Source organism: Cajanus cajan, chromosome 6 (genome assembly GCF_000230855.2).
Source record: "Cajanus cajan strain Asha chromosome 6, NIPB_CcT2T_4, whole genome shotgun sequence".
NCBI classification, from domain to species: domain Eukaryota; kingdom Viridiplantae; phylum Streptophyta; class Magnoliopsida; order Fabales; family Fabaceae; genus Cajanus; species Cajanus cajan.
In genome coordinates this window covers 3,072,324-3,143,887 of record NC_138522.1, presented here as the reverse complement: position 1 = coordinate 3,143,887, position 71,564 = coordinate 3,072,324, and the positions used below count along the sequence as shown (strand labels likewise).

General features: G+C 34.9%; 5 protein-coding genes and 1 long non-coding RNA gene across 10 annotated transcripts; 2 read left to right on the top strand and 4 right to left on the bottom strand.

Moving 5' to 3' along the window:
* Positions 1-12,596: 12,596 nt before the first annotated feature.
* LOC145958908 (uncharacterized) lies at positions 12,597-25,525 on the bottom strand. The gene is made up of 2 exons (XR_014434463.1): positions 25,384-25,525; positions 12,597-13,190 (listed from the first exon to the last, which is right to left on the bottom strand). It is a non-coding gene; the product is annotated as an uncharacterized LOC145958908 (long non-coding RNA).
* LOC109814863 (lipase-like PAD4) lies at positions 25,049-33,642 on the top strand. The gene is made up of 4 exons (XM_020379379.3): positions 25,049-25,205; positions 25,399-25,726; positions 31,351-32,070; positions 32,600-33,642. The coding sequence occupies exons 1-4, from the start codon at positions 25,183-25,185 to the stop codon at positions 33,416-33,418; spliced, it is 1,890 nt and encodes a 629-aa protein (XP_020234968.1). The 5' UTR covers positions 25,049-25,182; the 3' UTR covers positions 33,419-33,642.
* Positions 33,643-34,276: 634 nt separating this feature from the next.
* On the bottom strand, positions 34,277-41,247 carry LOC109814844 (amino-acid permease BAT1 homolog). Of its 3 annotated transcripts, none has more exons than XM_020379357.3 (8): positions 39,101-41,247; positions 37,955-38,096; positions 37,678-37,860; positions 36,694-36,813; positions 36,425-36,616; positions 35,527-35,832; positions 35,199-35,381; positions 34,277-34,854 (listed from the first exon to the last, which is right to left on the bottom strand). In XM_020379357.3, the coding sequence occupies exons 2-8, from the start codon at positions 38,060-38,062 to the stop codon at positions 34,363-34,365; spliced, it is 1,584 nt and encodes a 527-aa protein (XP_020234946.1). In that variant the 5' UTR covers positions 38,063-38,096; positions 39,101-41,247; the 3' UTR covers positions 34,277-34,362. The 3 variants fall into 3 exon arrangements, with proteins under 3 accessions (XP_020234946.1, XP_020234947.1, XP_082932642.1); XM_020379358.3 differs by having other exon boundaries at positions 37,955-38,093; XM_083076516.1 differs by lacking the exon at positions 39,101-41,247 and having other exon boundaries at positions 37,955-38,448.
* On the bottom strand, positions 38,590-43,473 carry LOC109814846 (Photosystem II reaction center PsbP family protein). The gene is made up of 4 exons (XM_020379360.3): positions 42,962-43,473; positions 42,484-42,639; positions 41,227-41,498; positions 38,590-39,194 (listed from the first exon to the last, which is right to left on the bottom strand). The coding sequence occupies exons 1-3, from the start codon at positions 43,277-43,279 to the stop codon at positions 41,244-41,246; spliced, it is 729 nt and encodes a 242-aa protein (XP_020234949.1). The 5' UTR covers positions 43,280-43,473; the 3' UTR covers positions 38,590-39,194; positions 41,227-41,243.
* Positions 43,474-44,527: 1,054 nt separating this feature from the next.
* On the top strand, positions 44,528-51,617 carry SRT2 (sirtuin 2). Of its 3 annotated transcripts, XR_002241109.3 has the most exons (12): positions 44,529-44,680; positions 45,035-45,077; positions 45,199-45,436; positions 45,575-45,640; positions 46,761-46,806; positions 47,389-47,549; positions 47,644-47,773; positions 48,931-49,095; positions 50,174-50,301; positions 50,875-50,974; positions 51,059-51,194; positions 51,315-51,617. XR_002241109.3 is itself a non-coding variant. In XM_020379371.3 (11 exons), the coding sequence occupies exons 1-11, from the start codon at positions 44,630-44,632 to the stop codon at positions 51,107-51,109; spliced, it is 1,179 nt and encodes a 392-aa protein (XP_020234960.1). In that variant the 5' UTR covers positions 44,529-44,629; the 3' UTR covers positions 51,110-51,617. The 3 variants fall into 3 exon arrangements, 1 of the variants encoding a protein (XP_020234960.1); XR_003805611.2 differs by having other exon boundaries at positions 44,528-44,680; positions 50,862-50,974; positions 51,059-51,617; XM_020379371.3 differs by having other exon boundaries at positions 51,059-51,617.
* A 1,067-nt stretch (positions 51,618-52,684) lies between these two features.
* Positions 52,685-55,385, bottom strand: LOC109814851 (RNA polymerase II transcriptional coactivator KIWI). The gene is made up of 5 exons (XM_020379363.3): positions 55,227-55,385; positions 54,984-55,135; positions 54,789-54,894; positions 53,087-53,109; positions 52,685-52,948 (listed from the first exon to the last, which is right to left on the bottom strand). The coding sequence occupies exons 2-5, from the start codon at positions 55,110-55,112 to the stop codon at positions 52,889-52,891; spliced, it is 318 nt and encodes a 105-aa protein (XP_020234952.1). The 5' UTR covers positions 55,113-55,135; positions 55,227-55,385; the 3' UTR covers positions 52,685-52,888.
* Between the last annotated feature and the right edge of the window lie 16,179 nt (positions 55,386-71,564).

The window sequence follows — 71,564 nt, the reverse complement described above, 5'->3', positions numbered from 1 at the left end:
TTTACAAGACTCAAATTCTCCAACACTTAGGAATTCTCTTTCCTTGTGTTGAGAATCACAGACCACCAAGGAGAACAACACTTTCTCCTTTTACAGATCAATAGATGAAATGAATGAAGTAGAACAACTCTCTTTGAAGAGTAGATTTTACACTTTGTTGATCTTGTAGAACTCTTTAGATAATATTTGCAAATGATTTTGGCCAAGTGATTGTAAAGATAATTTTTCACAATTGAGTTCGTAACCTTTTTCTGAAAAATTATTGGCATTTATAGATGTTTGTTTCATAGGTCATGACTTTTCATGAAGAGTTGTGACTTTCTAAAATTTTTTAGAAAATAGGCTCTGGTAATCGATTACAAGACTTGGTAATCGATTACAACGGTTTAAAGTTCAAAATGATTGAAACGTTGTAAAATTTAAATTCAAATTTTGAAGTTTATATCTTCTGGTAATCGATTACAGGAAAAGGGTAATCGATTACCAAAGCACGTTTTAATAAGTCAATTTTGAACATATGAGTTTCCATCCTCTGGTAATCGATTACATGTACTAGTAATCGATTACCAGACTGTTAAAACTTAGGATTAGAAAAACTTCTATTTTCAAAAACTTATTTAAAAAAAAAATTATATTTGGGTTTTCTTTGAAATTCTTTATTTTAAATGGCCAAGAACTTTATGCAATATTTCTAAAGATTTCTTTTTACATATTAAGCTAGGTTGACAAGACTTATCTAAAATATTTTGAGATTTTTGTTTCTTGATCACCTTGCTTTAACTTGACCTCTTGTTTTCTTTAACTTCTTTGGCATCATCAAAATCCTTTACATACGATCTTCCACACAACCAACTCTCTTGCAACCTTCTGGAAATTCTACAAGGTCCCAAACATCATTTTGTTCCATGGATTTTAATTCTTCTTTCATGGCATTTAACCACTTTTCAGAATTATCACAACTTACAGCTTGTGAAAACGAAACTGGATCATTCTCATTAATATTTGAGTCAGTTTCTAACTCATGTAGATATATCATATAGTCATTTGAAATAGTTGGTCTTTTTTCTCTTTGTGCCCTTCTTAATACTATTTCTTGTGGTTGTTCTACAATAGGTTCATTATGAATCATGGGTTCATTATTGTGTTGTTCTTCTTCATTGTTGTTTAACACAACAGTTAGAGGAACACTTACTTTATTGCCAAAGGCATAAGTCAAAGGAAGTTGCATTCTAACTTCTTTGACTTCCACTTTCTGTGGAATTGTACTCCCACTGACTTCACCATTTTCAATGAACCTTGCATTTCCAGTTTCAACAAGTCTTATACTATGATTAGGACAATAAAACATATATCCCTTTGATTTTTCTGGATAACCAATGAAATATCCACAGATTGTTCTTGCATCCAATTTCTTTTCTTGTGGATTATAAATCCTTATCTCTGCCTGACAACCCAAATATGTAGGTGCCTTAAACTAGGTGTCCTACCAGTCCACAGTTCAAAAGGTGTCGTTGAAACTGCCTTATTAGGAACTCTATTTAACAAATACATAACAGTTTTCAAGGCATACATCCACAAATATATGGGTAAAGTTGAATTGCTTAACATACTCCTAACCATATCCGTTAATGTTCTATTACGCCTTTCTGATACACCATTTTGTTGTGGTGTACCTGGCATTGTATATTGAGCACAAATGCCACATTTCTGAAGAAGTTTAGCAAATGGACCTGGGTGTTGCCTAGTTTCATTATATCTTCCATAATACTCACCACCTCTATCAGATCTTATAACTTTCACCTTTTTGTCTAATTGCCTTTCTACTTCATTCAAGTAAATTTCCAAGGCATCGACTGCTTGAGATTTCTCATGCAATAGATAAACATAACCATAACGTGAATAGTCATCTATGAAGGTAATGAAGTATTTTTCCTTTCCGAAAGAATTGACATCAAATGGACCACATATATCGGTATGCACAATCTCAAGAAGTTGAGTGCTTCTTGTAGCTCCTTTCTTTGTATGTTTTGTTTGTTTTCCTTTAATACAATCCACAAAAATATTTAGATCCGTAAAATCTAGATTTGGAAGAATTTCATTTTTTTTATTAATCTTTCCATTCTTTCTCTAGAAATGTGACCTAAACGTTTATGCCACAAGAAAGCAGAACATTCCCAAGGAAGTTCTCATTCATAGTCATTCTAAAAGACTTAAGTCTTGCTGCAATATTTGTCATCTGAATGACATGCTCATACATAGTACATGAACCATCAAACTTCATGGTGGTTAATGTATTCATTAGTGTCTCAGCAAAAGACTTATCAGTTGTTTGAGAGCACTCTCCCATAAATCCCATAAATCTTTAGCACTTTCAGTTTTGGGAAGAGTTGTCTTAATACTGTCAGTAACAGTCATTCTCATGAACATTAGGCAAAATCTGTTAGACTTTTCCCAAACTTTATAATAGGTTTTCTCTTCATCGCTACTAAAATCAATAATAGCAGCACGTTTCTCTTCCAATATAGCAAGGTCTAAATCCAATACACCGAGGTGAAATTAGACTTGCTCATTCCAGTCAAAGAAGTTAAGCCTATTAAAATTGGAACAGACGCTACAAGAGAATTCAGTGAATTAGGAACAAATACTTTATAATAAAATTTCACATGAGTGTTTTGAGATATAAAGCACATGCTACACATATAATATATACAAACATCAATCAATAGTATATTGATGTTCTCCTTTGGGTGATACATCAACACACAACATACAAACATAATGATGCTAATAAATTTAATCATTATTTTGCAACTAAATATGCACCAATTAAAATTATCTAATACTTTTGGGTATATAAATAATTTAATAGCACATATAAGTCACACACAATTATATTCATTAATTATGAGAACAACTAATCAACCTTTGGGCGATACATAAATATCTTATAATAATGAATTTCAATATACCCATAAACAAACAATTATTTTATTTAGCATCCATTATTCTATGGGTAATTGAATTAAATCACCATTAATTTTGAATTAAATAAATATAAAATATGGCCACTTTGGTGACTAACAAATTCATCATACAATTAATTCCAGGTATATAAAAACTTTACTAGTCTCAATTTAAAGTCATTCATGAATTTCATAAAAGAAAGTAAAATAAAACTTCATACTTTAGAAATTGAGAACATTGAAATTCTACGTTGAAATACATGATGGTAACATGCGCAGTCACAAATTCCAAAATTTAATTAAAAGGAAAAATCAATTATTTCCAATTTGAAATATTAATTTTTACGTTGAAATACATAAGGGTAGAATGCGCAGTCACGAATTCCAAAATTTTACTAAAAGAAAAAAATCAATTCTTTCCAATTTGAAATATTAATTCATGCATTTCAAAAAAGGAAACTTTCTTTCAATCACTCGATTTCATGAAAATAATTCTTTTGCGATTGCCATTAGGATTTCGATAATGTGAGATTTAATATATTGATCATAATTTAAAATTAAGAATTACATTCATGATCCAAAACAAACAACATGCAGCGAAAAATTAAACATAATATTGCAACAATGACCTTGATAGAATTATTCCACTTCCGGTGGTACTCAAAGGATCAAATATAATATTCGTTTATTTATCTATCCTTTTTCTTTTCACTTTTCATAATATTTTCCCACTTCAGGTGAAGAAAATATTATTTTATTTTCATTGTCGTACAATTATCTCACTTCGGGGTGAGAAAATATCCTTTTATTTTCATTGTTGCACAATTATCTCACTTCTGGTGAGAAAAAATATTCTTTTATTTTTCATTGTTGTACAATTATATCACTTCCGGTGAGAAAAAAAATTGCTTGAAATTTCTTAATTTGACAATGTCTTCTGGATCATTGCAAAATCGTTATATATGTATATATATATAACATTCATGGAGAATTATACAATTTTACAACACATATCATTCACGGAGAATCATTCAATTTCAAAATCATGCTCTGATACCACATGTAAGTTCTATGTTTTTCTAATACATCAATTATAAAAAATTAAAGGATCTTTGAAATTCATGATACTCACATAATAATAAGAAAGTGTGTACCTTTCTCCATTGTAGAAAAACTCCTTTGATCCTTAGAGTGCTTTAATCTTCTTGAAGAGAACCAAGATTTCACTCCCTTTGACTTTTCTTTCTACTCTCTCTATCTTTCGTGATGGCTAGGGTTTGAGAGAATACTTTCTGTCAGGGGTGTGGACCTTGTCTCACATTAGTGGATATTTATAACCCCTAAAGATTGTTATTTCCATCAAATAACAATTATTCTCATAAATGCTCCATTAAACCTATTTATGATTTAGTCTTTAATTATTTAATTATTTATTTATTAGTCCCTTTATATATTACATATTTCTCACATGAGACATAATTATCTTACACATAAGAGTAGAATATACATACATAAAAGAATATATATATATATATATATATATATATATATATATATATATATATATATATTCAGCATGAGGCTCAACAAGTCAAAGTATATCTAATACTAATAAAATGCTACCCCAAGGTAGCCTACACAAAAGATCAGCTCCAGTCACCACCTGTGACACTACTGCTACTCTCCAACCTATCCCTGCTCTGCTCCCATACATAGTATGATTATCACAGTCCAAATAACATGGAAACATGCAAGGGTAAGCTAGTGAAAATAATCAACATATAGATATAAACAACTTACAACTTCAATAACAAAAGCAACATTTTCAACAGTTCAACGTTCAACACATAACAACACCCAACTTAATCACATCTTCACAACATCACAACTGATATGCAACTAAATCAACACATCAACAACTTATGCATCGTCACGCATTTCAACTCGGAGATCTCCTACAACATGGGTGAGCAGTCTAAGTGGCTAGGCTCTACCAAACCAACAACAAAGAACCTTTTGGGGCTTGCTAGGTAAACAACAAATTTGGATACCAATCCATAACACGATAACAATTTCTCAGACTTTGCCACTTAAACAAAGAAGTATAGTACTCTGTCAGGATAGAACAACTCGGTTTAGGCCTACCACGACATTAGCTAGCTCAACTAAGCCACCTGTGGGATTAGCCTACCGACTATCCTCCAAATACTACAACCCTCCGATACTCGGTTAGGAACTAAGTTTCTGACTTCATATTTTACTCAAGTTTGGCCGCTTGTAATCGGTATAGCTTGACCTGACCCTATACCATGGTCGCTTTGTACACGTGTGCCTCGACTTTGCCCACACATGGAACCAACCAAGTCCTAGATGAGAACAACACATCATCCACTCCAATGGGCAACTTCCCAAGAAGGGTTTTCAACAAATTGGTCTCTTAGAGCACCACAACTACCTCAATCCGCACAATGAGATGAGCAACTTTGAAAACATTTTCCCTAGTCCTAGTGATCAATAACTTGTCATCACAACACAATCAACTTTTCAACTTAAACAACGTGGTCAACTCACAACTTTAACAGCATAACTACTCCTCAACAATGTTTAACAACATGTTTTAGCAACAAAGTAACTCATTCCAATCACACATACGACATTTCTACACCAATACACAACTATGGTCCAATACTTAACTATATCTTCTCATCATACCACATTATTCAACATTTTCATAATCATGGAATCAAACACATTCACGCCCTATGCAAGTAAACTCGCGCCCGACCTGAGCCTAACTCGAGATCTCTAAAGCTCTCTCACGTAGCGTAGCATCATCACGCCTAGCGTGTGGTAGGCAAAGACTTCCAAGAGTCTCGCAAGTCCGGCGTGCCCAACTTGCGCTCAGCACAAATCAGGCAGAGACCTCACAAGGGTCTCACGCCCGGCGCGCTCACTCTGCACCCGGTGCCACCCCAAGTAGAGACCCCCAAGGAGTCTCTATGCTCGGCGCGCTCAGATCGCGCTTGGCACAATACCAGTAACCCAAATTTTGGGCCACTATCTAATATCACGCCCAATGTGGTTCCCCTCACGCCCGACGTGATTCATCGAGAGACACCCTATTCTCAATCGCGCTCGGTGCGACTAACCTTGCGCCCGGCGTGATTAGACCATGGTAGTCCTTGATGAATGCATGTCAGGCGCCAAGAACTGTGCCCGACGCAATTTCAAACAGTCAACCATCAAAACTTCAAAATTTTCTTCAAAAACCTGAAAATCAATCAACTCAAACACATACAATCCATGAAATGAAATGCATAAACTTCATACAACTCAAAAACAACTTCAAATTCAACATGCAACTACCCAATGCATCAAAATCACCAAATTCCCAATTTTTCCCGAAACCCCGAAAAATTAGAAATTCTTCAAATCAATCAATGATTCTCAACATTCTCGTTCCAAATGAGTTCCTAAACTCACATATAACCAATAAGTCTACAATCTAGCTTCCCTCGCCTGAAGATTGACTCAAAATGACCAAGAAAAGGAAGGAGAAGAAGATTTTCCTCCGAACTCAACCCACGGACTTCAATCTTCCAGGACCAGCTTCTCCGCCTGAATTTCAAGAAGGAAAGAAGAAATTAGTGACCTAGGGGAGAAGAAGATTCAAATAAAGAAGTTTGAGAGAGAAAGAAGCTCACGAACCAGAGTCTTTCTCTCTAAAATCTCTCTCTAGGTTTCTTTGAGAATAAACTTATGAGATTCTGTTATCAAAGAAAGCCTTAAATATCATTCCCTAGTATCCACTAACCTTGCACCAACTCACTACCTCACACTCTTTAGTCTATACATAAACTCACAGATTATTCCTTGACTAAAGTTTCCTAAATTCAAATAAAAATAAATTAAATTATAAATTCAAACGCTCTACACATTTATTATGAGCAGAAGGCACCTAAGACGCTGCAGTCACTATGTCTGTAAAGTGTACGTAACTATCAGATGTCTATATTGCCAATTGCCAATTGCCAATTAAGATTGTGCATACCATAACACACCTAGGGCTAGAGTGCCATTTATTATTATTATTTAGTTTGGTGATAGGTAGCAAAACAATATTCATTCATACAAAATATCTATATGGAATAATCCATTACCATTAAAATTATATTCTGGAGTATAAATTTTTTAAATATTTCCAGTGCTAAAAAAATTGCCTGCAACTCCTAATTATAAATTAGTTTAAAAAATTTTGTGGATCAAAACTTATTAGCCCAAAATCTTCAATATTATAAACCGTGCAGAGTTATATGAATTTACTTTTTTTATAAAAAAAATTACATATATATTTATACATTTGTATTATAGACCACGTGTCTTTTAAACTTATGTGTGATGCAATTTATTATGCTATAAGAGTTGTTTTGGATATAGAAATGAGAAATTTTTCGTGTCATATACTATGCTAGCAAGTAGCAAGGTTCTCTGAGAACCAAATTGGTTCTGTTACTACAAAAATAATTGCTACTCATTGTGTGTCTTGGAAATTATTTGCCCTTGTATGACTGGATCTAAATTATTGTTTACATTGACCATGAAACGATTAAATATTTGTTATTAAAGGAGTCTTAGTTAAGATTATTTCGTTGGGTGTTACTTTCATAGAAATTTATATTTGACTCAGATAAAATTATTAAGAATAATAAAAATTTTCTTTTGACTAAGTGTAAAAAATTAAATTACTATTTTTTTTTATTATAACTGTATTAATGGTACAAAATATTTATTTTATCAATGATTAATTAATCGAGACATTGAAGAACCTAACCTTATATATTTTGAGCTGTTTTTTTTATATAAATATATTGAATTGATATATAACAAGGAATATCCTTAAATTTACATAAAGATTAGTACTGTTATTTAATTTATCCATTTTCTGGTGCTGGGGAAAACAAAAAATTTAAACAAACTACTGATTAATGTGTGATTCTCACATCCCATCATGTCTGAGTATGATAAGAAAAAATCAAATTTATCCGTAGGGCATTCCTTAAAGACAATTTTATTATTCCCGTACTTGTAGAACTAAGTAAGGCCTAAGAGAAAAATATTATCCACTCTTAATAAAAGTGCAATGTTGACTAAGAACTTGTTTCGGTCTACTGAATTATTGCTTAGCTTTAGCTATGCGTCAGAAATCAATCACTTGTTTAGACACTTTTAGATCTAAAAATTTTAAGTTGCGAGAACAACTTAACCAAATATATAATTTTATACTATTAATTATTTAATATAAAATATAAATTAAAAAGTTAAATTATTTTATTATAGTTATAATATATAATTAAATAATTATTTAACTATTTATTTTTCATTATTTTATTTATTATGATATTCATAAAAAAAATATTTTTATAAAAATTAGAGGAAAAAAAAGATATATCGTCCTTTATCTTTAAAAAAAAAAATAATAAATTGTTATTTAAAGTGTAAAAAAATTAGATACTAATAAATATTATGATCAAGTAAAAATAAGAGAAAAATAAATAAATAATAGACAAAATTAATTTAAAAGTAATTATAAGAATATATTAGTTTAAAATTTGTGTACTTAAAAGATGAGTATCCTTTTTTAATAGTATATATATTCATTAACAAAAGTGAAGTACAAATGTTGAAATGAACAATATATTTTCTTAATTTTTAATTGTATATTGTATGGTAATTGTTTTATTTACTATTTATTTACAATGATTAATTTGATAATTTTTCATAATTAAAATAAAAATAAATAAATAAATACACTAATAATTATAACATATAAAATTAAAAGGATTCAAAAATTAAAATTAAAAACTTAAATTTTTTTAATAAATTATATTATGTTATCTTTAATTATTATAAAGAAAGGAGTTTTCATTAAAAATACATTATATTAATAACAAAATTAAAAAATAATTTTGAAAAAAAAAGTGCAAAAAATTGTTTATTAAAATAAAAAAGTAAATAAAATATTAATATACAATATATTAAATATATAAAGTGAACAATTAAAATATTATATATATATATATATATATAATTAAGAAAATGTGAAATATTAGTGGGGACATTTGCTCCCACTCTTACTAATGTAAATCCATCCCTGTGTTTAAATACAAGGTTTAAAAAACTTTTAAGAGATTCTTTATATAAAAAAATGTTTTTTATTTTTTTATTTATTACTTTAATAAAAAAATTCTATAAAAGAATTACTTTTATATTATATTTAAACATAAACTCAATATTTTAAAATAAGAAAACATCTTAGAAATTAATATTTTACAATGTAGATTCTTTTATACATAAATAGCATAATCAAACACTTTAATACATGTTTTAAAAATATAATTATCTTATTAATTTCGTGATATAGAATTAGTGTTATTCAAATTTTATTATAAAGTTATTTTCCAAGAGATTTAATAATATTATATTATATCAATATTGATTAATATAAGTATTAATGACTAAGTCGTCTAAAATTTACTTATTAATCTTAAGTATATAATAAATTACGAAGAGAATATTTATTTTATATATACTCGGTGTATTGATAATTTTTTTATATAAATTAGTATTATTTTTTATAAGAAACACAACATTATCTTGTAGAGAGAAAAACCTAATAGGCTGGAATTTGATTAATTTTTCTATTTTTAAAAAAGAGGAGAACAAATAGTACAAGAGAACTTTCCAAGACGGTTAACTTTTTATTAATTTTTTTAAAGTAAATACCGTTGTCTTTGTCCAAAAAAAAAATGTTTAATTCAATTATTTCAGCATGTAGCCTTTGTTAGAAAGTCTATTGAACTCAGTTGATTAAACAAAGTATGTAAAATTCTCCGTAAATTTGATTTCGATAAATAAATAAATAAATAAAAATATCGTTGCCTTCTTCGACTTGCTTGCTGGTGTTTATTTATATTTGTTTGTCTTGAAAATATTTAGAGAACTCGTCACGTCTTATTCTCATGAATAATAATTGAATAATATAATTTTAAGGAAAAAAATAATTCAAAGACTTGAGGGCCAGATCACCCTTGCCACATAGCCAAGTGGGCCCTTTTATCCATCTCTGTTAAAAGGTGTGGCTGTGTGGATTGATTCAGATTATTTATTGGCCGATGATAAACACACTTTCACTCTCGTATAAATACACCTCTTTTTTAAAAAATATATATAAAATGTTTAAATTATCCTTTTTAAAAAAAATGAAATTCTTAAATTTACACCTCCCTTCCCCGCACCCCACACTCCACACTCCTCTTCTTCCCAAAGTCTCTTTCTGCTCAATGTCATTAAGTAATATACTTTTACAGTCATTCTGAATAGAAAAAAAGGACTAGCCCCACCATAACCAGCATAAGAAAGGCTCTTTTACAATCATTAGCATTCCGGAAAGTACTTTTACAGTCATTAGCATTCCGGAAAGTACTTTCCAGAATAGTAAAATTATTGTTCATATAATTTCGGAAAGAACTTTCCATAATAGTAACTTTAATATTATGGAAAGTACTTTCCGGAATTATGTAACAAAACATTTCCGAAAAATACTTTCCGGAATAAGAATTTAATATTATGGAAAGTATTTTCCGGAAAATTTTTATATAATTCCGGAAAGAACTTTCCGTAACAGTAAGAAGAAGAAGAAGAGGAGTGTCAGAAAGAGAAAGAAGAGGGGTGTGCGAGGTGCGGGAAAAAAGAAGAAGAAGAGGAGTGCCACAAAGAGAAAGAAGACGGTGCGCAATGTCAGCAGGTGGTCTTGTAAGAGAAAGACTCTTACTTGTTCTATGGAAAGAAACACTAGTACAAAAATGACTTTTAAAATCAGTCATAAGGTAGCCATTTTAAAAGTGACGCGGTGGCCTGTACTGCAACAGAACGGCCCCAGAACGGCTCGTTCTGCAAGCAAAACGACCCGTACTGCTTTCAGAACGGCCTGTACTGCTCGCAGAACGGGCCGTATTGCTTTCAGAACGGGCCGTTCTGAAAGCATAACGGGTCGTTCTTCTTGCAGAACGGCCCGTTCTGGTGCCGTTCCAGACTAAAGTTTACATGCAGATACAAGATAAGGGGGGTGCGGGGAAGGGAGGTGCGGGGAAAGGATGTGTAAATTTAAGAATTTCATTTTTTTTAAAGGGTAATTTAGATATTTTATATATTTTTTTTAAAAAAAGGATGTGCGTTTATACGAGAGTGGGGGTGTGTTTATCATCTACCTTATTTATTTAGAAAAATAAAATCACAACTTTATTTTATGCTACATCTCATATCCCTTTATAGTTATGGCCCGATATAGTAGCTTTTAATGCCCAAAACAACAATGATGAGAGAAGAATTGGGCTTTTACGTTAGAATGAGAAAGCAGAATTCAAAGGCCGATGATATATACACCTCCTATCTTTTATAAATACATCTCCAATTTCTTTTTTTATTTTATTTTTTAAATTCCTAAAATATCCTTCTAATTAAATTTTTATTTTTAAAATTGTTTTATTCACCTCCTTCTTTTATCATTCTTCTTCTTCTTCTTTCTTCTTCTTTTTCTTATTCTCCTTTTTTATCACTCTAGTCATTTTTTAATGATTTTATTTTTTTTCATTTTTCATTCTTGATTTTTCTTCTTTTACAATCAACATAATCAATTTTATCTTTCTATCTTTTAAATTTTATTTTTCACTTTCCACTCTATTTTTTCTTAAACCCTAATTTTTCATTCAATCATCATTATCTTCTACATTCAATACAAGGTACAAAATTAATATATTAAATTACATTTCATATTTACAATTTTTTTAAACTTATTTAACATTACTTATGCACAACAGGTTTGATCGCAGACGCCGGTGGTGGATGAAGAGATAAAGAAACGGGTAAGTTAAATGTGTCATGCGCTTGTAAAATAAGTTTTTTAGCATTCCGGAAAGTACTTTCCGGAATAGTAAAATTATTGTTCATATAATTCCGGAAAGAACTTTCCGTAATAGTAACTTTAATATTATGGAAAGTACTTTCCGGAATGTAAAATAAGTTTTTTAGCATTCCGGAAAGTACTTTCCGGAATAGTAAAATTATTATTCATATAATTCCGAAAAGATTTTTCCGTAATTGTAACTTTAATATTATGGAAAGTACTTTCCGGAATTATGTAACAAAACATTTCTGGAAAATACTTTTCGGAATAAGAATTTAATATTATGGAAAGTATTTTCTGGAACATTTTTATATAATTCCGGAAAGAACTTTCCGTAACAGTAACTTTGGTATTATGGAAAGTACTTTTCCGTAATTATGTAACAAAACATTTTCGGAGGCTACAGAATTAAATATTATGGAAAATATTTTCTGGAATAAAAATTTTATTATTCCTAAAATACTATATTTTTGTTTTTAGTACAATTGTTATATTTTTTTTATCTCTCATTATATTTTTATTTATTTAATATTTTATTTTTATTTATATGTGCACATGAAATACATTTAGGAAAATGTCTGAGGTGAGGAATATATCAACCAATTGAACAACAAATAAGACTATGGACTATAGTGGTGTATTTAACACTAAAGAGGTAATTGAACAATCAATTATTTTTGTTAAGTTATCAATATATAATAATTGGTAGGTGCAATAAGCATGACACATCATCAAGAGTGATGGTCATCTCTCCTATTGGCAAGTGGAATGAGCTTGTCTCTGGATGCCATCACTCAACAAATGCAGACACAAGACCTTTATCCACCATCTGGTAGTTGCAAACTAGAAGTGATGCTAAGCCAGACTTATCTACCAATTTTTATATTTGGTGGTGCTTGATGACAAAACTTTTTACTTTTCTTCCATGATTGACAATCTTAAGCTCACCACGATCCTAATGTTTTATGATCTTGTCATTATAAAAGTTTATTAAACATCAAATTAAAAAAATCCAACAACATTAATTACCTCACCACTCCATAAGCAGGTTGCAACATGGTCTGAAAAATTCCTAAGGACCGACAAATCCTCAGGGCCTCCTAGAAACGACCTTGGTGCTTGAGGGTTTACAACACCATCTAACATGACCTCTTGAGGCTCCTCGTGATCATCGACTATAGGTACTTGAGCATTCACATGTTGCTTATCTTTTGTTAGTCGTTAACGCTTTCGTGCAACGCTACCACCTCTTGTTCGTGCCATAACTTCACATAACGATAGATGATCGATCAATTTCAAAATACAAAGACAATTGATCAATCAATTTCAAACACACAAACCCTATAAAGAATCCTAAAAAGAAATGTAAAGATGAGATACAATGTTAACAAAATAGAGAAACAATGAGCAATAATAAATTACAAACAATAAGAACAAAAGAATATAGAAGAAGGTGGAGATAGTGAGGAGAATTACTTGGAGGAAAAATGCATATGACCTTACACCTTTTCCTTTGACACTAAACCGTGAGCTTACAGTTTATAACAAAATAAAAAAAGAAGAAGATATTACAAAAACTAAAAAGGCTAGAAGAGGAGGTAGAGAGGTCGGATAAGAAAGTGATGAAGAAGAAAAGAAGAAAGGGGTAGAAAAGAAAGAAGATGGGGGGTGCGGGAAAAAGAAAGAAGAAGAGGGGTGTGGGGAAGAGAAAGAACAGAGGGTGCGAGGTGCGGGAAAAAAAGAAGAAGAAGAGGAGTGTCAGAAAGAGAAAGAAGAGGGGTGCGGAATGTCAGCAGGTGGTCTTGTAAGAGAAAGACTCTTACTTGTTCTATGGAAAGAAACACTAGTACAAAAATGACTTTTAAAATCGGGGTTTTAAAATCAGTCATAAGGTAGTCATTTTAAAAGTGACGCGGTGGCCTGTACTGCAACAGAACGACCCCAGAACGGCCCGTGCTGCAAGCAGAACAGCCTGTACTACTTTCAGTACGGCCCGTACTGCAAGCAGAACAGCCTGTACTACAAGCAGAACGGGCCGCACTGCAAGCAGAACGGGCCGCACTGCAAGCAGAACGGGCCGCACTGCAAGTAGAACGGGCCGCATTGCAAGCAGAACGGGTTGTTCTTCATGCAGAACGGGCCGTTCTTCTTGCAGAACGGCCCGTTTTGGTGCCGTTCCAGACTAAAGTTTTGACAAAGAAATCGGCCAGGAATGGATCGTATACTTCAAATTCCGAGTCAACAACCCTAACTCGAGCACTTATATAAAAGAAAATCATTGTAAAGAAGCTTTAGTATAAAGGATACTTACGAGTGTCAAATCCTTCACTGGCAAAAAGCCTTTCTTATGCTGGTTATGGTGGGGCTAGTCTTTTTTTTCTATTCAGAATGACTGTAAAAGTATATTCATATTACTCTTGAAAGTTGTTTGATGACATTGAGCGGAAAGAGGCTTTGGGAAGAAGAGGGGTGTGGGGTGTGGGGTGCGGGGAAGAGAGGTGTAAATTTAGGAATTTCATTTTTTTAAAGGGTAATTTAGACATTTTATAATTTTTTTTTTAAAAAAAGGGGTGTGTTTATACGAGAGTGGAGGTGTGTTTATCATCTGCCGAATTCAAATAGTTACTTGGGCTTTTTCATCAAATTGGAATCCAGTTATGAGTTATCCAGGCAAAACATAACTATGAGAATTCTAAGTGCATGTTTGGTTTTGCTTGAAAATTCACGATACTCCTTAAATTTATGTAAGTGACGTGCTATCAAAGATGTGCTAAGTGTGTCTTTAGATTGAATTATGGGGTTATCATTGTACCATCAATAAATGAGGGGTGTTGATACTTGATCTAATGTGTATGTATATACATTATTTAAATATTATGTCAGCGTTTTAAATAAATTTAATTTTTTATTTAAAAATTTTATATTATTTATTTTTAAATTCTTATTAATGTTTTTATAATTATATAGTAGCAACTTCTCTTCTTGTTCTTATTAAGGTTTCGATGTAGTTTTGTTTAAAGAGGAAATTTAACTTAAATTTGATCAAAGATTTACCACGTATGACTTCGGGAGAAGGGTAGTGGACAAAAATGACCTTGATGTACCTCACTCTCGTCTTCAATGGGGTCTATTCTTTTTGTTTTTTTTTTAGAGTATGCCAATATGATCTCAATGAGGTGTAGGACTTTGCATCTGACATTCTTTGGATTTCCCTCTTCGGGAGCCTACATCCCGATGTTTTTGTGCAATAAACCCCCTGCTCAAAGACTAGTGGTAGGTGGTCCCATAGAACTTTTGAAAAAGGGTAGTCTAGTGTGTAACAATGAAATGCGACGAACGACCCTCTGTGAATCTTTGATCAAATTTGAATTGGAATTCTTCCTCAAACAAAACCTCACTGAAACTCCAATAATAACAAGAAGGGATTGTTACCGTATAAGTATAAAAAATATTAATAAGAATTTTAAAATTAAAAAAAATTTAAGTCAAAAATTAAATTTATTTAAAAGATTGACATGATTTTTAAATAACGATGTGTACATACACATCAAATACAGTATCAAAACCCTTAATTTATCGAGGATACGATAAAACTTCTTTTGAATTATTTCTCCATATTATAATTTTATTGGTAAAAAATGTTTGCATTATTATTAACATGTATTTAGTGAATTGGGTTGTAATCAAAGATGATAATATTTTATAAAAGGTTTGGTATTGTCCGAGCTTTATCTAGACTAGGTCATATAGGCCTTTATTGAACAAACTTAATCTATTTTTATCCTTATTCTTAGTATTAAGTTCCAATTAATGAATGACAACGTTGAAATTTTTTTTAATTAAGATTAACAAAATTAAATAATGTTAACTTATTTTTTAATTAATGTATCAATTAATTATTTTTATTTTTATTAATATTCAAGTCCAGAAGAAATAATATTATAATAGAAAGAGAAATACTAGCGACAGCTTCTCTAATGTTTTCTTCAAAATAATATTTTCTATTATTATTAAATTAAAAGAGACTTATTAAATACAATATCAAATCCACTAAAATTTATCTTTACAACCCTTATAGCTCTCCTACCTCTCCAGCTAAAAATCCATGAAATCATGAGAAGGAGAGAGACAAGGAAAATATAAGCCAAAAACTACAGAGAGAAAAAAAAATGGAGAGATGTAGAGAGGATGAAAACGGAACAAGAGAATTACCAAAGAATATCCATATTTCTGAAATTTGTATTTTTAATAAACATCGATTAATAATAAAATAATATTAAAGATAAGATATTAAAAATGTGTTACTTAACATTTGTGGTGGAGATAAGCAAGCATAAGAAAAGCCAAAGGCGTCCAACAGATAAAAAGACAACGACCAATGACCTAAGAACCGGGAAATACTAGTGGAGTACACTGCTCCATGGCAGATCTCATTTGGAATCCAACTTTAATCACTAAGTGAAAATTAATGGTACCTTAAATCTTTAATCTCACACACACATTCATCGATGGACCAATAGTTTTAGGCTAAGAGCAATATATCAAGTAGGTATATAAATCAAGTTTAATGAATTCTATTGTCGGTATTTATATATATCAATTAATAAAAATGAAGTAATATATATAATAATTATTAAAAAATCAATAAATTTATTATATGTTATAATTAAATGATGATGATGATTTTTACGGTAGGTTGAGAGATAATTCAATTAGTAATAGATGTATTTTTTTGCAATCACTGCTTACATAAGAGGATAAAGAATTAAGAAGTTTTTCAGGATTTTATTTGACATGATTGATATGTGATCAACCAAATCAATACCATGATGACTCTTTTTTCATTTTGAATTTTAATAAAAAATTTGCTTCAAAATCAACACAAATGGGGACTCTTTGAAAAATCTAGACAAGTCAAGTTTTAACGATCTTCTTTAAAATCATCACAGGCAATGATTTCAAGGATTTGCAAGATATTGTGGTGTCTCAACTAATGTATATACAAAATTATTGGACATTTTATCACGATCTTCGTATCGAACATAAGATGGGATACAACTCTATTATTTGTGAGTCAAATTTAACGAATGAGTTATTGCTCATTAAGCAACGGTGTTGGTATTTCACTCATATGCTCCTCTAATTTCCAAAATTAGAGTTTTTCTCACTTTCCCTTAGGATATCTCCTTTAGACATAATTTATAAGGAGGGAGACAAATACGCTGATTGATCGACAAGATTAGGATCCAATTATTTTGATTAATTTTTTGCTTTGTCTAAGTGTCCAAGACAACTATCTATTTTTGTCCTTGTGGATGCTATAAGAACCTTGTACCTTAGGAGTAGTTATTTTTTTTCTTCTTTTATTACTTTTTCCATTGATAAAAAATGATTGAGTAAAACTATCTTACACAATCAATTCTTACTTTAGTAAACATATATACTCAAAAAGATTCTATGGTGATAGAGGTAAAGTTCATCCAATGGGCTACAGTTTGACAGGGAAAGTTCTACATCAAATTGTACACTACTAAGTTTTGATTAACCACTACATGGACAATGGTGGTTGGGTTGACGATCTTTAATATCATTAAGGGTAGATATACGAACTAGTCTAGCCTATTTAAAGGCTTGACCCGTGAAACCCACTGATCTGGAAAGCTATGCCAGCCACATGCCAGCACATGAGCCACATGCCAGCACATGCCAGTCACCATTGTCAACAATGACAACCACCGAATTTCTTTTTCCACAAAGCAACCACCACCCCCTCTGTTTTTCTAAATTGCCAGCTTCTATGATTTGTATTTTCTTTGTTTCTGATTCCTATAAATAGCTATCAATGTAAGCTCTCAAGGCACTGATCAATCAATATCATTTCTATTACTCAATTGAGTATTTTCTCTCTTAGAGAGTTCTTCCTTTGCATTCTGTGCCATTTTTGGTACCAGAGCAAGGTTCCGAAGCTTCCTACGCCTTTGGGTTTATTAGAAAAGAGATTTGGAACTTTCCGGTCGCCGGAAAATCCATTGGAAATTCGGCCAGCCCCGAAAACCCACCCTTAGAGGCCTTTTCTCGAAAAACCGACCCCGTAGAAGCGTCCGGAAGGTCCCAAAACCTTGGGAACGATAGTTTGTATCGCCGGAAACCACCCGGAAAGTCACCGGAAAATTCGTCGGAAAAGTTCGCCGGAAAATTTGACGGTCACCGGAATTTCTGGAGGTTGAAGACAAGCTGACGTCATCGCCACATAAGCGCCACGTCATCTTTAATCAGCCACTCAGGAGACGCCACGTATAAGTGGTCAACGTTGACTGAGAACCCTCATTTGCCACCTCTGACCAACCATATTCTGCCACGTGTCTTCAGTGTTGACTTTGACCAAAGTTTCATAATTTGCAAAAAAGCCCCTGTAAGTTTTGAAATTTCACTTTTACCCCTGTACTTTCTGAATTTATATTTTTGCCCCTAAACTTTCTAAAATTACAATTTAGCCCTTATATTTTCAAAATTCCAAAATTGCCCTTTTCTACAAAAACCATTTTACCCTAACCTAAATTCCCATATTACCCCTTTAACCTCTTAAATTACCCCTTTATTCCTATCCACCTTCACCATGGTTCGTGGAAAGCAAAACGATGTGACCATTCGAGATATCGAATTTGAGGAAATGAAAAGGCAACTGCGAGAGCTTCAAGAAACAGTTGCAAGTCAACGAGTTGAACTTGAACAGCTGAGGAATAAACCAAATCATGAGTCAGACAACAGTGATTCCTCATCTTCTTATTCCTCTAGAAGTCACCAAGTGTCAAGGACACAACAAACCAATCGTTTTCATAATTTCAAGGTAGATATACCTGAATTCGAAGGGAGATTACAACCTGACGAATTTATGGATTGGCTCCGAACGGTGGAAAGAATTTTTGACCTGCATGATGTTCAAGATAAACTCAAGGTCAAAATGGTGGCTATCCGATTGAAGAAGCATGCATCCATCTGGTGGGAGAATCTCAACAAGAAGCGTGAAAGAGCAGGGAAGGAAAAGATCAAATCTTGGGAGAAGATGAAGAAGAAACTCACAAGTAAGTTCTTACCTTTCCACTATAAGCAAGAAAACTATATGATGCTTCACAAACTGTCTCAACAGTCACACACAGTAGAAGAATATTCCCAGGAATTTGAGTTGTTAGTAATGAAATGTGACCTTAAAGATGACGAGGAACAAAAAATAGTTCGTTTTATTGGTGGACTAAACATTGAAATAGCCAACCAAGTCCAATTACAACAGTACCAGGACTTAGATGATGTAGTACAACTTGCCATCAAAATTGAAAAACAACTCTCCACCACTCTTCGAGACCAACCCTCCACATCCAAATACCCGTTCCGCCCTTCCTACTCTAAAAACCCTTATCAACCATCCTCATCCAAAAATCCTTTTTATAATAGTAAAGCCCAAAACACCCGGTCCAACACCTCCAAACTACCAGCCCAAAATACCAAAAACAACAACTCCAAACCTGCCCCACAATCCAAATCAACTATAAAATGTTTCAAATGTCAAGGCTTTGGACATATTTCTTCCGACTGTCCCAATCGAAAGGCTTTCACCATCATTGAAGAAGAACCACATGAATTATCAGAGGAAGAATCAGAAGCAGACATTGAACCTGTGTATGACGAAGACTGTACGCCTGCCGATCATGGAGAGCTATTAGTGGTAAGGCGAAGTCTGCACACAGCGCCAACAAAAGACGATCACTGGCTCAGGCACAACATCTTCCACACTCGTTGCACCAGTAATGGTAAAATCTGTGACGTCATCATAGACAGTGGAAGTTGTGAAAATGTAGTATCCAACTACATGGTGGAGAAACTCAAGCTGCCAACTCAAGTCCATCCACACCCATATAAACTTCAATGGCTCAATAAGGGAAGCGAAGTCAAGGTTTCCAAACAATGTCTTGTTTCATTTTCCATTGGTTCAAAATACAAAGACAAAGTTTGGTGTGACGTCATCCCCATGGATGCTTGTCACCTCCTCTTAGGAAGGCCATGGCAATATGATAGACGAGCTCAATTTGATGGCTACGCCAACACATATTCCTTCACCAAGGATGGAGAAAAGATCAAATTAGCTCCACTGCCTCCCGAAGAAACCAGTCAGGATAAAAAGAAAACAGTTCCCTTAGTTTCTTTAGTCACCAAGGTGCCTAAAGATGAGGTATGTAATCTGGAATTTATATTAGTACTTGAACAGAATTGTGGAACTAAACCTTCTGCAGAGATTGTTCAACTCTTATCAAAATTTCCAGATGTTGTTCCCAAAGAAATTCCTCCAGGACTACCGCCTATGCGTGACATACAACACGCCATAGACTTTGTACCAGGAGCCGTGATCCCTAACAAGCCTGCATACAGAATGAGCCCTCAGGAACATGCAGAGGTACAAAAGCAGGTTGAAGGATTATTGAAAAATGGTTTGATTCAAGAGAGTGTCAGTCCTTGTGCTGTCCCTGTTATTCTAGTTCCAAAGAAAGGTGGAACTTGGAGGATGTGCATGGACAGTAGAGCTGTGAACAAGATCACCATCAAATATCGCTTTCCAATACCACGGCTCGATGACATGTTGGATCAACTTCATGGCGCCACTATCTTTTCAAAGATTGATCTTCGCAGTGGCTACAATCAAATCAGAATTAGACCAGGTGACGAATGGAAGACTGCTTTCAAAACCCGAGATGGTCTATACGAATGGACAGTCATGCCGTTTGGATTGTCCAATGCTCCCAGTACTTTCATGCGACTGATGAATCAGGTACTAAGGCCTTTCAATGGAAAATTTTTAGTCGTTTACTTCGACGATATCCTGATTTATAGCAAAAGCAAGGAGGAGCACTTGAAGCACTTACAGAAGGTGTTAGAAGTTCTACGGGAGCAGAAACTCTATGCCAACCTTGAGAAATGCTCATTTTTAACCAATGAAATTATATTCCTTGGTTATATTGTTTCTAGTGACGGTATCAAGGTGGACCCCAGCAAAGTCGAGGCGATTAACAGTTGGCCAATTCCTCAATCCATTCACGATGTCCGAAGTTTTCATGGATTGGCTTCTTTTTATCGCAGGTTCATCAAGAACTTCAGCACAATTGCAGCTCCACTCACCAACTGTATCAAAGGTGATAAATTCCAATGGTCAGAACAAGCTCAGGAAAGCTTCAATGAATTAAAGCACCACCTGACCAATGCTCCAGTATTGGCCCTTCCTAATTTTGATCAAGTGTTTGAAGTAAATTGTGATGCTTCTAACATTGGTGTTGGTGCAGTTCTTAGCCAGGAAGGCCAACCAATAGCTTTCTTCAGTGAAAAGCTAAATGATGCAAAGCTAAAGTACTCGACCTACGACAAGGAGTTCTATGCCATTGTACGAGCACTTCAGCACTGGAGTCATTACCTGCTTCCCAAAGAATTCATTCTTTACTCTGATCACGAGGCTCTCAAGCATTTGAGTTCACAACAAAAGATCAACCGCAGGCATGCTTCATGGGTTGAGTTCCTTCAAGCCTATCCATTCCTGATCAAACACAAGTCAGGAAAGCAGAACTCTGTTGCTGATGCCCTAAGCCGACGTCATTTCTTGCTCACTACTCTGCAAACAAAAGTCATTGGCTTCGAGACCGTCAAGGAATTATACCAAGACGATCCAGATTTCAACATTGTTTGGAAGTCTACCGAAGATCAGCCATTCCAACATTACCATCGTCATGAAGGTTTTCTATTTAAAGACAACGTTTTATGCATTCCTCGTTGCTCTTTAAGAGAAGCCATTATCTGGGAAGCACACGATGGAGGATTATCAGGACATTTTGGTAGAGATAAGACTGTATCTATCATCAAGGAGAATTTTCACTGGCCTAAGCTGGAGAGAGATGTCATTCGCCACATTCAACGTTGCAGAATCTGTCACCTAGCTAAATCCAAAAGCCAAAACACTGGCCTTTACTTACCATTACCGGTACCAGCTGCACCCTGGGAAGACATCAGCATGGATTTTGTCCTAGGACTTCCACGAACCCAAAGACAAAAAGATTCTGTTATGGTGGTTGTGGACAGATTTTCGAAGATGGCACATTTCGTTCCATGCCAAAAGACTAACGATGCCGTTAATATTGCTGATTTATATTTCAGGGAAGTTGTTCGCCTACACGGAATTCCTAAAACCATCACTTCAGATAGAGATGTTAAATTTCTGAGTCACTTTTGGAGAACTCTATGGAAAAAGATGGGTACGAAGTTGCAGTTCAGTAGTGCTAGCCATCCACAGACAGATGGTCAAACAGAGGCTATCAACAGGCTACTAGGTAACTTACTACGCAGCTTTGTAGGTAAAAATCTTCGCCATTGGGATCAGATTCTAGCTCAAGTGGAATTTGCCTACAACAATTCCACTAATCAAGCTACTGGTAAATGTCCTTTTGAAATCGTCTACGGTGCACGACCTCTTACCCCTTTAGACTTGGTTCCGTCTTCAGACAAGAGTCAATTCAGCGCTGATGCTGACCAGAGAGCCAAAGAAATTAAACAGCTTCATGAGCAAGCCAGAATTAGGATTGAAAAGCAAAATGCAAAGTACAAAGCTCAACGAGACAAGCACCGGAAGCAACAGGTATTCAAGGAAGGCGATCTAGTGTGGATTCATTTGCGGAAAGAAAGGTTTCTAAAACAGTCCAATGCCAAGCTGTCGCCACGAGCTGATGGTCCATTCCGCGTAGTCCAGAAGATTAATGACAATGCCTACAAGATCGAGCTACCAGGTTCTTACGGTGTTTCTGCTACATTTAATGTTGCAGACCTTTCACCCTACTTCGATGAGGAAGACGCTTAGACTCGAGGACGAGTCTTTTCCAACCCCGGGAGAATGATCTGGAAAGCTATGCCAGCCACATGCCAGCACATGAGCCACATGCCAGCACATGCCAGTCACCATTGTCAACAATGACAACCACCGAATTTCTTTTTCCACAAAGCAACCACCACCCCCTCTGTTTTTCTAAATTGCCAGCTTCTATGATTTGTATTTTCTTTGTTTCTGATTCCTATAAATAGCTATCAATGTAAGCTCTCAAGGCACTGATCAATCAATATCATTTCTATTACTCAATTGAGTATTTTCTCTCTTAGAGAGTTCTTCCTTTGCATTCTGTGCCACCCACATTTTATCCAAGTCAGACAAGCCCATTCCACAAAATAAATGATTTTTTTTTCCAGCCTGAATCCGCCAAAACCGACGAATAATGCATATAATTATAAGAACAAAAATCTTTTAATGTTAAGCTAAAATTCATCAAACTAAATTTTAACAACATTTAGAATGGTCTTAAACACCAAATATTAAAATGTTAAAACTAAAAATATTATCAATATTTATATAATAATATCAAACTTTCAATAATAAAAGTATCAAAATATCTTTAAAATAATATAAATGACAAATATACATAAACTAAACATAGTTTTAATATCATAATAATTTAAAAAATTAAATACACAACCAAATATTAAAGTCTTAATATATAAAAAATTAATTAATAAAGTTTGCAGGTAGTTTACTAGTCCGTAGATTAAGTTTACAAAATCCATAGACTTCACGGATCGGACTTAAAAGAGGTCCGTGCATTCAAATCCATCTACCCACTCCTAAATTTCATTAATTCCGATAGCATTTGAAAAAAACAAAAAAAACATTGATGATATTGTCAAAGATAACAACACCATTACAACATTTTGACTAAATGTGTCACTACCCAAGGTAACACCATATAATTTATTAATAAAAAAGGATTAATTCATAAAATATATAGTAATTAATAAAATACAAATTATTTTAATATATATATATATAAGTGTAACTAATTAATAAGTAATAATTTATTACATTAAAAATTTATAATGTTTTTAAATTTTAAATTAAAAATAAATTTGTAAAAAAATTAAATTTAAAATTTAAAAAAATTATTACATATTTAATAATTTTTAATAAAAAAATTATTAAAAAAAATATATCCCTACAAGGGACAATAACACTGGAAGAATAAAAAAAAGAAAAAAATAGTCTCCATTGATGGAAAACGACAATATTTAATAAAATAAAATAAAATAGACCCTCCACTTAGGGATAATAACACTAAAAGGTAAAAAAAAATCCCCTACTTAAGAGCAACAACACTTGTTAAATATATAGTAAAAACAATGCTAGAGTTAAATGTGTCAATAGTAATCTCGCACGTGACTTCAACGTCATTAATACCACGTCTCATGCCACTCTTCAAGACATTTTTTTTTCCTTACATTACATGGTATGGGTGTTACTAGATTTACCAGCATCACCTATGATTAATCACCCCAAAATAAGAAAAAAATTGAAAATACTCACATTCCAATAACAAGTTTTTATAATGACTATAGTTCACAAAAAAAAAAAACCTATAATGGTCTACTCACTAAAATGACTAAGAACACATAAATTATTTTAACATTTAATTACAAAACAGTGTAATAAAAATTTAATTATAAAACACTTTTATAATTATAACATATGTAATAAATATTTACTTTATACAGTGACATTGATGGTACAGTATTTATAAGAAAAGATTCTTATGATAATTGTAAATATAATAAATTATTAAATATTTAGATATTCTTTTACACTAATTTAAATTTATGCATTTATAAAAATATATTATATGATTGTTTAAATTTATATAACAAAGTATTATATATTTTTAAATTTGATAGACTTAATTTACATTAAAAAATTTGATTTAATAATTTTATCATTAAAATTTAATGTAAATAATTAACCTATTTAAATATAAAGTTATTTTTTTTTTAAATTTCTATGTAAAAAGTAATATTTTATTTTTAGTAAAAAAAATAACTCTAAAAATTCCATACTATAATGCGTTCAAATAAGTCCTATAAGTCAATAATTCTATCATATTTAGTTTAGGAGTAAACTCCATATATAAGTGGAGAAAATAGAAATTCAAAAACCTTGATAAAAGGAATGATGTGATGTGTGAAAACTGGAAAGGAAGAGAAAAAAGTAAAGTAAAATGTGTATAAATTGAGTGTCACTCCATTTAGAAATCTTATCCCACTAGTATTTTCGCATAAATTCTCTTCTCATCAAAACCTTATTCTTCCCACAACACTTCAACCATAGAAGAAAAAGGAAGAACACATCACTCTTCCATGGTTTCCGACCAAGTTTCACCGTAAGTACTCACTCTCCTCACCACTCACCAACACTCCACTGATAATTCCCCACCCACTCCAACTATTTAAAAAAATCTCTGCACTTCAAATTAAATAATACCTAAAAACTTCCAAAATAAAAATAAAATAAAGAAGAAAAAAAAGGCACCACAATTAATAATTAATAATTATACTAACCTGGCACGATGTCAGATTCGAGACGAGCGAGATGGTGGCAGCGTTCGTGGCGTCGACGCCGCTGTTGTCGGAGTCGTGGAGGCTGTGCACCTCGGCGGCGGCCACCGCGCCACGGAATTTCGTGACGGAGGGTGGCGGCGGCGTGGTGTACGTGGCGTTCCCCGGCGTGGAAATGGTGGCGGCGTCGACGGAGTCGAACTGGAGGAAGTTGGTGGCGTTCGATAGTATCGGTGACGTGGCAGTGTTCTCGGCGCGTCGCAACAAGGAAGGCCATGAGCCTGTGATGGTGCACGCTGGGATGCTCAATCTCTTCTCCACCGTTTTCGACCCATTCCGAAATCAGGTTTCTCCGTTTCCAACTCTCATGCATAAATATATCCGTATCTAATATAAAAGAAATATATTTTAGTAATTAGTCGCGACGAGGATTGAACTTAGGTTCTCATGTTTTAACTACTTTAATTCCTTTCCATTCAACCATTAGAATAATCTAGTGGTTAATTAATCGTTTGATTATCATTTTTTAATAAATTATTATATTTCTTAAATATAAAAAAAATCTTATATTTTTTTTGAATAATTATTTATAATTTTTAATATTTATTTGTGTATAATTATTAAAGACATGAAATACTCGATCCATCTACTATTGTATTAACAATATATAATAATTTATCATCAAGTAATTCAAGTTCGTATGAAAATAAATCAGATTAAGAGAGAACATGTTTAAATAAATTTCAAGAAATATTAATAAAAAAGTTAATTTCAACAAATTGTAGGTATTCTTAACTTTTTTTTTGACCAATTAAAAAACTAAAATATGTAGAAATTAATTAAAATAATAAACGCATGGCATTATATATATTTCTAGAAGCATCTTTAAGACTTTGTTTTTGGCCCATTTTTCATTATTGTCTTTGGCATCGTCCGTGATACATATATATGCTTGTTCTTGTTCTTGTATGATATATTTTCACGAGCTTAATTATTAAACATGTGGGAACCATTTTCAATGACAAACTGACATCGACGCTCATTATTTTTTCCACTTTCTATCGCATTAAGTCATATGTCTTATTGTATATTCACTTCTCTGTCTTGCATCTTCTTTAATTACCTCTCATTGTGTACATATCAAATAAGTGAGGTGTGAACTGTGCACCAGTCCTTTGTGTTTTGATAGAAAAATAATACTATGACGATGTAAATCGTAAATAGTTAAATTATGTTTTTTATTTTTATTTTTTTGTTGTTATCTAATTTTAGTCTTTATTTTAAAATAAAGATGTTTAATTTTTTAATTTTCAAAATTATAAAATTTCAGTCTTACTATCAATGTGATAGTTATAAAATACACAAAAAAAATGTGATATTTAGAGAAATAAGAGAAAAATATGTAAACAAATATTTTATTTATATTTATCTTAACAAGTAATTAGTATTTTTAGTATTTATTTTATTTATAAAATCTCACTTGTATTTATTTTTATTTTTTTTTATATCTAAATGCTATATCACTAATACTTATAGATTATGAGTCAATAATAAAACTTAACCATGGTCAACATAATCATGTTGGATATATACGGTAAACAATAAGTTTATATAAGTAAAATTGCACTTTTATGTTTTAGAATTTTTCTCAATCTCATTTTATTTCTCTATCTCAAAATAGAGAAACATTTATTCTCATTAATTTTTAAAACATGAAATTATTTTAAGAGATATTCTATAACTTATTTTCCTTCTTGAAAATCATATATATCGTCTACCACATGTATCGTTTATGAAACATAATCATGTTTGACCCTCAAAATCGTATGAAGTTTTTTTTTTTTAATAATATTTTTGACACCAAAAATCCTATGAATTTTAACTACCAAAAACAGGAAAATATCGAATAGCGTGATTCTATTAATGTAAAACCCAATAGCATGATTCTATTGATATCAAATGCAACTGAAATGAATATAATTGGAATATTGAATAAGAATAACATTAATCAGCATTGCACATCATTGAATAACGTTTTTCCGGCAATAATTTTTATTTTATTGTTTATATCCTTTTTTATTTTGTTATTATATGATAACAATGACGTTAGTTATAACATTTTTTTTTCTTATTTTTTTCATTCTTTTCTATCTTTCATGATCCTTCCTCCTTTTCTATACACTGAAAAAGTATGTATCCACTTTTTTTTTTCCTTCTTCTTTTGAATAGTTATATTTATATTCTTTATTTTCTCTTCTCTTCTCTCTCGCTCCCTCCCTTATCACAATAACTTGTTATATTTATTATTCTCTATTTTTTAATCTTTGTTTCTTTCTCCTCCTTATTACACTCTAAAAGGAGCATGACAACATTTTCCTTTTTTTTTGGAAAGGGTTCTCAGCGTCGTTAACAGAAAAAATGGCATTCTATATGACGGTTTATGTTACGAGATTGTTGGGTCGTGCGACTCTTTTCCTGAACTAGACTCAGATTATCCATAGAATAAGAAGTCAGTCTTGAAGAAAACGATAAAACTGAAAGGTAAAAAGAAAAAGGTTTAAGCCTAAAAAGTGACATGATAAACATTATATATATTGGGGTTACCATTAGAAATAAATAAATGAATAGCTTATTCAAAAGTAGGTTGAAATTACACTAAAAAGTATAGAAAAATGCATTATTACATTTTTGTATATAAAATATTTTTGATTCCTTAACATCTCATTTCGCTTTCACACCTATCACCATGTGTGCATCCCCCCTTTTCGTGTGGTGGACCTATTAAGCTGTGAAAATGAGTGCGACTGAGAAAAAAAAAATAAAGCAAAGAAGAATATACGGAATATGATAGAAAAAATTAAACAAATTCCCACCATAGAACCTTAATGACTTTTTTTTTTTTTTTTGGTTATTAGTCACAATTGATAAGATATAAAATATAAAAAAAAAACATTAATTTTTACGAAATTGAGCGATCTCATACAGATTGTAGTTAACTTAAGCCAAAGCTTGTAAAAATAACCCAATAACCCTAATCGTTCTAATTTTTTGAGGTTGCATATCAATTATCAATAATAACTTATTAATTACACTATAGTTTGCTATTTTTTCAACATTCTTTCCCCTCTACGTACAATATTTATATTTCAAAGGAACCGATTATTGTCAATCCAACGAACTAGGCAATGAGTGCAACCAATACCAATTGTCTCTTCGTTATCATTTGAAATCAATCAAGTTTCTGAAGAATAACGTCCTTAAATTGGACTTGAGTCTTGGTCGCGAAAACATTTACCTGTCGTGTCCGTTAGTATTACGGTGACATCACCCGGTGTTTGATTCGAGAAATTATTGATTTTATTGTCCTTTTTTTAGACTCTAATATAAAGTGTAGGGTACATAAAACAAAGAAGAATTTTGCCGTGTGCAGTGCTCCCTGGCTAAAAGCCACAAGTTTGTGCCAAACATGGGTCCCCTTAAAAAGCTCTCAATATAATTTTCGCCATTTATAAGTACTACCAACCAAGCCATTATGAATGTGTGTACAAAGCATAAATATTTTTGTAGTAGTCCAAGTCCAATTTCTCTTAAAATGTTTAGATTATTGAAATAAATTTTATATCTTTCAATAAGGTTATTTTTTGCATAAAAAAATTAAACTGTTATCGATATGTTTAAGAGATTTATTTATCTATCAACTATGGTAAATTTTGTTGGTTAACTAAGTCATTATGATAGAGACACCGCTTAACATTATTCTACTTTGAAATTGGAGACTCACACTTAATTTGATGTAACAATTATTTGCCTCCGCCATCCTGTAGACAAAAAGACTTCAAGTAGGATCAATTTTTGGAGTCAATGCTAGAAATGATGAACCATCCATTATTCCTAATTAATATCTTCATCGTCATTATATAATGTGGGTATATTAATAGGAGAAAATCGCCACGATTGACTTGTGAAAGCTGAAAATATATATGATTGATATTTGTTTTTTTTTTATAATAATATTATTGATACAAAATATGTACTTATTTTATGCATGACTAATCTCTACCAAAAATATCATTAATATTACTCTATCATATTTTTTATTTATTTATTAAATTTTGAGCCAAAGATGTTACTTCGAATATTTTTCAGGAACTAATAAAAGAATGAGACTTCTTTTAAGTCAATGAAGAACATGATCAATATTATTACAAAAGAAAAAGACACAAGTTAAATTATTGGGCCACAAAAAATATAGTAGGCCCTCCTGTACTTTTTTTGTATATTTTAATGGATGTAAATTAAAAATAAACCAATAAGAATTCAATTAGAATATGATGATAGTATAAAAATATTTTTTATATATGAATTTAATCATAAAGTTTAATGTAATTAAAAGTTGTTAAGTTATGTAATAATTACTTTAAAATTCATATTTAAAATAGTTTCTAATCGATTAATAATATAATTTTGTATAGTTTTTGTGTGTCAAAGTTAAACTCATAATATCTAACAAAGATGTTAAAGGAAGTATTTTGTGTGTGCAACAAAGATATCCTAGCTGAGGCATGTCAAAAATCATTCCATCTCATTAACTTGACTCAACTATATTTTTTTTTTAATATATATTTAAGATTTTAGAAATTTAATCTAATTTATTTTAAAAATAACTTTAAATTATACTTTATGTTATTTTTTTTTGAATTTATACTCTATTTAATAATTATATAATAATAATGAACTTTTTGACTTAATTGATAACATTTTTCATAAAATGAAAATATATTTATAATATGATTATATATTTTAAAATATATACTAAAAAATTGTCTAGTTTTTATTTCCTATTTTTCTACAACTTAGCTATATAATATTAAAATTATATACCATCTTAATAAATAAAGGTCGGCTCAATTTTATCTTGTACAATATCTAATATTGACCAGTCAATTTTCAATTAAATTTGTGCTAATATATTCAATTAACACCCTTATAATAGGAGGTTAGTGTATAAAAATCGTTAAGATGACTTTTGTCTATAAAAAAATGATATACACGACTAAAAATGAAATGGGTCTACAGATTTAAAAGACAACTATTTGTCAATAATGCTAAACTCAGAAGGATTTGCTCCTTTAATTTTTTTTTTTTAAGTAAAGAGACAAAATAATCTATACATACATTAATAGTATAAAGAATTTCTACGTCGTTTTTTAATTAGTGTATTAACTTCAACGATAATTACTTTACGAATTATATTTATCATCAACTTTAATTGGTTGACAATGTGAAACATTTTATACTTCGGTACGTGAAAATTAAACTCTTTAATAAATTATAAAATGTTAATATTTAATTTATCGAGTTTTTAGTTTAATTTTCATACATTATGCATGTAATTTTTTTTATAGTCAATTAATTAAAACTTATTCTACATAATGTTAAAAAATAATTTATCACTGCTAGTGAGCTGATTTCCCCTCATCAATTATAATTTATGTTAAAGTGGGGCAGTGAGCTTTTTGGTCTACATAATTAATTACAAATATATACAGCATCAGTCGTTACTTTTAATTTATTCAAAAAAGTCGTTACTTTTTATTTCATATTTTGGCAGCAACAGCCAACAAGACTGCATAGAGTCCAATAGTCGGAGAGTCACATCCTAGTGTCCTACAAACCTAGACCACATCCTACAAATATGAATTAAATTAAGTACATGTAATAACTATTTTGCAATTTTTTTTAATAATTTAGAATCCAAATATGTACATATAATAATGTTTAATTAAAATAACATTGTTGTATTTCCCATATCCATATTACAATCTTAGAATACTTTTTTGGGAGCACCAGCTACACTCTATCTAATAATAATAAAAAATATATGAGAAAGAATGTTTTAGTTTTGGTTACATAGTTACATTTGTTTTCCTAGAATCTTAATCCTGACTAACTGTAGTGTAACCATTTCAGATGTTGACAATGCTTGGAAACACCAACACCAAATCAATTGTTATAACCGGTCACTCCATTGGAGGAGCCACAGCCTCTCTATGTGCCCTTTGGCTATTGTCCTACCTCCACCACATATCTTCCTCTGTGTCAGTCTTATGCATCACTTTTGGTTCACCATTGCTAGGGAATGGCTCTTTCTCACGTGCCATTCTCAGAGAAAGATGGGCTGGTAACTTCTGCCATGTAGTCTCAAAGCATGACATAATGCCAAGGCTACTCTTTGCTCCCATAACCCCTTACACTGCTCAGCTAAACTTCCTTCTTCAGTTTTGGCAACTGTCCATGACTGTTCCAGGCTTTCGAAATCTTGCAGTTCCAATTTCTGACCAACTGAAAGAGTTGTTCAACTTTGTGAACCGTTGCTTGGATGCAGCCACACAAGAGGGAGAAGGGTCTGCACCTGTTTTGTTTCACCCATTTGGAAGCTACCTTTTTGTTTCCTCAGAAGGAGCAGTGTGTGTGGATAGTTCAACTGCTGTTATAAAGATGATGCATTTGATGTTTGCATCAGGTTCTCCAGCTTCTAGTTTTGAGGACCATCTAAAATATGGAGACTATGTTAAGAAATTGTCTTTGCAATTCTTGCACCAGAAAGATTCCGTGCAGGGGAACATTCCTGATTCAAGCTATGAAGCAGGACTTGAATTGGCAGTTCAGTCTTCAGGTTTAGCAAACCAGGTAAATGTACTATCTTGTCACATCACTACGGAGAAGTTATCGCTTGGTTTCGACCACCATGGTCCTCATTAATATCTATGTGATCGTAGTCAAGTTTTATTAAAGTTATTCTTTAATTAGAATTACAATTTTATATCGATAATACACATTAATATTAATGAAATCATTTATTGTACATATTATCAAAGTGAAGCTCTAATTCTAGTAGGAAAATATCATCAACGATACTGCATGAACACATGGTGATTCAGGACCAAGCTATAACTTCTCCACCACACTTCGTGATGTTTCTTCATCTCTCTCTCTCTCTTTTTATTTATTTTTTTATTTTTTTATTTTTTTATTTTTTTAAGTAAACACCAAAATGTCAATTTATTGAACATGAATTGAGAATGTAGCATGATGCATGAGTACTTTTGTCTTTGCACTAACATTGTATTATTATTATTATTTATTAGCTACACATGATTCATATATAGTTTCCACTAGAAGAAAGGAGATTTCATTACTATCATTCTAATCTATATAGGAATTGGATATTGAACCTGCCAAGGAGTGCCTTAAGATGACAAGGAGAATGGGTCCTTCACCAACCATGAATGCTGCGATCTTAGCAATTACATTATCAAAGGTTGTGCCTTATAGGGCCGAAATACAATGCTACAAAGCTTGGTGTGACCAGCAAGTTGATCAAATGGGGTACTACGACTTGTTCAAGAGTAGAAGGAGCATTTCCAAAATGGCCATGAAAGTCAACATGAACCGTCACAAACTTGCCAGGTTCTGGAACAATGTGATTGAAATGTTGGAGAGAAATGAGCTTCCTCATGATGTGGCAGTGAGAGAAAAATGGGTCAATGCTTCACAGTTCTACAAACTCCTAGTTGAGCCACTAGACATTGCAGAATATTATGGTAAGGGCACGCACACAACCAAGGGACATTACATAGAGCATGGCAGAGAGAGGAGATATAAGATTTTTGATAGGTGGTGGAAGGATAAAATGGCAACCATGGAAGAAAATAATGAGAGGAGGAGCACGTTTGCAAGTTTGACTCAAGATTCATGCTTTTGGGCAAGGGTGGAGGAAGCAAGAGAGTGGTTGAATAGTGTTAGAAGTGAGATTGACACAAGCAAGGTGGCTTTGCTGTGGGATAACATTGAGAAATTTGAGAAGTATGCTATGGAACTTATTGATAACAAGGAGGTGTCACAAGATGTTCTTGCTAGGAACTCAAGTTATAGTACATGGGTGGAAGACTTGAGAGGACTGAGGGAACTCAAAGCAAAGGTGAAGAGGTTCCCACACGACTTTAACCCATTTCTGGATGGGGAAGTAATTCCTTAGTGATTTTAGATGAAATCAATAAATAAGCTTAACTCTGTAATATTATGCCTATGAACTACTTGTTTGCAAAATAACTTGTGTGCTTATGTTTTGGATGTTGAACCCGGCTATGCTTCACAGAATGCTGTGTTTAAAAGGGTTGGAAACTTGAAGATGATGTACTGAAGCATGCTGATGTAGAACACCATTATAATGTAATGCAAGGCCCTGATTTGCTTAAATAATGTCTTGATACTTACGAGTTGAGACAATTCCTTTATAAGTCTAAACTGAAGCATGCTGATGTAGAACCAATGCTATTTTCTTAAAAAAATATTTTTTATATTTTGTAATTCTAACTTTTGAAACTATTCATCAACTTTCTTTCATTTAATTACAATATGCTATTTGTTTTATTTATTTTTATTTTTTATCGAGTGACCCATTGACCTAATCCAAACCAAATCAATTAACACCGATTGATTTAAATATAATTATCTCCTAAATTTGAACTAATGCGATCCGTGTCCAGCTCTAGTCAGAATCATAAATAGTTGTTTTGCTTTGTGAACCAAGGTAGAATCATAAATAGATAATGACCGCTACATGATGTTTTTTAGCACTGAAGACCCTAAATTTATGAAAGAATTCAGAAAGATTTCAATTGGTGTGGAACAGCTCAAACAATAAGATATTTATGATTTATATGCAGTCTCATTATGTGCTTAATTATCGTCAGTCTTCTCTCCTTATAATTAGAACGCAGTGCATTCTCTAATTAAAGATGCATCATGTTTATGTTTGGTTCTTCATAGTTTTTTTTGGGTTGAACCGAATGATGAACATGTTCTCACTGACATGGCAATTGCAACAGCACTGTTGAGAATAGAATGTACAAATCAAATCATCACAGGAGAATGAGATAAGATAATTCAACAATTATTCTTTTTGTAAACTGGTAAAAGTTACACCTTGCCATTTTGAGTATCAATATTCCTAACTGGACCTTTGAACCATTTTCTAGCATCTAACAGCCACCAAAGCATTATGAGACCCAAACCCACTCCCAAAGCAACTGGTGCATAATTGAAAGTATCCCAAGTAATTGGGTACAGAGTTGGCAAAAGGAACACAGAACATGTGTAACAAATCCATAGGAATGCCACCAGACACACTGGTCTACTTGCTTTGCCTAAATAAAACGGTCCAGGCTTGAAGTTCTTCTCAGGCATCACAAGCCTTGCAAAGATAGGAACTGCATAACCTCCAACCCATCCAATCGTACATATTGAAGTTATTGCAGTAAAGACTACATTGACCTTCAAAATTGGGAGACCTAGAAGGATACATATTGCTGCACAGAGCCACACTGCATTTGAGGGAACCTTGTTCTTTGGGTGCAGTTGCCTCCATAAGTGTGAAAAAGGAACTCCCTTATCTCTTGACAAAGCATAAACCTGAAAATTGATGATATACATCATAATGTAAGGAGCCATTATTCTCCTTTTATCTCTTTGGTTCAGACATTTGCATCAAAACTTCATTGCTTAGTAATGTAACTCTAATCAAAGCTAAAATTGAATAATTTCATAGTTTCTTTTCTCAAAAAGGTAACTTCTCCCAACAATAACAAAAAATTGATCATGGAAGTTAGGAATGAGTAATCTACAAGACTCGAACTAAGACCTTATTTAAAGGAACTAAATGCAAGTCTACTCGAACTAGCGATTTGTTAGTACCACTTTCCTGAACTTAATAATCGAAAAGACAAAAACAAATGAAAAAAGAAATCTGTACTTACAACTCTGGCTGCACTTGTAGTAATTGAAAGGCCACCAAAAAAGAATGAACCCCAAATGATAAATAGTAGAACGATTGCTCCAACAGAATTGTGATATCTTCCATGGAATGCATCATAGAGTATTTGTGCTGGCACAAATGCTCCAGCAGTCTCATTGTTTGGATCATAAAGGTAACCAAAATCCTGAATGAGAGTTGAGAAGAGGCTGTTACTAACTTACTATCATCCTTTGGATCATAAAATCATTTTCCTTGGGAACAAAGAGTTGTTTACTGCTTGGTTATATCTTCAAGATTTTTATTACTAACTTCGATTTACATGTGTTTACCTGAATGCTGAATGTAAGTGCCAAGATATAAGCCCATCCAAATACTGAAATGATCCCAATGCTACCTAGTATTGCAATAGGTCCATTTTTGTCTGCACCTTTGGTTTCTTCAGTTAGATGTGCTGCTGCATCATAGCCATAGAGGGAATACTGGCTGACAAGAAATGATAGAATGGCAGCATATGGTTTGCTTGATATTCCTGTTGATTCAGGGGCTAATTCTAAGTGTGTGAATACAAATGAAGCAGGTTTTGTAGTTAGTGCTACCAGAGGTAACATTATGACTATCACCATTCCACCAATAACCTGACACAGAATAAATGAGTGCATTACCCCCTAATACAAACAAAATCCTTAAAATTGTTGAGCATATCGTGAGGCACAATTCAGAATATTTTGTGATAGAAATAAACAGTTATTAGTAGTAACATATGCATATCCATGAGTATTTTTGTGTTTAATCAAAATATCAAATTAAATACAACTTTCTCTGCCATTTCTAAGGGTGTCCACGAGTTGGTTTAATTTGGCATTATAGAATAAAAAAAATTGAACTAATCAAAATCAATTGAATTGCTTTGTTTTAATTGCAAATTCTATATATATGTTTTTTCTTTTTTTATTGTGCTTATAAGCAGAGAGAAGAGGAGGGGGATTCATGTTAACTGGTTCACTTAACTGGTCATGAGGTACCATATCACATAACTAATACCAAACTAAAGATGTTCAAGTTACATTGATTTGATTCAATTTTGGATTCGAACATATAAACTAAAGAAAACCAACTAAATTGATTTGATATTCGGTGCTTTGGGTGAATCCAAACCAATTTGACACCAAGTTTAGACCATCCTACGGCAGTTATAACTTGCAAGTGTATACAAGAAAGTAATGGTACCTGCCACCATATTGAAACTATATCGATCAAGGCAATCACTTCCAAAGCAAATGTGTTTAGTGCTGCCCATATAAGAGTGAGGCCAATGTACATACACAAGAATAGCCATTTTGGGGCGAAGTATCCTCCACCTATATTTGTGCCTGTTGAGAGTAGGATTATACTCTGCAACGTTTGTGATCCTGCATAAGCCTTTTCCAACCATGAAAAGCATGAGTTGCCATGTAAACACTTTCTGAAAATATTGAATAAAAATTTCAGCAAAGTACCTGAGTCCCTATCCCAGCTACAAGCCCTATGGTCTCAAGCCAAGCACAGCACCATGAAGAAAAGGGTCCCCATTTTGGACCAGCTAAATGGGCAGCCCAAAAGTACAGAGAACCAGTCGTCTGTTAGATTGAATTGAAATTAGAAAGTAAAAGTTAGTTTTGTAAGTTACTAAATTCATTTACTCATTTGTATGTTACTAAGGACAGCTTGAATAAACTTCTCTAAAAGTACTTCTAAGAGGAAGAATAGGAAGGAAAAATGAAGTAAGTTTTTTTACAAGCTAAAATTAACTTATGCACAAACAGATAAACTAATTTATAGAATCTTTCTCATATAGCTTCAAAAAATTACAAACTAGTTTATGCATATGATAGTTTTGATTTATGGAGAAGCTTCTTTAATTTTTCCTCATTTTTCTTTTTCTCTCAGAAATACATATGAAGAAATTTATCCATTCATTTACTCATTTGTATGTAGCAGGAACCAATTATTTTAGGATGTCAAGTTTCCTACAGGCAAAAAGGCTATTATGGACTCTATATTTTATAATTGACAATAGCATATTTTCTTTGTTCAAACATCATCGATTCTGTTCAAGAGTTAAACAAATTCAGAATAGCTAGATCTGTAGACTGTAAATATCTGTTAATTCTCCTTTTAGGCTTTTACCAAGCTTAACTTTTATATGACCATCAGAAGTTAATTTTCATCAAAACTATCTTAATTGTATTCAGTTTGATAAAATTTGAAATGTTATGACATTCAATAATTTTGTTTTGTAGAAGGAAAGATTACAACTATAGTAAAATTTGAACCTAAGATCTTTTGCATATTATCCTAGACCCACATTAGTCCAAACTTAGTGGTTCTTATGATATTCCATAATTAACTAAGCATATGCAAAATTATATTTTAAACTTTTAAGCCTTAAAGTGCTGCCACTACAAACAAATTGCAGAAATAAACTCTGAGAAGAGACAAACCGGGAACGATGAGCATATCTCAGCCATTGCAATCCCAACAAACCAAGTGAAAAAACAAACCACTATCCACCCCCATACAAGAGTTGCAGGGCCTGCATATTGAAGACTAGAACCATAGAGAGGTGTAATTCCAGTGAAAAGGGTCATTGTGGAAAATGATATTGCTAGAGTTTTGAACATAGTCTGCACCATAAATGACAAAGTTATTTTATTTACTGAAAACTGATAGCAAGATCAACTCCATCAAACACAAGATGGCAAAAAATAAAATAAACACCATTTCTCTTCTCAGTTCTTGCTTGTAGCCAAGCTCATTGAGCCTTTTCTCTGCTGAATCCATAGTTGTGTTTCCTGTCACTTCTGCAAAGCTGCCTTCACTCCCCATGGAACCAAGCTTCTGTTGAGGACTTTTCTACCTACTAATATGAAATAAGAAAAGAAAAAAGAAAAAACCTCACAGAAGAGTTCAGAAACCTCATAAATATATGCAAGCAATGAACGATATTTGACTAGTCCCTCTAATGTTTCAGTTGAAACTTGAAAGATTCAAACTTTGTAGTTGCAATATTTGAATGGTCTTTCGTGGTAAGTAACAACTACAAGCAATATGTTTCTGAATCTTTTTTCCCATGAAAGTGTTTTCTCTCACTAAGGTTCTCAGGAATGAAATACGTGAAAAATAGAGAGAAAAAAAAGTGAATAAAACTATGTAAAAAAAAATAAAATTGATTGTTTAATTAAAAGTAATATTTTAAGAATAAAAATTAAATGAATAAATAAATAAAATCTAACTTTAATTCGAGTAAACATAATTCTATTCAAATACACGATTTCTCACTAGCCATTTTTTGGTAGATATACATCAACTTTTTGTATTATTCTTGTACTAATTTTTTTAATAAAAAAAGCTAAAAAAAAGTCACGATTTCTCACTTGCCATTTTTGTATGTTGCTTTCACTAGCAACTTGAAAAGTGAATCCATCGGCATAGAGTTTCTTATAATAAGCTAACGTAGTAATTGGTTCTTTTCAACTAGTCAACCAACTATGAGCCATTTGTCGCTTTGTGTATTATATATTATGCTACAATGATGAATTGGGCTGATTGATTGCATCTAGGTTTGAAATATATTCGCTGATGCATTTGATTTCCATTGTTGGACTTTGCCTTCGTTGACAATTTCAGAGGGAAGTGGACACAAAAAGATTGAGATGGAATTTAATAAATAATAATAATAATAAAAACTGAAGAAGTGTGATCCAGAACATGTTCTCATGTTCCCGATTAGTACAAGTTGCTTTCATATCACATATTCTTCGGAGAAAAATATTACCTATACACTTATAAATACACTTCTTAATTTTTTATTGTCAACTAAAATATGGCTCACTCATTCTCTCCTTATTTAATTTTTTTTCTTACCAGAATTTGTAGGAGTTCAATTAAGTTGGAGTATCGATCTCCTCTCCTCTACTCCAGCTATGGGAACGCATGCAAAAGATATTCAAACGTTCCTCTGAAAAGTAAGATAAAGTGAGACCAAAATATAAAAAATAAATTAGTCAAATAACAATTGAAAATTTTGGAACAATGGATTCACATTATAAATTTAGATTGGACAAAAAATTCATAATATGCCTGGCTTGTTGGCTTATCCAACCTGAAAGGCCAACCAGAGGAGTAAACTTTATGTGGCTCACCTTTTAAGCCTTGGGTCAGCTAAGCTGAGTTGTTCTACCCAACTTGGGTTGTATAATTCCATTTCATATAGTGTATCTTTTTAATAAACTTTAACAAATAATAAAAGTGTGTTACAAACACCATGTTAGAAAATGTATAATGCTACTCTTCATATTTTGGGCCTGAAAAACAGCATGCATGCTAGATTATGCTACTCTTCATATCTCCTGTAAATCAAAGAATTCAATTCAAATGTGTATATACACAATCAATGAGCAAAGAACATGGCGCTATACATGTGTTGATCATGTTGACAAAGAATAAGGAAGTAAAATCAAATAAATATGCTACAATAATGGAGGGAATATGCATAACATTAATAGAAAGATTTGCAGTATGTTCATTTGATTTCCTTGACAGGAGACAATTGTCTAACATATTCCATATACCGAATTCTTCTGTAAAAAGGTTGACCCTCTATTTTTTTTAACCTACAAGACTTCTGGTAAGAGAAACCTTTAAATACCAGCCATCATGAATCATATACATAAAAATAAAAATAATCTTCAATTTTTTTTGCCACAAAAAAGGACAATATTAAAGCGAAAAGCATAATTAATTATGTTTGGTTAAACAGTGATCCACTTTTCAAAACAGAATTTTTTCTATCCATGAATATAATACATGTAATATTTCAAAACTCACAATCAAAGATTAATTTGTATTTGAAAGATATAACTTTACTAATCAAATATTATTTTAACATCTCATAAAAATATAAGGTCGACCTCATGGTCCAAGACAAACCTTACAATTATTAAACTAAAAAATTTGGTTAGTTTCCAAGTCATTTGAACGGGAAAGCAAGAAATTGTTGAATTCATATTCAACATGAGTTTCAACTTTAAACGGAAAAGCAAACATGCTCTAATGACTAGAAATTTAGTACTTATTGCTCGCACCATATCCAAAATTCCGACTAGCAGTAATTAACAATATGTTGACCAAGAATATTGCTGAGTCAGTTTTTGCATATTTGAAACTCAGTGCACAACCAATCAACCATATATATTTTAACATTTTTCTCTTTTTTCTCAGATAACCATTGGAGTAAAAGGAAGCCGGAAGACTGCTACATATTGAGTGTTATCCTGCTAGTTCAGAAATAAGACTTCAAAGACTAACTGTATGCACAGCAAAACAATTGCAAGTATTGTCACATATGAGCATTCACCAAGATGACAATCAATTTGGAATAACCACCAAAATATGTAAATGACAGTTCATCAGTAAAAGTCATGATGAACCCACCCCACCCCCAAAAAATAAAATAAAAAAATAGATTAAATTATTAACTTAACCCCTATAGTTGTCTTCATTCTATGTTTTAATCCCTAAACAAGAAAATTGTAAGTTTAAGTCCCAACATGTGCATAAAAAATAAATTTTGATCAAGAAAACTTTAGTGTAAAACTGCTACAAGAGTTTTGTGGCAGTAATAAACCGCCACAAAAAATTGTGTAGGGATAAATTCATAATTTTCTCATATAAGGACTAAAACTTAAAATGGTATACGAACTGAGTAAATAGTTTAACCTAAAAAAAACTTTGTGATAGATCACCTACGTATAAATATACAGTAATAGCCTTCCTTCCTTTTTTTTTCCTTTTAACAAAATCTCATGTTGTAGTAGTTTGTGGGTTACAAGTTATAATATAGTGGTAACACTATAATTAGTTCAATATGCATTTCAAATTCAGTCCGATTGACAGTCATGACTTTCAATATAAGGATTTGAACACAAGCCGTTAACCATAACTTAAGAATCAAATCAAAACTCAAGAAAGAATAAAAAAATGAGAAGCACCGTTTTCATGCCACAGTTTAAGCTGCAGCATCAAAGGAATGAAGAACATGTTCTAAAATTATTCTCTTATCCTGGTCAAGAGGACTCTCTGGTTTATCAGAGTGAACAATATTTAGAAGGTAGAGCTTCTTTGATGCAACAAATGCTGCAGAAAAGATCCTCTTCATTCCTCCCCGGGTACTATCAATCTTGTATTCAAATTCATAAATTCGCAACCCTCCCTCCCCTGATCTTTCTGCTGCTGTAATCAACTCAGCCTCCTTTGTACTTTCCTGAACGTCAAGGCAATAACAAGCAAATGTTAATATATTACATAATCACAGAGATATTTGATATATCTACCCACCAATTCTAAGAGCACAAAGACAAGTATTACTATGACTAAACAACGTACAGGTTGGGATATTAAATGCTATATGAATATGAATATATGAAATGGTCAATTTTTAACAAATAGGTACAGTTTCTTAAGTGTGTGTTCTCAAATCAAAATTGGAGACTTACCTCAGTAATATGCACTTGCATTTAATAAGAATTTCATTAATATACATTTACGCATGTAATCCACGTAAATCTCCAATTCTAATTGCAGAATGACACTAATCACACTTAAGAAACTGTACCTAAGTTTTGTCTAGAAAACAACACCAACCACACTAAAGAAACTAAGTTTTGTCCTTATGCATATTATCCAAGTCATTAGTTAAATCTATGAATAGGGAACAGTCATTTTTTTGTCATAAAAGCAACATAAACAGTTCCTTAAAGTTGGTATAAAACCAACAGATCATTACTTCGAGTGAAACTAAACTTGAATTCTTTAGGCAAAGTTTTGAATTCAAGCCTTCAAGATGAAAAAACACGCAATTGGGAGAAACTTTACTAAAAGTGATGATCCAAAACAGTCGGTATAGAACTCCTGATTTGCTTATGTCTTTGTATCTATACACTATACATACAACATTGCTAACTTTAAAATCATTTTATAAAGTGCAAGAAAGGATCTAAGAGCATCTCCAACGGGGTTGCTTATAAGCAACCCCTTGCCACATCAGTGCATTTGAGTTACTTAAATTTTACCAAAATTTCTTGTACAAGTTCTGGTACTTAAGAAAAAAGGAGAAAATGGGCTGATGTGGCAAGGGAGTTGCTTATAAGCAACCCCGCTGGAGATGCTCTAACAAAAGCTAATTTCATCTCATGACATTTTACAACAGTCACAACAAACAGCAGTGGAAAAAAAAAAACACAGTTTACCTTGCGTCTTTCTGCTTGTAAAAGCTTATCAGCAACAAACTGAGGAGTCCCAAACTCTTCTAGACTCGCAAGACGAACTGGGTTCACCACAACCCCAATATTGTTACTTCCCATATTTGCCTCTTGAAACAACACAGTTGCCCCTGCTTTGTCAACCTGTTAACCCGATTAGCAAAGTCTGTTTCTTTAGGAAAAAAAACACGCATAATTATTCATGACACGCTTATTTTTTCTTCTGGGTAGACACATTTGTCAAAAATCAAAGATATCAATTCCTCGATGTTTCTTATATCATTATCATAACATTATTTGATATTATTAATCAAATATTATAATATGACAGCTGTTGGACATACAACAAATCTTCCTAGTAATCAATTTTGCAAATTACATTAGTCATAAATTTGATATATACAAGCTTATTATTATATTTAAATGCCATAGTTCTAACTAAAAAGCGGGTAGATTAGTCCTTTACCTTTGTCCAAGAAGAGGGTGTAAGAAGAGTGAAACCTTCCTTGGAATCCGTGTATCTCTGAAGGTCCAATTCTTGAGCCAACAGCACATTAGGCAACGACACAGGCTGACCCCATAGGAACGTTGTGAGAAGAAGGGCGAGGTTGAGGTTCCTCTTGCTAAGAGAGTGTGATAAGTGCATGTCTTTGTGAATGCAGGTGGGTGAAGTGGATTTGTGGAACAAGTTTGAGAAGAAGGTTCTGGAAGAAGCATAAGTGGATTTAGAGTGTTGGTGGAAGAAAGTGCTGCGTGAAAGGGTATAGGAACTATTCAAAGCCATTTTGTAAAGTTGTGGATTTGGCAATGGTTTGAGGTTGGCCTCAATGTCTCATCATCATGGGATGAATCGAGGAGAGGTGACAAGGTAATCAGAACTTAGAAGGTGTTCGTGAATCGTTATCCACACTATTTTCGAGTTCCTTTTTTCTCTTACGTTCAATTTTCATCCTCTTTCTTAGTTATCACTTCTTTTCTTTCTCCACTTTTTCCATGTATGTGTCTGTCTACTTCTTTTTTTATTTTCTATTACTAATTATTACAAAAATTAGTAATATAAGAATTCATGTTTGGGTTCTAGTTTTAATTAAGTTCTAATTATTCTCACTTGTTAATAAACAAAAATATAAAATATAAAGACTGATATTCAATTTTATATAAATTTTAATAAAAAAATAGATTATGTACTAATATTATAAAAATCATTATAATTTTATTATAATTATTGTAATTTTACTAATAAAAAATATTATAAATAATTTTATATATTATTTAATCATAAATTATATATAATAAATTTATTAATGATAATTTTTTATTGATCGAGAGTTTTATATTAAACTCTGAATTAATATCTGACTAGTATTTTAATCTATATAATTTAAAGATAATAATTAAATAAATAATTTATATTATAATATAATACTATTTTTATTTATTAATGGTTTATTTTAAAAAAATTAAAATTTAATTTATAAATAAATTTTGAATTAAATAAAAATTAAAAAAAATTAAGAATTGTTTCATAAAAAAAATTCTTAAAAATATTCTCATACAAAATAAAGACACACTAATATTATATATAACTAAAACTTATAATAAATTATATATAGAAATAAATATTATATTTAAATATAAATTATATTTAAAATTTATATAAAAAGACATTTTAAACATATAAATTATATTTTATATTTATGATAAATAATTTTTATTATGATATAATATTATTTGTATTTATTGTTAATTTATTTTAAAATATTAAAATTTAATTCATAAATAATTTTAATAAATAAAAATTAAAAATAATTCATAAAAATCTGCTGGTTGAAAAAAAAATCGTATATATAAAAATTCTTATCTAATATATATCAATTGATTTATTTTAAAATATTAATATTTAATTTATAAAATTATAATAAATAAAAAGTAAAAAAAAAAAAAAAAAAAGTTCTATAAATCCTGTTAAATATTGAGATAGAAATTTGTGTTGAATGTAATGGGGTTGATTTGTAGAAAAGTTGTGTGATATAGGCGGCAAAGAAGCATGCAACGTGGAAGTGGGTGAACACATAATGAACCAAAATCAGACTAGAAAGTGGTACCGCATGGGTCTCATCGACCAATACACAAAATGTCCATGTCTTTGCCTCTTCGCTTCCATTCCTCGTCTTTCTCTCTCTCTGTAAGTTTCGCTTCGCTCTCTCTCTCTCTCTCTGCTATATCAACAATTATGTTAAAGGATTAACAAATTGAAAGACACGGAATGCTAGTATTAATCCTTATATTCAATGAAATTCATTCTCTATTTCGATTTTCTCCACTTTCAGAGTCTTCACTTACTCATAATTTCCAACTCTTTCTTTTCAATCGTAATGTTTTGCATTCTACTGGAAACACATACTATTGGACTCAAAATTATTCACTTCCATTATCAATCACATGAAAAATGTCAATTGATTTCTAACTGCTGAAGGAATTGTTTAATGCACTTTACATTTTAATCATTCTTTCAATTTTTTTGTATCTAAATGTACAGTCTCTTGGGGCTGTGAGGAAAGTGCTAGGGAGTTTTATAACAGGCAAGTATGCATACAAGCTTCTTTTCTTACCTCACATAAACTCTGACTTTGAGTTTCTCACACTTGACACTTGTGTTGTGACTATAGCATTGTGTTTCTGCAAATTATTTCATTTTCATAGATATTGTTCGACCAACTAATGGAAATTGGCACTTGGGAAGAAGAGGTGGAAGACTTGTGTCGTTTAAGGGTTGTGCGAGGCTTGTACAAACGACGTGTCGAATCTCTGTCCCTGGGACCTCCCCAAGAAACAATGAGAAGGCCTTGTCTAATATCTCCAGGGATAAGAAGACAATTCCAGAAGCGGATCCTCCCAGTATTAAAGATGTTCACCTTTTGTATGAATTTTTGGACCAGAGGTTAGTTTTCATACTCGTCATTTTTTCGGTTAGAAGTATATTAGAGCTCAATACTGTAGATATAATAACAGTACTTTGATAATTTACATTTTGCAAATTTTAACAGTTCCCTAGCTGAGTTTCAATTTTAATGTACAGTACCAAACTCACAGTATTGACTGGAGCCGGAATTAGTACAGAGTGTGGCATCCCCGACTATAGAAGGTTCTGGCTCTACTGTATACCACTTTCTAGTATCATGAGGCTAACCAAAATGTTTATTGGGGAACAGTAGAACATTGTAGTTTTTCTTAAAATAGCTACTTACTTTATTTTTCTTTGATATTGAAATTTATTGGACCTTGTAAATTTTGTGGATGTTGCATTCATAAACTGATGGCAACAAAAAAGAATTAAATGGTTAACTTGCTTTCTTTTTTGGCCATGTTATACTGTTATAGATATTGTGCGTAGAATGATAATATTGCTATATATTTCATTTCCTTTAGATTATTCAGAGCTTATTTTCCCTTTATTAAATAGTGTGATTAGAATTAGATTTGTATATGGCCTATACATATTTTTAAAGATTATTCAAAATTTTGTTTGCTTTGTAGGTGATCTCAGATTTTTGGTCATTGGTGCTGTGTTTTCTGTCAATCTTAAGAAAAAAGAAATCTATAGGCCTCTTTGGGTTTCAACTTTTTTATTTAATAGTAACTGTAGTTTAGGAGAAGAAATGGTAATTCTTATTTCATTGATTAATTGAAATTGCAAAGGATGATATAAGTAGGCTGAGTTCTCTAACCAATATGATTTCAATTCAAACTAGTAGATAAGGGGAAAACAAAATAAAAGATAAGACTGTGAGATTCATCTAAAACCAATATGATTAGATTACAATTCCTAATCTAATCATATTCTATCCAAAGTTTCTAGAAGAATTATTTACGTATTGAAAACAAAAAAAATAACAACTTTGATTGTAACGATTCTGCATCAATATGTATATATGGCAAAGAGGGTCAAGAAAAAAAGAATAATGTGGCCAACTATGTAATTATTTGAAACCAGATGCATCAATTGGAGGGGTCCACCTTCCATTCACCGATGCACTGACTGTAGACTAGTGCTAATTCTGATCAATATCCAATGTCATTTATTGGTGGTGGGAGATGTGCTATTCTTGGTGTTTACAAAGATTATATATGCTTCATCCTTATTTAGTTTGATATCTTGAGAATATGGAATGAATAACTAAAAAAATTTATTCATGAATCATAATGCAAGCTACATCTTCCTTTCTTTACTGTTCTTCACTGATAGCAATTTATTATTGTTGCAGCCCCAATGGAGCTTATAGTTCTGGATTCAAACCAATAACCCACCAGGTGATCTAAAGGCATGTATAACTAGATTTGCTTCTTTTATTGTATCATGGTAGGGCCTATATAATTTAGGAAAATATGGCCAATAGAAGAAGATAAAAAGGGTTAAGAATAAGAAAACACAGATCTCTTGCAATTAAATATCGTGTTCCAGATGGTTGCTTTAATGGGTTGGAATTTCATCTCATATTTCAAATACCTTAAATATCATGGTCCATAGGGGAAAAGAATGAACACAATACCTGCAGTAAGCTAGTATCTATGGTCATGTTCTTTGAAAGAGAAAAGGTCGTTGTTACTCAACAGAGTAGGAAATATGTATCTTTGACATCAGGAAAGCTGAGTACCTAGGACAAACATTCTCTCCATCTACACAAGGAGAAAAAGACTTCAACTATTTATTGATAGGTTATTTAGAATTTGGCATTAGTGTAACTGTGTGTGCATATTTAAATTTAAAATTTTATGGCAATGACTATGATGAAAAAAAAAAAAACTAAAGTTCATGCCAAAATAGTTGACTCATAAATCTCTTTCATCTTAATCTGTGTTTAAGTTTTCCTTTCTTTTGACATTATTTAAAAGGAGTTTCTCCGTTCAAGTCGAGCTCAGAGGAGATATTGGGCAAGGAGCTATGCTGGATGGAGGCGATTTACAGCGGCACAACCATCTGCTGCCCATACTGCTTTGGCAACATTAGATAAAGCTGGCCGAATCCATCTTATGATTACACAAAATGTTGACAGGTGCCCTCTAATTATTTATCAATTAGGCTTATTTGGAAAAGGTGAGATATTAAAACCAAGCCTATCCTGGAATTTTGTTGTACCTTGTTCTCAGGCTGCATCATCGTGCTGGTAGCAATCCATTAGAATTACATGGGACTGTATACACTGTAATTTGTATAGATTGTGGATATTCCTTTTGCCGGAGCTTATTTCAGGACCAGTTGAAGGACCTTAATCCAAAGGTTAGAGTTTGCAACTAATAGAAAAAATTGTATAATCAATGAGTAAATGCTTAAGAAGTGATTTCGAGAGAGAAAAATGTTGATGAAGTGAGTTTATGATAAGTCCCGATATTTAAAAGATCTAATCCTTTGTTTTAGGGTTAAAGTATATTATCATGTTGAGAGATGTAACACTTAAAGACAATGACTCGATGGTTGATAATTTTATTATCTGTGTAAGCACTATTTGGCTAGAGAGGTGTGGATGGTTTCTTTGGGTTGATTTTGCTGGTGATAAAAAATCCCCCTCTTTCTTATTCTCTTAAATTTGATAGAGAGAGAGAGAGAGAGAGATCTAACACTTAGATATAAAGACAATGGCTCTTGTTGGTTGATAATTTTAGTATCTGTGTGAGCACTATTTGTCTAGAGAGGTATTGATGGTTTCTTTGGGTTGGTTTTGCTGGTGATAAAAAATTCCCCTATTTCTTATTCTCTTAAATTTGATAAAGAGAGAAGTCGTAGAATGAGAAAAATGATGCAGCCGGGTGCTCATTCATCTGGCGCGTGACATTGGGAGAACAGCAATCCCTTTGAATGGTTTATCCAATAAAACATTCTATAAATGGCATGTGTAAATTGTAATAATACTGGCTATTCAATCTTGTGTTTAATAAGATTTTGCACCCTATATTGCAGTCACTGCAAAAAACTATTTTCTTAACCCATAAAACATCCTTGAATATTTATTATTTTCTTATATTCCTTAACACTACTTATAAAGAAAGGAGATAATAAGACAATAGAGTGAGAGTACCATATTGAATCTTACAAGGGCTAAACTATGTAGGGTACAATTACAACACTCAGTATATATTAGAAATTTAGGACAGTCTGTTGAATTTTCTTAGGAATTATGTTTTGTATGTTTCAATCATTTATATAATTTCTATTTCATGTGTCTGATATGGGTTCATTGCACTGAAATTCTGAATTTAGGAGGGCAAGACTCGTGTCATTACTGTGGTTATTACTTATTACAAGCAAAAATATATTTCTTCATACATTTCCAGTGCTTATTTTATCAAAATGCTTTAATGTAGCAGTTTGAGTTTTTGTTTCTCAAAACAATATGACTGCATACATCTGTTCTGAGTTTTCCTTTTCTGATAAACCAGTGGGCAGAAGCAATTGAAAATTTGGACCATGGAAACCCTGGGTCAGATAAGAGCTTTGGCATGAAACAAAGGCCTGATGGTGATATTGAGATTGATGAAAGATTTTGGGAGGAAGATTTTATCATTCCAACTTGTCACAAGTGCAGTGGAGTTCTCAAACCTGATGTAGGCCATCTTGTTTTTTTCTGTTGAAATATTCGGCTGTTACTTGTCTGCATACATCAGCCTGTTAGTTTTGTGCAGAATAATTGTTCTTCATTATTGTAGCTGGTAACAAGTGGGAGCAAGAGAAGTATTAGAAATATTAATTATTACTTTATAATTTATAGATCCAAAACATTGAGTTCGATGAGCACCTCCTCCCTACTGAACATTAAAGAAAAATAAAAAAAGAAAGAAAAACTTAACATGGAACACTGCAAGTCTTGAAATGCAGCGAACCTGAATTGAAATTTCTGGACGTTTTGACTGCCAGTTCAGAATATATTAATTATTAGGTTATGATAGGAAGTGCAATTTGACACTCCAAAATATAGAAACAAATACAACAATGGAAAAACGGGAATTCAATTTCTGTTAATATTGAATATATATAAAGGAAATACAGTGGAATAGAATTCCAACTGCCACAGAGCTATGCTCCTGCAGAGGGCTAGTGCTCTCTGTCCATAACAAACTAGATGATTCGCTCAGATATCCTCTCTCTTCTAACACGTCCAAATATAACAGAAACTTGTTACACATTTGGCATGCCCCTGTCTCTCTGCTACAACATTTTTTCTCAGACCCTTTGTATTTTTTCCAACATAAACTCCTCACACCTTGGGCTTTGGCTCAAAGGAAACAGATCAAAACTCCACATTGATGTTCATTTAAGTTGTGTATTCTTTTACGTAGTATGGTTTTATCACTTTTATGTGACAAATCTGGATGTGTTCTCTATTGTATCTTTTTCTTATGTGATGAGATAATGCTGCTCTACCTCTTCTTGAATAAGTTCGTGACCTGTTTTAAGATTCAAGATATTTCATGATTCAGTGGGAAGAAACAGACTACGAGTGCATTTTGAAATAAATTTAGTTATTCTATGGACAAAGACATACTTAGTCAATCGTGTATCTGAAAATGTGTATGATCATTTTGATCTATCTTATTATGCTGGTGACATGAAATGCTTGGTAGGTATATCAAACGTGAAATATTTACTGTGTCCTTGATGTTCTTGTTGTGAATAATTATGAAGGTTGTCTTCTTTGGTGATAATGTTCCAAAGGACAGAGCTGATATGGCAATTGAAGCGTCTAGAAAATGTGATGCATTTCTTGTACTTGGGTCATCCCTGATGACCATGTCTGCTTTTCGCCTTGTCAGGTAGGTAGATTCAAAATTACTACTAGGTCTTTTTGAGATTAAAATACAATATAGTTTCTTAAACAAATTATGCTACTTTATAAAGTGATTGTTGATGGCCCCCATTATAGAATTTGACATGAAAGTTTAATCAACAGTATAGATTCTTCTTTTAGAAATTATGCAATGATATTAGTCGATCAAATTTTACACGAGGATGAATAAATCCTTGATAGAATAGATATGCTGAAGTAATTTGGATTAGATAATTGAATAGCAGAGAATTCACATGCTTTCAACAATGTGATTGAATATAGCTGTGCCTTCCTGTGTTACTTATTATGGGAATAAATAAATAAATATGATGATTTTCTATCAATAAGTTTTCGTTTTGGTGGTGGTTGTTGAGAATGAGATACATATCAAATTATCATTTCAAAGAAAAAGTTAGTGTTTTGGAATTAACTTCAAAACTATAATTTAGAAAGAAGCTTGTATTCCCAATTTCAAGTAATTAAAATATTTTTCATTTGTGTGTGTTTTTGACTGGCTGCATATTTGACTTAATTGAATTTGTAAAGTTTACTTCAACAGGGCAGCTCATGAGGCTGGTGCAGCTACTGCGATTGTGAACATAGGTGTGACGCGTGCTGATGCTTTTGTTCCCTTGAAAATCAATGCACGATTGGGTGAGGTATGGCTTGAGTTGATGTTGACTAGCTATATTGAATATTGCATGTTTAGTGCCTCAAATCTCACAAGCTTTTCATTGTTGCAGATCCTGCCAAGAGTGCTTGACATGGGATCTATAAGCATACCTGCTGTTTAATGATATTAGATGAAAGGATGTATCAAGTTGTATTTGAACCATTCATTGTTCACTTGCCAAATTTCTTATTCGTTGTGTTGTTCAGGTAATGTCTGAATGTTGCCAGCCTCTTCAATTGACATCTCTTCCCTAACTCCGCAGATTCTGTATATGCCAGTTTCCATCATAATCCCCCAAAATTAAAATGCATTCATTTTGGCTGAAGCAATGTCAACTACAGAAATCATGAAGTGATGCTTGCTGAGGATGAATACACATGCAGATGATTGTTGTAGGTTAAAGAAACTAAAATACTATATTTATAAATAATTTTGAGATATTTTGGCTAGTGCCAATTTAAATTTCATTGATTAAATGCTTCAAGGTAGCTTAAAGAAAGGAATTACTATCGTTCTCATTAGTGATCTAATGAAAAATTGCTCCAAATTCAGTAAATTCTTGTTTAATGTAATGATATTGACGAGGAATCAATAAAACGCAATTGTTATTCGTGTTTTCCTTGCTGGAATGAACATTTTACATATGAATTACAATCGGTTATTTATTTTTTCCTTTTCTATATTAAAATTATAAGATCTTTCTAATGATTGTCCTAAAGGTTTTGTTTTAAGAATCAATTATTAAAATAATAAAAGGTTTCTATTTTTGAATCCTTATTGTCCTTTGCTGGTCTTATTAGAAACGTGATAAAACAGGTTATAGTACAAATTAATGCTAATTCACATGTAAATTTTAAAGGATATCGTCAGCTTTTTCTAACATCTGCCAACTTAACAATTGTCTGTAGCATTTTTCAACTGCGCAACTAATAAAGTTATGGAAAACAAACAACAAACAGTACCAGTTCTTTAGCTAATTATGAAATTCTATTTTGCCAAACAATCGACTTAAACTAGTTAAAAGTGAAAACAAAACTAATTTTATTAGAAAGAATACTAGCAATTAAAGACTTAAATATATTTTTAATCCTTCAAATTTAAAGATAAACTTATTTAATTTTTAAATTTTAAAATTATTTAGTCAATATAATTTTTTAAAATATTTTAATCTTTCAAATCAATAATATATCTAAAAATAACAAAAAAAAAAGATAATTATGTATCATCAATTATTTAATATTTTCACTAATAAAATACTAATAAGTAAATTCTATTTAACAACATTTGACAAATTTTTAAATAAAATTTTAATATAAAAATTAAAACAATTTTTTTTGAATTTCCAAGAACTAAAATAATAATTTTAAATATAAAGGACTAAAATAATTTCTTAAATTTAAAAAAACAAACATATTTAAACTTATATTAAAAACTATTAAAACGCTAAAAAAAATATTAAATAAGATGTGAAAACGTAATGTTTATAATCTCCAATAAATTTCAACTGAGACGATGTATTAATTTTCTTACTCGTTGATGAGTAATTTCAAGGTTAGTCCCACTCCTGTTTTTTATCTCATGTCTCATGCATTTAAAACAGAGAAGTTCTTGAAATCTGTAATTTCTTTCCTCACCCATTATTTTCCCCGGTTTTTTCTGTTCCAAACAAAAGGTCAATCATAAGCGACTAAAGGTGTGGTAGCAGAAGAGTTAACTAACTACTTGCATATATAACTGATCACTTTACATGCATCAGTAACCTGAGGTTGAAATCCAAATCCTACAAACCAACCTCAAAGGATTCAATTATACAAAACACACAACAAAACCCTTAACTGTGCTTCTACTAATCCAAAAAAACTACATAAACGATTAGCAGAATGACTTGATGCCTAATTTCCTAAGAACTTTCACTAACTGCCTTGTCAATTTCTTCAACGTGACCACGAAGCACATTCCACTGCACACGAGAGAAAAATAATCATTAAATATTGGCATGAAAATCATTTACTCTACATCTTTAAAACAACCAACACATTCGAGACAGGCATAGAAAAGGACTTGTATTGGACAACATCCATATAGTTTCATAATGTACCTGATCCATGGTCAACGAGATACCTGAAAACAAATAAAAATGTCAGCATAACCCACATTTGCAAATCAATATCAAGCCAACAAAAATATCACCCTACATGGGGTTTAAACGAAATGGATAAATCCAGTATTGAGCTGTATTAAAAACAAACTTTGAGCAAAAGAAAAACCTATCCCTGCAAACTACTTATCCCAACTGACTACTTGTCATTCTAGAAGAATTTCCCAGGTATACATGAGGACCACCCAACCACAATGCATGAGCATGATCTTGAATACCCGAGGATAACATAAATAATTAAGGACCTTCTAAAAACCAATCAAGTAAAAAGACAGACTCAGACAAAATTATAGTTAGCAAAAAATACTGGATTGGGTAGAAGCAAACATAAATCTTCAATATAAGTTCATAGTTATCAGTCCCAATTAGCAACAGGCACCATCCAAGTCATGCAATATGCATAATGTCAGATCCTAGAATTATACTAGCAATTTTGACAACATCACAAAAAGAATAGGAAGATTTCAGCTACCCATTATAATCGCACCACTATAGAATGCAAATGGATGCAATTTCATCTGCAATTTAGGCCATGAAAGCTTCAATTCCTGAATGCTCCGCAGCTGCACTTTTGTAGTGGCCAAGGGATGCTCAGCACCACCACACAACTATAGTACACAATTCATAATTATATACAAGTGTAGTTCATACTCCAAACTTCCCTAACATGACACAACAACATTGTTTCCCGTGAGCCAACAATTGGTGTGAAAACTACCATTTCCGATTTAGCCAATGAAAATTTTCCAGACCATTAACAAAATCAAGTTAAAAGTTTATTCCTTTAATTTAATTCATTTAAACCAACAGCTACTAAGGTTTTAAATCATCAAAACTAATTCAATTTCCATATCTTCCTTGATCTTATTGTTTGCTTGTAAGCAAACAATGATATATCACATCATAAACTCACAATTAGATAGAGACTATTTTTTTCTCGCAAAATGACTAGAGTTATTCGAGAGTCCTATAACTTAAAATTTGCCAAGAAATATTTTTTTAAAAAAATAGTATAAGTTGTTCACCTCTTTCAATGCCCCATCCGAAGTAAAGACTTTAGTTGAAGAATGAATATTAAGTTAAGAGGTATCAAGCTAATGCAAAATGAAAGCATTGTATAACTATCAATTTGGTCCACTCATGCAATAACTAAAGAGCAGATACAAACAATTATCATTACATGTCAATAAACTCAATACTATATCATGCATGAGCATTTTCGAGAACCATATTGCAGACTATTCTGGATGCATGACTAGCAGAGCTCAAAACAAATGACAGAATCACGAACCACGGTTCAACAAACTCCAAATAAACAAATAAAAAAGGTCCAAAAAAACTATGACCAGCTAACAAATTATCCAACAACATTCTAACGGAGTAAGAACTTCCATTATCATGAACTGGAGCATAGCATCCCATCCATTAGTTTAACTACCCTATTGAGCCAAAATGAGTCATCCACAAGAGATCTAACGTGTAAGCGAGCATTATACAAATCCAATAAACAACATAACACTCATAGCAACTAAAAACTAACACAAGAGCCTTCATATTCCTCAAACAATGAATCCACTAACATAAAACGACTCCACCAATAAATCAAGAAATACAGAAAAAACATTTAAACGGTTTATGTGACCTTTCTTGCCAGGCATTTGCTTGCCATCTTTGAGGTAAAACTCGCGAATGTCAACCACGACCCTGCCTTGCCAGTTCCTCACCGAAACCCTCCTGTTCTTCGAAATCTACATTTCAGGAAAATAACAAAACAAATTAACGGTAAAAGAAAAAAAAAAGGAAAAAGAAAAAACCCTAATATAGGAAAAGAATCGACCTCGCATACGAAGATGGAGTCGGAGTCGTCGTCGGAATCTTTCTTGATGGCCTTCCTGGGCGGCGCGTGGCCCTCGGAGTCGGCGTCGGAGGCAGCGTCATCGTCTCTTCTTTTGGCCTTTCCAGACATTTCTCGAAGCTTCTTTGGTAAGTCTTTGTGATGTAAGAAAGAGTGAGTGAGTGGATTTCAAAAATAATAGATAGATTTATATACTACGAAATTCAGAGAGCCAAAAATTGAAACCTAAAAACGCTTTTGGCGCCCAAACGCCACTCCAAGAGTCACTCGTCACTTGAGTTCACTCGCCCTGCCTTTCAAACTTTTCGTCTTCTTTTCTGTGTTTTAATTTCCTTTTCTTTTATTCTTTTTGGGCTTTGTTGCATGAAAATTTAATTTGGGATATGGATTCCTTGCTCGCGTAGTATTTTGTAATCTATGGGTCAAAATAATTTCAAATTTTTAATTATCTTTATTTATTAATTATTTAAAAAATATATATTGTGATATGATATGTTCTACAATGATGTTTGCTTAAGATTTAGGTGAATTATAGTAAATAGTTCACCATACGCCACAAATGACTATCTTTAAAATAAAATCACTAGGAAAGCAATGATCACTTAATAAAAATTATGATTTACTACAATTGCTGTTAGCAAAATCAACAACTTACAACCTTTAATGGTCCAACAACCATCCAAATCAACAATAAATACACTATAAACACTTTTTCATGCCTTTTAACACTAACCCCCTATTCTAAAAAGATAAAAAAGAATAGGTTTGCTTAAGACTATGAATAATCTATATAAGAAAATATAATAAGGAATATGCACACAACTATTTACAAGAATGTGAGATAAGTGATAAATTTTCTTTTTCCTTATTTTTCCTTTATCTTTATATTTTATTAAAGTGTGTTATATGTTTCACAAATGAGATAAATTTTAAATCCTTTATTAGGCCTAATAAATTTTTATCTAATATAACTTTAGTTCATTTAATTGTCATAATACAAAATAATGTATAATACTTATCCAAAATAACATTGAAAGACATTTAATTTATCATATTTTATTATTATTACCAATAACTTATTTCAAAAATTAGTTATTAGTTTGAGTATAATAAATTCAAATATTTTAAGTGATTGAGTAAGGTCTCAATTTGAGTCTTCAAGATGATATTTTTTTATAATTTTTTAACAATCGTTTAATTTAAATATAAAACTAACTATTACTGATAATTTACAATATATTATTTTAATATTTTTACTAAATAAAAACGTTTAAAAGGTGAACCAAACTAAATAAAATAATTTTCTTATAACAGAGTATCCAGAGCCAGCAAAGAGAAAGAAGCGTAGCGGTTTCTCTTTTTTTATACAAATGACTATTTTTAAAATAATTTTTTTAGAATAGAATGAGACGTAATTTATTATCGTGAACTTTCACATATCATTATTTTTAACTTTCATTCTAGTAACTCTAAATGTTAATTGTACTGGGACTACACACCACCGCTCAAAGTCAACACTAAACACACTTCCTTAGGCCGAGTACCCATCAGGATAATGGGCCGAGTACCCCCCTCAAGCCGAGTACCCCCTCAAGCTGGATCCAACCTCAGGCCGAGCACCCCCTTAGGCCGAGCACCCCTCCAGGCTGAATACCCATCAGAACAACAAATGGGTCGAATACCCCTTAGGCCGAGTACCCCCCTCAGGCCGGTGAATGGGCCGAGTACCCCCCTCAAGCCGAGTACCCCCTCAAGCTGGATCCAACCTCAGGCCGAGCACCCCCTCAGGCCGAGCACCCCTCCAGGCCGAATACCCATCAGAACAACAAATGGGTCGAATACCCCTTAGGCCGAGTACCCCCCTCAGGCCGGTGAATAGACCGAATACCCCCTCGGGTCGAATAAACCATTAAGCCAACAAATGGGCCGAATACCCCCTTAGGCCGAGTACCCCCCACGAACCCCTTCGGCTTCATCCATGACCGAAGACCCTTTCGACTTCACTCATTACCGAAGACCTCTTCGGCCTCGAGCCTGACCGAGCCACCACCACACAACTTGGAGGAAGACCGAACGCCCCCCTTTCGGCCAAAAGCTTGGCCGAACACCTCTTTGGTCATACAACCAACCGAACACCCCCTTCGGCCAAAAGCTTGGCCAAACACCTCTTCGGTCATACAACCAACCGAACACCCCCTTCGGCCAAAAGCTTGGCCGAACACGTAACCCACATGGAACAGAGGCGAGATAAGTCACTCATTACATAATGATCATTGCACCTAATTAACAGAGATTAGGATTAACTAAGGTATTACCCATATCCCAAGACAGAAGGCCCACCAGGCCCAAATATGTCACTATAAATACACAAGTGAAGTGACATAAAGGAGGTACGCTTTTATCTAGTATAAATATTTTCCGCTCTATACCGAACACTGACTTGAGCGTTGGAGTGCCTTTGCAGGTACCCTCCCCACCCTTGGGAGATATCATTCGGTCGGCACCGAGGGCTTAGAAGATCGCAAGGAAGGAGCGACAGGAGGAGTGTTCTATGCAGGAACATTTTGGCGCCCACCGTGGGGCCGATAACCAAAACGGTTCTCGACCCAGGAGCAAGATGGTAACAATAAGGAGTCAACAAGACAACGTAGCAATTCACCTCGGGATGCCCCGAGATCCCCCGCGAATGAATCAGAACGAAGAAGGGGCGGAGGAGTCATACACAACCCGATCGCCACCTCCCGATCCTTCTTCGACCATCGAGCAACTAAAAGCCGAGATGATGGAGCTCAAGAGGCTCCGAGAGAAGGACGCCCACGACTTCTCGGTCCTTAGGAAAGAAAATGCCGAGCTTCGAAGCGAAAATCGTTCCTAGCCCCCATCCTGTGGCACCCCGAACACTCAGTCGACGCGTGACCAAGGAGAGTTGTCGGGGTGGTACAAAGAGATGAAGGCCCCTTGGCCACCTGGCGAAGAGACAACAACTATGGATTAGCAACGAAAGCAAGGGAGGAAGCCATTCACCCCGGACATTGCCGGCGCCCGATTGCCCGAAAATTGGAAGAATCTGGCCTTAGAAAAATACGATGGAACCGTCGATCCCGAAGAACACCTCGATGCATTTGTTACTCAAGTCGGGTTATACACCGGTGACGACTCGATCATGTGTAAAGTCTTCCCTACCTCTTTAAAGGGACCGACACTGAATTAGTTCACAAGACTCCCACCAGGATGGTGGACTCTTTCACAACCTTGTCCTCCCGGTTCGTAATACAAATTCGCCACAAGCCGACCTCATCAGCTCACTTTGATGGCATTAGTCAATTCCCGCCAGGAAAAGAAGGAACCCCTAAGGACATTCATGGAACGGTTCGGAAAAGTGACCCTCTCAATCCGAGACCTAGATCCAGCGGTGGCAATGCACCACCTTATCACGGCATTAAGGCTATGCCCTTTTGTAAACAGCCTGTGTAAAAAGCTGCCTCGAGATCTGGATGACCTTCGGCAAAGAGCTACTAAGTATATGCAGATGGAAGAGTTGGTCGAGTTCAGAAATCAGAACCGGACCGACCTTCTTCCCGGAAAGAAAGAAGTCAAAAAGGAACATCATCCAAGACCTCGCCCTCGAGACGCGCCCGATCGAGATAGAACTAACAGGGGCCCCCGATATGCACAATATACGCCGCTCAACGCCAGTAGGACCAAGGTGTTGGAGCAGACATTGGCCATAGAAATCCTCGCGGTGCCCCACCGCGCTATGACTCCACCCCACACGGACAAAATCAAGACATGCCAACTTCACCGGAACCGGGGACACACCACGGAGGAATGCACAGCCCTCCTAGATCGCATTGAAGATCCCGTTAAGTCTGGTCATCTTCAAAACTTCACCCAACCATCGGGTAGGAAGAGATACGACAACTTCCATGATAAGAGGGAGTCCGGAAGAGGGAACCATGAAAATGCACCTTCGAGGCACAAATCTAGGGAACGAAGCAGGACCCCGGAGAGAAACGGTAGGCAGCAAGACTGGAATCAACCCAGGAGGGTCATAAACACAATAGCCAGAGGATTTGCAGGGGGTGGAAGCACATCTTCGACACGAAAAAGACACCTAAGAGCAATCAGATCAGTTAACGCAGTAACACAGGCAGGAATGATCCATATGCCGCCAATTACCTTCACTAATAAAGACTTCGAAGGGGTCGACCCAGTGCAAGACGACCCCGTGGTCATCAGTGTAGAGGTCAACAATTGTATTGTAAAGAAAATGCTAGTGAAAGAGTGGATACCCGGGGGACGATAGACCTATACACCTACTTTGGAGACGACCAACAAAGGCGAAGGATCAAAGTACGATATGTGGTAGTCAATGCTAACACCTCGTACAACATCCTGTTGGGCCGACCCTCCCTAAATAAGCTCCGAGCTATCGTCTCCACTCCTCACTTAGCTATGAAGTTCCCCTCAGAAGAAGGCATGGTCATCACGCTGCACGCCGACGGCCCGAGAATGTTACTTCGCTAGCTTAAAGGTGCAGCCAACTCCAAAGCCGAGACGAGAAGTCAATGCCATAGGCGATGTCCACCACCAGAGTCCGGTCATAGACTTGGAGCTCGATCCACGAATTGAGGACGAGCACCGAGTTGAACCGGTCGAGACAACAATCCCCTTTCAACTCGGGACAAGTGAGGAACAGGTCACGTACTTAAGTTCTCAATTGTCAGAGGACGAAGCAAGAGAAATTAAGCAAATCCTTGTAAAGTACTCGGATCTATTTGCCTGGACGGCGGCCGACATGCTTGGAATCGACCCAAGCTTCCACTGCCATCGGCTCTCCGTGTGAGGAGATGCCAAACCCATCACCCAGAAGAAAAGAAAAATGGGAGGAGAGAGGGTCGAAGCAGTAAAAGAAGAGACAACCAAACTACTACAAGCAGGGTTCATCCGGGAAGTCAAGTACTCCACCTGGTTGGCCAATGTGGTAATGGTCAAGAAGGCCAATGGCAAATGGCGGATGAGTACCGATTACACGGATCTGAACGAGGCATACCCAAAAGACGCCTACCCCCTACCACACATCGACGCATTAGTCGACGGAGCAGCAGCACATCAAAGGCTAAGTTTCTTAGACGCCTATTCGGGGTATAATCAAATACCCGTGTACCCACCAAAAGAAGGGAAAACCGCATTTATCACAGATTCAGGCAACTTTTGCTACAAAGTAATGCCGTTTGGTTTGAGAAACGCGGGGGGCAACCTACCAACGACTCATGGACGAGATCTTCCGGCACCAGATAGGAAAGTGCATGGAAGTGTATGTGGATGACATGGTGATTAAATCAGCCTCCACTAGCGATCACGTAAAGGATCTCGGAACGATATTCGATGAAGGCGGCATCACATGAGATTAAATCCAACAAAGTGCACCTTTGGAGTCGCTGGCGATAAGTTCTTGGGCTTCATGTTGTCAAAGAGAGGCATAGAAGCTTTCCCCGATAAATGCCAGGCAATTGTTAATATGAGAAGCTGACGTAAGGTAAAAGAAGTGCAACGACTAGCCGGACGCATAGCCTCAGTGGCTCCTTTTCTGCCATGCATGGCAGACAAGTCAAGACCCATAATGTCTTTGTTGAAGCAAGCCAGCAAGTTCCAATGGACTGAGGAATGCGAGTCCTCGTTTCAAAACTTCAAGACAATGCTTACAGCCCCGCCGTTGCTTGCTAAACCAAACACCCAGCTAGAGATGATCGTCTACATTTCAATATCAGACAAAGCCATTAGCACGGTCCTAGTGCAAGAATAAAGGGAACAAATGCTGGTATACTTCATCAGCCGAGCGTTGCAAGAAGCCGAGACCCGGTACCAACACCTTGAGAAGACGGTCTTAGCTCTTGTGCACACAGCCTGGCGTCTTCGGCATTACTTCCAAAGCCACAAAGTCGTAGTCAAGACTGATAGCCCGATTCTCAAGGTATTACGGAAGCCCAAATTAGCCGGACCGATGGTTGCTTGGTCTATAGAACTGTCACAATTGGATATTCGTTTTGAACCAAGAGGACCTATCAAGGCACAAAGCATGCCCGACTTCATAAGTGAATTCACCCCATAAATCCTTCCCGAGCCGCACGTCTGGACCCTGCATGTAGATGGGTGTCGCCACCGGCCCGAAACGGGCTTTCGGCATTCGCGAAGGATGGTTGGACTCTTTTATTTGTTTAAAAATATGGATTGCTAGAATGACTTATTCTCAAACTGAGACCTCGTCAAACGAGCAATTTTATTAAAAGGCTCACCAATCCATGTTAATCCCAAGCGGGACCCTCCATAGATTAGCGGTTTTCATAAAAAGGAAGGGTTCATGGAGTCGCCACCAATGTTTTACTCAAAACATTGGAAAAAGGGATAAGGCAATTGATTTTATAAATCAACTTCGGCCATTACAACCAGAGTTGGGTAAGGGAGTCGGTTACGCGTGGGGAAGGTGTTAGCACCCCACAGCGCCCCTTTCGGGTTCCCTATGACAGATTATTTATTAAATAATAGCGCAAAATTACTAAATTACCCCTATTTATTATAAGCGATTGTAAATTAAATATCTACATGATGATAAATTTAAATATACACACAGAAAGCAGTAAAAGGAAGGACTTAAGAAGAAACCTTTGAAGCGTGCTTTTATATTCAAGTAAAACTGGGAAGCTTTTTGGCGTTCCCTCGCTCTACAAGCCCGCTCGCTCCCTCCTATAAAATTTTAACTATGGAAATCCGGAGGATTTCCCTTCGACTAGGTTCGAATCTCCAAGCTAAATGCTCGGAATTCCAGAACTTCGTCGGATCGACTCCCAGAGAGATTTCTAGGGCAGAACACTGCTCAAAAACCCCAGAATACTCAAGGAGGGAGTCAAAACTCAGTGTAAAAGTGTGAAATGACGTCCCATTGACGTCATATTTATAGGGAAGAGGCTCAATACGGTCTCTGGGGGTCAATATGGTCCAATTTGAAATTTTGAACTACAATACGGCCGTATTGAATTCAATACGGCCGTATTGAAGTTCAAAAACCTCAATACGGTCGTATTGAAGTTCAGTGCGGCCGTATTGAAGTTCAGTGCAGCCGTATTGAGTTCAATGCAGCCGTATTGAAGTTCAATACGGCCGTATTGAGTTCAGTGCGGCCGTATTGAAGTTCAAAATGTTCAATACGGCCGTACTGAACCTCTGGGAGGCCGTATTGGGCTTCATTCCTCCCACTTTTCTTATTTTAGCTATCCTAAGACCTCTAGACCTATAGAGAACCCTCCTTGGGCCTTCTGGAAGTCCTTCTGGCTGATCTTCCTTCAGTCTTCGAGAGTCTTCAAGCTTTATTTCCGACCCGGACAATTTTAGGGGTCTACAGCTGCCCCCCCTTTACTTAGTCGGACGGCCTTTTGGTGTACCGGCTGACAAGTAAAGGAGTTGACCCAATTGTCCGGGTGATGTGTCAACCTTCTGACTTGTAGCGTCTTCCGGTGGAAAATTGTTGAGTAGCCTCTCCAGGTTGTTGCATACCTTGGCGCTTCTGACAACCTCGGTAGCTAAGTTTACCCTCTCCAGGGTCAACTTCACTCGACGCCCGAGCTGGAAGTTGAACACCAACGTGCCTCTGACGACGCTGATGGTTGAGTACTGTCTCTCCAGACCTTGAGTACCGTCTCTCCAGACTTTCTTTGAGTACCGTCTCTCTAGACTTTGTTTGAGTACCGTCTCTCCAGACTTCGTTTGAGTATCGTCTCTCCAGACCTTGTTTGAGTACCGTCTCTCCAGACCTTGTTTGAGTACCGTCTCTCCAGACTTTGTTTGAGTACCGTCTCTCCAGACTTTGTTTGAGTACCGTCTCTCCAGACTTTGTTTGAGTACCGTCTCTCCAGACCTTGTTTGAGTACCGTCTCTCCAGACCTTGTTTGAGTACCGTCTCTCCAGACTTCGTTTGAGTATCGTCTCTCCAGACCTTGTTTGAGTACCGTCTCTCCAGACTTTGTTTGAGTACCGTCTCTCCAGACCTTGTTTGAGTACCGTCTCTCCAGACTTTGTTTGAGTACCGTCTCTCCAGACTTTGTTTGAGTACCGTCTCTCCAGACTTTGTTTGGCTTGTGCATACCTCGGTGCTCTCGACAACTGGGTAGCGTGAGTTTTCCCTCTCCAGGGATTTGTGATGATTTTGTCTCCACAGTCCACGATGCTGCTTCGACGATTGTTTTTGATTTTTGTGCCACTGAGGGCTGGATAACGCAGGGATCCGTCTAGGGGATGTGCAGTCATTCATGGGTTCTTGTGCCCCAACTTGCATTTTCATAGTTGGTACCCATGGGGAATTTCTGACTCCTTGGGGTGTAGACACAGATGCTCTTCTTGAATTGAGCGATGCCTTATGTTTGGCTGACGTCCTTTGACGTTGGTGGAGTATCCCGATTATCCTTATTCGGGTGTCTCTCTTTGATTTTCTGATTTTGTAGCCTCTCTGTAGGCTATTATCCACTGGGGGTTCTGGATGTTGATTTTGATTTTGTCTCCACAGTCCACGATGCTGCTTTGACGATTTTTTATTTTTGTGCCACTGAGGGCTGGATAACGCAGGGATCCGTCTAGGGGATGTGCAGTTACTCATAGGTTCTTGTGTCCCAACTTTCCTTTGCATAGTTGGTGCCCATTGAGGAATTTCTGATTCCTTGGGGGTGCAGACACAAAGATGCTTTTTCTGATGTGAGCGGTGCCTTATGATTGGCTGTCGTCCTTTTGACGTTGTGGAGTATCCCGGTTATCCTTATTCGGGTGACTCTTTTGGATTTTCGGATTTTGTTGCCTCTGTGTAGGCTATTATCCGCTAGGGGATTTTGTCATTTGGTTGTAATTGGCCTCTTCTGTTAGGCGTATCAGCTTGACGTTCAATGATTGGCTGAGAGCCGGATTCCACTTGGGGAATGATTATTGATCTTTTGGATTTTTGATTTTCCTTTTTTGAAGGAGTGCCTCTTGTGTAGGCGACTGGGGATTTGAAGTTCTTATGTATCCCAGAGTATTATTTAGAAAGCCTCTTCAGGCTTAGCTTCACTCTTCGTTTGAGTTGGAAAGCTACCTTCCACTGAGGAAGTTTAAGTCCTTTCGACTTGGATATTCTGTTTAGATGATCAAGCCTCCCTTGGGGAATTTTGCTGATCTTGGTTTGATAGCTTTCACTGGGGAATTTGGCCCGTGAGTGGAAGCTGAGATATCTCTGGGGAGTATTATTTCTGCGAGCCTCTCCAGGCTCAATTATCCTGTACAATTTGTTGAGTATTATTTCGGCGAGCCTCTCCAGGCTCAGTTATTTTGTGGGAGTATTGTTTCGGCAAGCCTCTCCAGGCTCAATTATTCTGTACGAGTATTATTTCGGCAAGCCTCTCCAGGCTCAATTATTCTAATGAGGGAGTATTATTTCGGCGAGCCTCTCCAGGCTCAGTTATTCTGTACGATGAGTTGCTTTTCTTGTTCAGCCCAAGAATGCAAGCTAAGATGTCTTTTGGAGAGTATTATTTTGGCAAGCCTCTCCAGGCTCAGTTATTCTGTATAATTTGTTGGATTTTCTGTATTTTGCCTTTTTGTTGATTTTGGCTTTTTATGTGTTTTTGCCTTTTTTGTTGATTTTGGCTTTTTCTGTGTTTTTGCCTTTTTTGTTGATTTCGGCTTTTTCTGTATTTTTTGTTGATTTTGGCTTTTTCTGTATTTTTGCCTTTTTTGTTGGTTTTGGCTTTTTCTGTACAGAAATGTCTCTGAGGAGTATTATTTTGGCAAGCCTCTTCAGGCTCAGTTATTCTGAGAGAGTATTATTTCGGCGAGCCTCTCCAGGCTCAATTATTCTGAGAGAGTATTATTTCGGCGAGCCTCTCCAGGCTCAGTTATTCTGAGAGAGTATTATTTCGGCGAGCCTCTCCAGGCTCAGTTATTCTGAGAGAGTATTATTTCGGCAAGCCTCTCCAGGCTCAGTTATCTTGAGAGAGTATTATTTTGGCAAGCCTCTCCAGGCTCAGTTATTCTGAGAGAGTATTATTTCGGCAAGCCTCTCCAGGCTCAATTATTCTGTACGTTTTATTGATTTTCTGAATTTCTGCATTTTGTTTGCTGCTGTCATACACAAGCAATTTTTCTATTTTTTCTATTTTATGCGACTGCCTCATGATGAGGTCTTTGAATGTGCAATTAATGTGCGTGATGCACAAATGCAAGTTTTATTATTTAATGTTTTTAGAAAAATGAATGGCTCTCCCTATCCTCCTTTTCTTGGAGGAATTTTGTCATCGACGTGAGGGAGGATTTCTGTTATTGCCAATACGGCCGTCATTCATTTCAGTATGCCCGTATTGAATTGAAAATTTGTTCATAACCCTAATTTTGGTACGGGCGTACTGAACATGATACGGGCGTATTGTTTTTCTGAAGTTTATATATTTTTTTGTTTTTTTCAATAAACAGAGAATAAGTGATCTTTCATTACACCTATCATCTGTATGCATGTATGCAGTATGATGCACCTAATTCTATTTGATTCACTTTTCAAAAGAATTAACCGATGCGTTTCTCTGTTTGAATTTTGTCATTCCTCTGGACGGGCTGTGTGCTGCCGATTTCTGTAACCGAGGAATGATGCATGTTATATTGAGATTTGGTGTCATCAACCAAATGATTTTCCTTTCCTTTAGAAGATGTGTCAACCCTCCTATTGACCACTATATCTCCATGTTTCCACTAGATTATTCAAAAATCGTTTGGGACAAGAGAGAAAAGAAGGAAAGGATATTTTTTTCGAAAGTTTGTGTTTTAGAGGGGATTATTTATTTTTTGAAAAATGGATTTTGTAAGAATGGCTTGGCCAATGGTAGGCTTAAGTGTTTAGGCTTGTTTGATTAAACACTTATGAAGTTAAGCACGTCTTGGTTATTAACATTTGTGATTTGACAACTTGGATAGCTTTTCTTGAGCCCCTTTGTTGAATTCAGTTGGTGGTACCATCATGGATTTATTCTGTTTTTCGATTGCCCTAACTTTTGCCTAAAACACCCATTTGTGGAGTTTTAGCGGGCTTTTGTTTTTGTTCATTATTTTGTAACCCTAATTTTTGCCTAGGTTACCCTTTTGTGGGATTCCTAGCGGGTCTTTTGCTCTTATTTTTGCGTAGTCCCCTTTTTGGGTTTCCTGCCGAGCTTTTTGTTTTTTAGGATTTTTGTCCTGAATGGATTTCTTTTTATCCATGACGGCACTTATTGAGGCCAAGGAAAGGTGTTCCGAGTCGTCACACACTTCCACATAAAAAAGATGCGGGTTTATTTTTATAAAGACGATTTTAACCTCATTCATGCTTATTCAAACAGGGTTAAAATAATGTGGTCTAGAGATTTATTGCAAGCAAGAAAAGAAGCAATAAGAAATAATGATTTTATTATAATCATAGTGGAAAACATGTGCCCTATCGAGGCTCGGGGGTCGGGCTGTCCCCGAGGAGTAATCTCTAATAGTCATCAGGTTTACACATCCCTATCGGAAGGAGGAGAACACTTGATGACGACGACCGGCCTTGACGTTTGTGAACCGGCCTTCCTAAAGATCTGGCTTAAAGAACATCGAGAAGGATCTTGATTCCTCTTCGTTCTTTGATCTTTAACAGGGTTGTATCCTAACCCTTGTTTCCCCGGATTATCCTTTATGATGGGTAGCTCCGGAATTCTTGGGAGTCCTTGCCAAGTCCTTGTCCTGGCAAGTATCCATTCTTGGTGAGCATGGAGGCTACCTTCTTCATTTCTCGGGGAAATGTTTCGACATTGGCAATCTCCAATGCTTGGAAGGCGGTTTCTAAAGCTTCCTCAGCTGCATCCACATAAGGTATGGCAGATGGCTTGCTGATGAGTATGTCATCTTCAGCTTGTACAGTCACCAGCTTGTCATCTACTATGAACTTGACTTTCTGGTGGAGCGTAGAAGGAACAGCTTTCGCATCATGAATCCAAGGTCGGCCGAGGAGACAGCTGTATGCAGGAGTAATATCCATTACTTGGAATTCGACATTAAAGATAGTGGGCCCAATTTGGATTGGAAGACTGATTTCTCCCACCACTTCTCTTTTAGAGCCGTCGAAAGCTCGAACGATCATGTTGCTCGGGCGCATTTGGACTCCCTTGATTGCCACTTGATTAAGCGTTCTTTTGGGCATCACATTCAAGGAAGATCCGTTGTCTACCAAGACTTTTGCGATGTGATACTCCTTGCACTTTACAGAGATGTGCAAGGGCTTGTTGTGATTTGATCCCTCGGCGGGGATCTCTTCATCGGTGAAAGTGAGGTGATCATTAGCCGTGATGTAACTAACAATCCCCTCAAATTTGTCTTGGGAGATGGTATGCGACACATATGCCTCGTTCAAAACTTTCGACAGAGCTTGCCGATGCGGTTCGGAGCTTAGGATCAACGACAACAGAGTAATCTTTGTTGGCGTCTTATGAAGTTGATCCATGATAGAGTACTCGCTCTGTCGGATAAACTTTAACAGCTCATCAGTCTCCTCCTCGGATTCTTTTTCCTCGGTTTTCTCCTTTTCTTTTCCTTTATTTTTGGGAGCTTTATCGTGAAGATCTTCGGGAGTGTAGATCCTGCCACTCCTAGTCATGCCCCCAAGTCCAGCGATGTTGGAAATATCGCTGTCGGCAGAAGAATGGATGTCGTATATCCACGGCACAGCCTTATTTGATTCGTAAGGGAAAGGCCTTGGAGCAGTGATCCTTAATGGTGTTGGACCTTCCCCCTTGTTTGTCTTGATTACCAACAACGGAGTTGACGTGTGTTCGCTTGGCGCGGTTGTTGGCTTACACTTAATAACAAATGGCGTGCGATCCATCTTGAACATACGCATCGATTATTTCTTTCTTTTTATTAATATTTATTAATGAATTACTAGGAGGGATGTATGAAATGCAAATCTAGATCCCTCCATGATCTTTGATAAGAATGCATGATATGAGATGATGACGTTGAATATGCATGCATTGTGTTTATTCAACTAAGCATTATCATGTTTTTAGGATGTCCCTAAGATGATGCATGATATTGCTTGGTTTGGATAAATAACCCTTTTTCTTTTTTGGGTATTTATTATTATTATTTTTTTTTTTTGGTGAAAAGGGAAACTACCTATATGAATGTGATGAAGGTAGATGTTAACACCATGCAATGGAAAATTCTTATTCCTATTTATTCTTATTTTTAAAAAGGAATGTTGTATGTTTAAAGAAATGCAATGTATGCTCAAACAATGTCACATAAACAATGCACAAACAATTCACTCATCCACGAACAGTCACGAGCGAATCACGAGGTAGGGGTATCCTGCAGAAAAGTGCATATTCAAGGTGGATCTAACTGTTCTCACCGGTCTGAGGCCCCCAAGGTGCCCCCATTATAGGGACCCAATTCCTCTCGTCGTAAGTCGATGGAAAGCTCCAACGCACTGTCGGACTCGAGTTCATGGTTATCACCTTGAGTGATGCTTTCCGACAACAGTCTACGGGCACCTATAGACCCATTCGACAACCGGCCGTACTAACATCCACTCCCTATGGCTTACCACTCATGCCCCCGGGTATAGAGGGAACTGTTGTGTGCAAAGGTTTGTGTGCAGTTTTTATTTCAAACAATTGCGTAAATTTAAACATACAACAGTTATTTAAAGCCAAATAGATAAAAACATATTATCATACAGGCGAGGGGTAATGAAGTAATTTTAACTATTATTTGTTAAAAATAATCTGTCACTAAATGGGACTGACTCTCGAGGCTTCCCCAGCAGAGTCGCCATCTGTCGCCACCGGCCCGAAACGGGCTTTCGGCATTCGCGAAGGATGGTTGGACTCTTTTATTTGTTTAAAAATATGGATTGCTAGAATGACTTATTCTCAAACTGAGACCTCGTCAAACGAGCAATTTTATTAAAAGGCTCACCAATCCATGTTAATCCCAAGCGGGACCGTCCATAGATTAGCGGTTTTCATAAAAAGGAAGGGTTCATGGAGTCGCCACCAATGTTTTACTCAAAACATTGGAAAAAGGGATAAGGCAATTGATTTTATAAATCAACTTCGGCCATTACAACCAGAGTTGGGTAAGGGAGTCGGTTACGCGTGGGGAAGGTGTTAGCACCCCACAGCGCCCCTTTCGGGTTCCCTATGACAGATTATTTATTAAATAATAGCGCAAAATCACTAAATTACCCCTATTTATTATAAGCGATTGTAAATTAAATATCTACATGATGATAAATTTAAATATACACACAGAAAGCAGTAAAAGGAAGGACTTAAGAAGAAACCTTTGAAGCGTGCTTTTATATTCAAGTAAAACTGGGAAGCTTTTTGGCGTTCCCTCGCTCTACAAGCCCGCTCGCTCCCTCCTATAAAATTTTAACTATGGAAATCCGGAGGATTTCCCTTCGACTAGGTTCGAATCTCCAAGCTAAATGCTCGGAATTCCAGAACTTCGTCGGATCGACTCCCAGAGAGATTTCTAGGGCAGAACACTGCTCAAAAACCCCAGAATACTCAAGGAGGGAGTCAAAACTCAGTGTAAAAGTGTGAAATGACGTCCCATTGACGTCATATTTATAGGGAAGAGGCTCAATACGGTCTCTGGGGGTCAATACGGTCCAATTTGAAATTTTGAACTACAATACGGCCGTATTGAATTCAATACGGCCGTATTGAAGTTCAAAAACCTCAATACGGTCGTATTGAAGTTCAGTGCGGCCGTATTGAAGTTCAGTGCAGCCGTATTGAGTTCAATGCAGCCGTATTGAAGTTCAATACGGCCGTATTGAGTTCAGTGCGGCCGTATTGAAGTTCAAAATGTTCAATACGGCCGTACTGAACCTCTGGGAGGCCGTATTGGGCTTCATTCCTCCCACTTTTCTTATTTTAGCTATCCTAAGACCTCTAGACCTATAGAGAACCCTCCTTGGGCCTTCTGGAAGTCCTTCTGGCTGATCTTCCTTCAGTCTTCGAGAGTCTTCAAGCTTTATTTCCGACCCGGACAATTTTAGGGGTCTACAATGGGTCGTCAAACCAACAAGGCAATGGACCCGACATTATACTGGAAGGTCCTGGTAAGGTGGTGGTCGAGCAGTCACTACGATTCGGCTTCAAGACATCCAACAACCAAGCTGAGTACGAAGCCCTTCTCGCAAGATTAAGGTTGGCATACGACTTGGGCGTCACCAGAATCAAGTGTTGGAGCGACTCACAAGTAGTAACGGACCAAGTCAACGGCACCTTCCAAATTAAAGAACCAACGCTACTCTTACTTCCATGCTTTCCAGAAACACTAGGATAACTTCAAAGATGTCCACATTGAATACACACCATGGGAACTCAATACGGGAGCCGACCAATTGGCCAAGCTAGCCAGTAGTAAGAAAATTAGCCACTTGCGCAGTGTTATACAACAAGAATTGCAAATCCCAAGCGTCGGGGAAATTGAGTGCTTGCAGGTCCAACAGGGGGACGACAATTGGATGACCGGCATAACACACCATCTTTTGATCGGGGAATTACCCGATGATCACCTCGCAGCCAGGAAGCTAAGGGTCATAGCTGCCCGATACACGTTGATTGCAGGAGAGCTGTACAACCGAGGCGTTTCTTCACCTTTGTTGAAATGCCTTGCACTCGATCAAGCACATTATGTCCTCCGTGAAATCCATGAGGGCATATGCGGAACGCATTCAGGGGGACGAACCTTAGCGACCAAAGTTATCCGAGCCGGCTATCACTGGCCCACCCTCACGAGTGATTGCATGAAGTTTACCCAACAGTGCAAGCCGTGTCAACAACACGGCCCGGCTGAAGAACTACACTTCATCACTATCATTAAATCCCTCCCGAGTACCTCACTCGGCCAAGGTTGAAAACACTCCCTCCCGAGCACTCTAGCTCGGTTAAGGTTGAGTCATTAAATCCCTCCCGAGTACCTCACTCAGCCAAGGTTGAAAACACTCCCTCCCGAGCACTCTAGCTCGGTTAAGGTTGAGTCATTAAATCCCTCCCGAGTACCTCACTCGGCCAAGGTTGAAAACACTCCCTCCCGAGCACTCTAGCTCGGTTAAGGTTGAGTCATTAAATCCCTCCCGAGCGCTCTAGCTCGGTTAAGGTCGAGTCATTAAATCCCTCCCGAGTACCTCACTCGGCCAAGGTTGAAAACACTCCCTCCCGAGCACTCTAGCTCGGTTAAGGTTGAGCCATTAAATCCCTCCCGAGCGCTCTAGCTCGGTTAAGGTTGAGTCATTAAATCCCTCCCGAGTACCTCACTCGGCCAAGGTTGAAAACACTCCCTCCCGAGTACCTCACTCGGCCAAGGTTGAAAACACTCCCTCCCGAGTACCCCACTCGGCCAAGGTTGAAAACACTCCCCCCCGAGCACTCTAGCTCGGTTAAGGTTGAGTCATTAAATCCCACCCGAGTACCTCACTCGGCCAAGGCTGAAAACACTCCCTCCCGAGCACTCTAGCTCAGT

What these genes read in the sequence shown, in the direction of transcription:
- LOC109814863 (XM_020379379.3), top strand. Translation starts at nt 25,183, where the DNA reads ATGGTTTCCGACCAAGTTTCACC. An exon ending in GTTTCCGACCAAGTTTCACC is followed by an intron (nt 25,206 to 25,398) that starts GTAAGTACTCAC and finishes GCACGATGTCAG; the next exon opens with ATTCGAGACGAGCGAGATGG. An exon ending in TCGACCCATTCCGAAATCAG is followed by an intron (nt 25,727 to 31,350) that starts GTTTCTCCGTTT and finishes TAACCATTTCAG; the next exon opens with ATGTTGACAATGCTTGGAAA.
- LOC109814844 (XM_020379357.3), bottom strand. Translation starts at nt 38,062, where the DNA reads ATGGGGAGTGAAGGCAGCTTTGCAGAAGTGACAGGAAACACAACTATG. An exon ending in AGATATGCTCATCGTTCCCG is followed by an intron (nt 36,814 to 37,677) that starts GTTTGTCTCTTC and finishes TCAATCTAACAG; the next exon opens with ACGACTGGTTCTCTGTACTT. An exon ending in CTACAAGTGCAGCCAGAGTT is followed by an intron (nt 34,855 to 35,198) that starts GTAAGTACAGAT and finishes ATCAATTTTCAG; the next exon opens with GTTTATGCTTTGTCAAGAGA.
- LOC109814846 (XM_020379360.3), bottom strand. Translation starts at nt 43,279, where the DNA reads ATGGCTTTGAATAGTTCCTATACCCTTTCACGCAGCACTTTCTTCCAC. An exon ending in CACCCTCTTCTTGGACAAAG is followed by an intron (nt 42,640 to 42,961) that starts GTAAAGGACTAA and finishes TCGGGTTAACAG; the next exon opens with GTTGACAAAGCAGGGGCAAC. An exon ending in TACAAGCAGAAAGACGCAAG is followed by an intron (nt 41,499 to 42,483) that starts GTAAACTGTGTT and finishes CTTGACGTTCAG; the next exon opens with GAAAGTACAAAGGAGGCTGA.
- SRT2 (XM_020379371.3), top strand. Translation starts at nt 44,630, where the DNA reads ATGTCCATGTCTTTGCCTCTTCGCTTCCATTCCTCGTCTTTCTCTCTC. An exon ending in GGCATCCCCGACTATAGAAG is followed by an intron (nt 45,641 to 46,760) that starts GTTCTGGCTCTA and finishes TTATTGTTGCAG; the next exon opens with CCCCAATGGAGCTTATAGTT. An exon ending in TCAAACCAATAACCCACCAG is followed by an intron (nt 46,807 to 47,388) that starts GTGATCTAAAGG and finishes ATTATTTAAAAG; the next exon opens with GAGTTTCTCCGTTCAAGTCG.
- LOC109814851 (XM_020379363.3), bottom strand. Translation starts at nt 55,112, where the DNA reads ATGTCTGGAAAGGCCAAAAGAAGAGACGATGACGCTGCCTCCGACGCC. An exon ending in GCAAATGCCTGGCAAGAAAG is followed by an intron (nt 53,110 to 54,788) that starts GTCACATAAACC and finishes ATTTGTTTTCAG; the next exon opens with GTATCTCGTTGACCATGGAT. An exon ending in TCTCGTTGACCATGGATCAG is followed by an intron (nt 52,949 to 53,086) that starts GTACATTATGAA and finishes TCTCGTGTGCAG; the next exon opens with TGGAATGTGCTTCGTGGTCA.